Here is a 71,577-nt window from a genome sequence, read left to right as displayed (position 1 = left end):
CTTCCGGCAATTCCAACTTGAATTCTTTTAGTCGAGTCACAATATTTGACATTTCCATTATGTACTCTCTTGTGTCCACTTTCTCTTTATACCGCATTGAGACAAGTTTAGTCAGAATAGTATTTGTCTCGACCTTTTTCGTTTGTCGCGAAACGATCTGTTATTTGAGTAAAGAATTTTTTGGAATATTTTTCTTCAGGAATTGCACTCTTTATAGTATCTGGAATGGAATGTGATAGGATCGATTAACGTATCAAGAGTGTTTAGAAGGAGGTTGAATAAACACTCCCAATTAAAACTGATCTTTCGAAATTTTGAGTTCAGTTTGGTGACAAACTGATTCTCGGAATCTTGTTGGTCAATGACAATCAGTTAAACTGAATTAGTTGCGGAAAGTAATTGGCTGAAAGATAGAATACACAAATAAATACGCAAGAATTGTTTCTGGATGTTCGAAAATTTAAATTACTCCTACGTCACCCCTTCTATCTCAAGGATAGGATTTTCACTAAAAGACTTTGATCAAATACAAGAATTGTACTGACCCACTTCAGTTTGGACTTCTCACTGCCAAAAACTGAAACTCTTAGCATTACAGATAATTCTCAGTGCGTAACTGATCTTAGCACGATTTATACAAAGTACTGGTGAGCTCAAATTGTATTCTTGATTGCTACGAAATAAATCAAGTAAGAGTGAGCTAAGATTTTGGCAGAATGACAGCAAGCTTTGAATCGAGTGATCTTCTCTTCTTCTTCTTCTTCTTCTTCTTCTTCTTCTTCTTCTTCTTTTTTGTTTGTTCTTCTGTCATATTTATAAGCTTCCCTTCCAACGGTAACTTGAGATATATTTGAATCTTTGTGTCCGTTGATTTCCACTTCTTTATATCTTGAGCTTCTGAGGATCGAAGGTAATCTGAATGAGGAACTCAAATACGAAGAAGTCCTTATCCGAATAGTGGACTCAAAAGACCAGGTGTTGAGAAATCGGACAATACCTTATGTCAAGGTACAGTGGTCAAATCATACTGAAAGAGAGGCAACATGGGAACTTGAAGAAAAGATGCGCTCACAATACCATTATTTATTCAACAATTCAAGTTGATCCAAGTTTCGAGGACGAAACTTTCAATACGGAGGGAGGGATGTGAGAACCCGGAAATTTCGACCGAAGCAAATCAAGTAAGTAATATGAAAATTACTTAAAATAAGTTCAGCAATTCTCGTTTCAACTAAACAACTTGAATAATAACTTAAATTTTAACTCGAAAAGGTAGATTGTAAGCTCGAGGAATAGTTCATCGGCATGCTAAGCTGCAACTAACCGCATTCATCGAAGAGTTTTCACGAGAGGAGTAAAACCCCAGCTCAAGGACGCAAACTTCTAGCTCGAAGAAGCTCAACCAAGCTTGTCCTAACAAAACCATAAAGGAAGCTAAAAGATGAGCTAAAAGTTTGGACAAATTGAGTATGCAAGAAATGACTTTTGATTAAACCCATAAGGGAGCTAAGGAATTAAGCTAAGGGTTAAGACAAATTTAATATGCATGGGAGTTTGGGGTAATCATTCTAGAACTTGAAAATGCATGGGATTTTGGGGAATTCAAGCATGAATCTTTGAACCATCATAATAAACACCATTATGGCATTTCTTGGGGAGCAAGTGGTCGACCATGGGGCATGCCAAGGGGAAATATGTGGCCTATAAATACTAACCCAAAGTTGAAGGAAAGGTGCTCCAAAACTCAAGCCAAGTTTCGGCTCTTCCCTCCCCCTCACACTCCTAAATTTCGGCCAAGCAAGGGAAAGAAAGAGAAGGAGATTACTTTCAGTCCAGAGCTTCTATCCAGTGTCGGAGTGCTGCCGACCGAAGACAGTATTTATTGGAGTTACGCCGAAGTGCTGTCGATTTTTAGAGAAGAAGTTTCGTTCAAGAAATAGTAAGTGGGCTTTTGTTATTTAGTTCATTTCTATTTTAAAATTTGAATAATGTATGGTGTCATGTATGTCTTTTTCGAAAATATCATGAAATGCATGTCCACCTATTTTTTTCGAAAATCAGTGTTATGATTTGAAACTCCGATCGATTGTGTGTTTTTTTTTCTGTTCTTCGAATTCTTTGATTCCGCTGCATCTGTCTGAAATTCTGATAAGTTCTGTCCGTTAAAAATCTGAAATCTTTGTTACACTGTTACGAGTCAATTGGAAATGGGACGAGAATTGTGATTCTGTCTGGCCTCCAATGGTGGGTATAAAACCATTTCTGTTTGGCCCTCAATGGTGGGTAGAAAACCATTTCCGTTTGGCCCCCAATGGTGGGTATAAAACCATTTCTGGCCTCACCCCTTAGAGGAGTAACATATTGGTGACAATTTGAACATGGAAATGAGATGAGTAACAGTGTTCTGTTTGTTCTGATATGATCTGTTCTGAGGAATCTTTTTCGTTCTGAAATCATGTTCGTTTTTGTTATGTTAAGTAGTAAGATTTGAAAGATTGTTAAAGAATTGTTTTAAAGACTTATGTTCTATATGTATTTTTGGAAATCGATCGACTCCCCACTTGCTGAGTGTTTCCCAAAACACTCACCCCTTACAAATTTCAGATAAGAATGAGGAGCAGATTGATGAGGAGGAGCAGGAAGCTTTCTGGGGATGGTGAATTAATGATCGATAGCAAGCTCAAAATTTCGTACTTTTCTTTTGAATTCGTTTCTGAAAAACTCTGATGTAATCTTCATTTTTATTGTCATTGTAAGACAATATTACATTTATGAAAAAGACTGGTTTAATTTGATACGAGGCTTTATTATTTTCAATTTAATTTTAAACAATGTCGGATGTCACAAACGCTTCGGACTCGGGGCGTGACAAGAGTTCTGTTCTGGACTCCAATTTCAGCAGTTGTAAGATCAGGGACTTCTGATTGAGTGACTTCTTCTGCAGTTTGAGTTGTAACTACAAGAGTTTGTGCCTCTTGTTGTTCTTGCTCCAATCTGGTGCTTGCTCTTCAGGTGGAAAATTATCAATGATTAATTGAGTTTTCTCCGATTCAGTTAGTTCTTTTTCTGAAGTTTGGATCGGCACTTCAGATTGTTCTTCATTTTCAGCAACAAGAGACTCAACTGGTTCTTTAGATGATATTTGAACCTCTTGTTCTGGTTTCTCAGTTGAAGGAGCAATTGATTCAGAATTTTTTGCTTCTTGCTGAGTTTCCAGGGCTACTGTGTGAATGATTTCATCAATATTGGCAAAATTTAATTCAGTCTCGGAATACATTTGGTTTTCAGTAGATGATTGTGGCATGTCCTGAACAGGTTCTTCAGCAATCGGTTGTGGAGATGGCTCTTTCTACTGGGAGGAAAGTGTATCTTCTTTTGTTTTTGAACAAGAGGATTTCTCAAGAAAAACCAATTCCTGATCTTGTTCCCAAAATCTGATTTCCATTTGTAGGCCACTAAGATCTGAATCCAATTGGATGAACACAGCTCTATCATGATATGCTGTTGGACCTATGAGATTGTAATTGGATTTCAGATTTTAAACCATTCTTATCAGCTTTTTGACTCGAATTTGATCAAAAAAATATTTTTGCCTTTCCAATGCCTGAGAAATAGTAGCAACTTTGACTATATTTAACACAATCTCTTCAAGTCTAATAAACTTTTTCAGTTGGGATTTGTGCTTCAGCTCTTTGGCAAAAATTTCAGTCCTAAAACTCTTCCAACTATCAAAAGATTTTAGTTTCTACGTGGCAAATGCATTTACCTGTTCCCAAACCAGGTCAATGTGAGTTTGGATGGCATTAGATGGTCTTGGCTTTTCAACTAGCTTGCCTTTTCCTTTATCAGTAGTAAGAATGTGAGGGATATTCAAACCAGAGTGGGTGGTGTCCACTTGTTCCCTCAATATAACGCCTTTAGATCTGGCCAGAGGTAAAATGGTAGGTCGATTTACATGAGTGAAGGGAGCTCTTGCTTTAGCAGGTGATTTTTCTTCAGTAACTGAATCATCAGGTGAAACAACTTGCAAAAGAATAATATGAATAGGCTGTTGGGCAGGTGGAATATATTCCACTGCTGTCATTGGTTTAGTTCTTTGCGTTCTTGGTCTCTTGACAAGCTTAGGAGAAGGAGTTTTCTCCGAATCTGATTCACTGATAATCAGTTTTCGTTTTGCAGTCTTAAGTTGGGCCAAAGTTTTGGTCTTCTTGATTGGTGTTGGAGCAGGTGGTTGCATTCCAACTTCCTGTTTGGTTTTCAAAAACTGTTTGGGAGAAATGTCCAGTTTGGTCTTTGGTGGCAAGATGTTCTTGGCATTAAATACCTTGAACTTTGATGGTTTTTCAGCATTGTCAGCTACAAATCCTTTTAGTTTCAGAAGATAACTGATGGGAATAGCAAAGTCTCTTGACTGTTTGGTAGATTGAAGCATATTCCTCAGAATATTGAAAATAATATGCCTCCAGTTAGCTTTCTTTTCTCCCATGATGATGGTCATCACTTGGAATTTTTCAAGAGTAAGGGCAGCATAGGAGCCAGCCTTATCCAATATGCCCTTTGCCACAATGTCGGCTAGTAATTGAATTTCTGATTTCAGTTCTTTCTTTGGATCGGAAACTTTGATTTTCCACCCATCAGCAGACAGCAAGATTGCATTTCATCAATGTCAGATGTTTTGACTTCAGAAAAAATGACGTACCCTTCAGTTGGCAAAGAGAAAATTTCTCCAAAGTCCTCTTTATATAGGATCAATAGCTGATTATTGAGGGTTACAGAGATACTTTCATCAGTAGTGACGAACCCCTTCAGATAGAATTCATTTACTTCCTTGGGGTATATCTCCTGCGAAGATTGTCCCAAAAACATTCTGAGACCAGCAGATTCAATCTTCAGAAAAACGTTCTTAACTTCTGCTTCTGGAACTGATAATACTGAGTTAAAATCAATGGCCATAGCGTTCAACACGTGGGCTGGGATTTGATTCGCCATTTTGAAAAATATAACGATCTGAAATTCGTAAAAGATAAGCTCTGGAATTAGTATGCCTTTAGGAACTGATTGTATTCGAAAAACTTAATTGAAGCGGGCATAGTACATTTGTTCGTGACTGTTCAAATTCTGGACATGTGTCAGTCCATTTAAAAAAACGTGTGTACGTGTGCTGTAAGCGTGTGTGCAATTTAAACGGTTCAAATGCTTCCACGTTTTCAAAATAAGATTCATCATTAGATAGTAGACAGTCACATCACTTGATTTGGAATATAATATGTCTTATTTAGTTAACTTATATGATAAGATTAGTGAAATAACCAAGGAGGGTCATATCTATCAGTTAATGCTTCGGAAGGAGCTGAACATCCTCAATCGCATAGCTGTTTCTCATAGCTTTCTTAAGACATCTACCTCTTCTTTATCCACTTGGTTGAAGATGTGGATAATTGATGTAGAGGAAAAATATGATGATGTAATTCGTGCAAATATGTATGGTTGAATGAAATATTTATCTAAGCTTAATCTTGTTTTTCTCTTCCCTGCAAATGATAATTTTCATCAGTTGTTATATATGAATGGCGAATTTAAGCTTATGAAAGACTAACTGATATAAGTTGTCTATGAACTGAAGTCAGTTAAGCATTAAGTAATAGGTGATAAACTGATATTAGTTGATAATTAACAACTGATAAAATAAAAGCCTAGGTAAAGTAGAAAAAACGCTTCGGTTGACTTGAGACTCTTTGGTTTCTTCAACATTTAATGTCGTCTGTCTATAAATAAGACGAGAGAGATAAAATGTGAGACGATAACAGTTCAATATGTCCGACTCAAGTAATTCTGATACTTGCAGCAGTACGCATATTCAAGTTAATGATCAATTAAGTCCTTATTTAGAAGATTTGAAGAAAGCGATGGAGGAATATGTTTTTACGAAAGTTATGTCAACATGGTTCAAAATTCATGATTTGCAGAGGGTAAGCAGTAGTGGTGCTGCTCCTACTCGTGCTCAAGCAGCAACAACAAGAAAATATATTGATCGTTTTGAAGTCAGGCATGTTACAGACCTGATTGATGACAATGTTCTGTTGCAAGAAATGCTTTGAAATGAGTGGTATGCGATTAAAAAGATTTCTACAACTGTCATTTTCTAGAACCCGAATTTATGAGTTGAATAATTGGATTAGAGAATGGCAGGATTCAGTTGGTTCTGAAATATCTTTTGTAAGATGGAATCGATTTTATTCTTAATAAATTATCATTTCTGATTTGTTCTTATTTTCTGCAAATAATTCTATTTACCAACACAACATCAATGATAATTTTAAGAAAATTCAATTAAACCAAGAATATTGCGAAAGTGAGAAAACTTAGTCTCGGGTAATGGTTTGGTGAAGATGTCAGCTACTTGTTGCTCAGTTGAGATATACTCCAGTCTAATGTCCTTCTTCAAAGCATGATCTCTGATGAAGTGATGCCTGACATCTATATGCTTGGTCCTTGAGTGAAGAACTGGATTATAGGTGATGACAATTGTACTCGTATTGTCACAAAATATGGGTGACTCATTTGTAATTACTCCATAATCTCTCGGTTGTTGCTGGATCCAGATCAGTTGTGCACAACAACTACCAGCAGCAAGATATTCTGCTTCAGTTGTTGAGGTAGCTATGGATGTCTGCTTTTTGCTGAACCAAGAGATCAGTCTGTCTCCAAGAAACTGACATGAACCACTTGTACTTTTTCGATCAAGTTTACATCCTACATAATTTGCATCTTAATAGCCAACTAAATTGAAAGATGAGTCTTTAGAATACCATATCCCAACATTTTGTGTACCCTTAAGATATTTTAAAATTCTTTTAGCAGCTGAGAAATGTGATTACTTAGGATTTGCTTGAAATCTAGCACACATACAGACAACAAATACAATATCAGGGCGACTGGCAGTTAGGTACAACAATGAACCTGTAAACCTCGATATAATGTCGCCTCACTGATATTCCTCCTTGATCAGTGTCCAATTTTACTGATGAGCTCATGGGAGTATTTGCAGCTGAGCATGACTCCATGCCAAATTTCTTCAGCAGTTCCTTTGTATATTTAGTCTGACTGATGAATGTACCAGTCTCCAGTTTCTTCACTTGCAGTCCAAGAAAGAATGTTAGTTCACCCATCATGCTCATTTCGAACTTTTCCTGCATCAACTTAGCAAATTTCTCACATAATTTGGGGTTAGTTGACCCAAATATGATATCATCAACATAAATTTGAACTAATAAAATGTGATCATTCTTAGCAAATTCGAACAAGGTCTTATCAACTGATCCAATAGAAAAATCATGATCAGTTAGAAATTTTGAGAGAGTTTCGTACCAAGCTCTGGGAGCTTGTTTAAGACCATATAAGGCTTTGTTCTAATGGTATACATGATCAGGAAAGTTGTGATTTACAAAACCTGGGGGTTGTTCAACATATACTTCCTCTTGTAGTTGACCGTTTAGGAATGCACTTTTGACATACATTTGATAGACTTTGAAGTTCTTGAATGAAGCATAGGCAATGAATATTCTGATTGCCTCCAGTCTTGCAACTGGTGCATATGTTTCATCGTAATCAATTCCTTCCTCTTGCCTATATCCTTGTGCTACTAGTCTCGCTTTATTGCGCACAACTGAACCATCCTCGTTTAGTTTGTTCCTGTACACCCATTTTGTACCTATAATAGTTTTTGAAATTGGTCTTGGGACTAAGTTCTAGACATTGTTATGAGTTAACTGATTTAGCTCTTCTTGCATTGCATTTACCCAGTTAGGATCAGCAAGAGCTTCGTCAGTTTTCTTCGGTTCTAGTTGTGAAACAAAAGCTGAATAGATAAATAAATTTAGCATTTGATTGTGAGTTCTTACTGGATCAGATGGATTTCCTATTACCAATTCAGGAGGATGTGATTTTCTCCATCTGTACTCAGTATTTGTTGTATCAACAATTTCTTCAATTGGTAACTGAATGTCATCAGTTTGTTCTATCAACTGATTATTAGGAATGGCTTCTGGTTCAGCTGACTGATCTGACACTTCTAGTTCGGGTGTTTGGAGATTGTTTTGATTAATATGATTGTCTTCTTCATCATCATCCTCCAAACTGATATATGCAAATTGATCAACTAGCTCAACTTGATCAGTTGGCTTATTAGTTAGTTCAGTTTCATCGAAATCAACATGAGCAGATTCTTCAACATTTAAGGTTTTCTTGTTGAAACTCTATAAGCTATACTAACTGATGAATATCCAAGAAATATTCCTTCTGCAGATTAAGCATCAAACGTTTTTAAATAATTTTTACCATTATCAAGAATAAAACATCTGCAGCCGAATATTTTGAAGTAAGTAATTATACTTTTTCTTCCATGCCAGATCTCATATGGTGTTTTCATATGATTTTTATTAATCATTGATCTGTTCTGAGTGTAACACGAAGTGTTTACTGCCTCTGCACAAAATCTTTGAGAAATACCAGAATCAGCAAGCATCGTTCTAGCAGCTTCTTTAAGGGTCCGATTTCTTCTCTCTGCTACACCATTTTGCTGAGGAGTTCTGGCTGTTGAGAGCTAATGCTTAATTCCAGCATTTTCTAGGAAATTTGAAAGAGTTCTACCTTTTCGTTTGTCGCGAAACGATCTGTTATTTTAGTAAGGAATTTTTTGGCATATTTTTCTTCAGGAATTGCACTCTTTATAGTATCTGGAATGGAATGTGATAGGATCGATTAACGTATCGAGAGTGTTTAGAAGGGGGGTTGAATAAATACTCACAATTAAAACTGATCTTTTGAATTTTTGAGTTCAGTTTGGTGACAAACTGATTCTCAGAATCTTGTTGGTCAATGACAATCAGTTAAACTGAATTAGTTGCGGAAAGTAACTGGTTGAAAGATAGAATACACAAATAAAATACGCAAGAATTGTTTCTGGATGTTCGGAGATTTAAATTACTCCTATGTCACCCCTTCTATCTCAAGGATATGATTTCCACTAAAAGACTTTAATCAAATACAAGAATTGTACTGACCCACTTCAGTTTGGACTTCTCACTGCCAAAAACTGAAACTCTTAGTATTACAGATAATTCTCAGTGCGTAACTGATCTTAGCACGATTTATTCAAAGTACTGGTGAGCTCAAATTGTAGTCTTGACTGCTACGAAATAAATCAAGTAAGAGTGAGCTAAGGTTTTGGCAGAATGACAGCAAGCTTTGAATCGAGTGATCTTCTCTTCTTTTTCCTTTTTTTGTTTGTTCTTCTGTCATATTTATAAGCTTCCCTTCCAACGATAACTTGAGATATATTTGAATCTTTGTGTCCGTTGATTTCCACTTCTTTATATCTTGGGCTTTGTTTGCTTCATTTATTGTAGTGCGGCTTTTTTTACTGCTTTAGCCAAAATGCGTTGTTCCAATCTGTATTGATTGAAGTGCGTCGTTCCACATTCAGTTGCAGTCTTTTATGTCTCTTTGTCGGTTGACGTGTTTCAGTTACTGGTGAGGAGAATAACTAAATTTTCAGTGGTGTAGATTCAGTTGCTGAGTTCAGTTTGCTTGATCAGTTGGTTCGTATTTTCAGTTGGTTCATATTTTCAGTTGGTTCATATTTTGTCAAACTCCAGAATTTAGTTTCCAACAGAATGTTTCATAATCATCAGATTCATGCGATTCGATCTCTCCAAATTTTCCAAAGAACCTTTTTGATTAGCAGTTCCTGAACTGATCAAAGATGCGGGGCGATCTTCCCTTAGCGTATAGTCCAAATCCATGTAGCCGGGCTTCAACATAACATGCTCTTTCTATTTCTTGAAGTTTGAACTATTAAGTACTTGAGTGTAGTTCAAAATGACATATGTAGAAGACGCGATAAAAAAATAGAACAAAAAAACTCACAATAAATTATAGTCCATGCATATATTTAAATTAAATAAATCACAAAAATATACGCATGCAGGTGGTGAGCCCATAAAAAATTACCTAGAACAACATTGATATTTATTCTTTGGACAAAAATACTAATTTGTAAGTGGTACACTTAAATATCATGTTTATTAAATATTGATAATATATTTGGCCAACAACATGCCTTTCTTTGGATTGACAATCACATGCATGAATAAATAAAAATTTATCACATATTTATTACAGCATATTATGTTAAAATTTGATCAGAAAATGACCTTTTTTTGGACCGATCATTGTCCGCATAAATTTAACACAAATTAATATCATATAATGGGAAACGTCCACTACTCGGTTTTTTTAAAAAGAACTAAACGTTTTTTCTACTCTAATAGTTTTGGCTGATACATACATATATATATATATATATATATATATATATATATATATATAATATTTTAAAAATAACTTTGCACTATTTTAAAAATAAAACAACCAACTATATTTGAAAATTCAAAGGAAAGAATTCAAAACATAAAACCATCAAACGTTTTACCAAACCAAAACTTAGCAATATTTCAAAATAAAGGTAACTCTAACAACCTCTCAAAAAACAACATAAAAGTCATAAAAATCTTTAACGTAAAATTTAAATCATAAATGCGGAAAATTAGCGCTGATCCTCGGGTTATGTGCACCTTCAGTCCAGTAAGATCAACCATCAAGTCCCTCAACAGTATCAATATCATGTTCACCTGCATCGATCACACTAATGAGTCTATTGACTCAGCAAACCATAACCATAATAACAAACTGTACATATACAATCCACATACAACAGTGAAAATAATGTTACTTAAAATAAAATTTCACGATTATGCATAAACTTAAACATTTTCCTTTCATTATAAACACATTATTTTTCATTAAATACATATATGTTTCCTTTTCGTTGAATTCAGATCGTTAATTGTGACTTTTGTATTAGCTGAAGGTCGATGGATCCATCTACGTATTGCCAAAGTATTGGGCGACGGGGACATCAATGACACTCTCACCTGTCAACTGAGTTTAGAGTTTGGGGTTTGGGGTTTAGGGTTTAGAGTTTCGGGTTTTTTTTTCCCCAGAATAAAATTTTATTTATTCACAAATAAAATCTAACGGGAGGGGACTAGGCCAAAACCTCCGGAAAGGCTATACAGTCATTACATCAAACATAAAAAACGACATACTAAAGCAAGACAACCCGAATACAGTAGAACAAAAAGCAAACAAACCAGCGGGTGTCCCGGAATACATCAAGAAAAATAAAAACAAAAGGGTGGGCAAGGAGAACTCTGCAGTGAACACCCACCACAGACCGCCCAAAAAGGCGGAAAAATGAAATCAGCCTGGATCTAGAGGTCGCCCATAGGGCAAACTCGCCTGAGCTGCTTTTTGTCTGTAATACCTTCGCTGCTGAGAATGCGTACGTCCCGGGAGCGGTAAAGTTAAACACTCCGTCGTAGAAGAAGGCACTACACCTGTCATACTTCCAACACTAGCCGAATAAAACTGCAATGAAGGCAATGGAGAAGAAACAGGGGTACCCACCATAGGATCCTGGACAGCAGGAGCAAGCTCAACCACCTGAACCAGAACATCCTCAGGTGCAGGAACAGTTGTAACAAAAGAAATCACAACGTCAACTATAGCTCTGGTGTGAGACGATCGGGCAGGAGCCGTAGCTGGCTGAAACTGATAACCTGCTTCAGCATTCCCCTCTACCGCGAGATTACTAAAAAGAGACTTGACCCTCTGGGGACGGGGTTTGACAGTACCAGATGTCTCACCAAGACCTAAATCAGAAGGCAAATCCTGCAGTACCTCATAATAATTCTTTGTAGAAATAGGTCGATTCGGATCTTTCCTCACAACAGGCCGACGACGGGGACGCTTAACAACCTGCTCTGAAAATCAGTGTCACTAGATGGAGCCTGATCAGAAGTAACACCCTGTGTCGAGGCAGTAGGAACCGGAAGCGGAGAATCCGAGGCAACACCCTTACCATGAGGCCGTGTCCGACGCGGGCGAGAAGACTTGCCATTACGAGAGCAAAACTCAAGTGAATGACCCAGTAACTGACAATGAGAACAATAATGAGGAACTTGCTCATAGACCACCTCAACAACCTGACTATGATCTCCCCAACCCACCCACAGATGCTCCGTACGATCCTTAAGAACATCCATCTCAACACAGACTCTAGCAAAAGAGCCTCGAGTCCCCTCGGCGGTAATCTCATCAATTTTAACAGGGCTACCTAAAATTTTATTAGATTGAAACAAACTCTGTTTCACATAAATATGCAAGGGCAAATCAATAAACCTGACCCAAACAGGAGCAATAGGAGAGTCCGCTTCAAACTTGAATCCAAAAGTCCATTTCGAGAAACGAATCACTACAGACCAAATCGAAACAAGAGGCTGAGTCCAAAACCTCAAATAATCCTCCTCACAGGAAAGGGTGAGAACCATATACCCACGAGGAAGAAAACGAACAGTATGAGAACCCAACAAACCAATACAAGACAAAGTAGATAAAATAGCAGAATTGGGCGTCAAACCCCTGTTCCCAGTGATACGCCCTACCAAAGAAACTTAAAAGGAGCAGAGAGGGATGAAATAACCTGATCTGGGAACAAAATACCGGGAATCCAGTCACGAAAAATCGGAGCAGGCACTTCTTCCATCGAGTCAACAAAGTCTGAAAAACTCTGACTCTGCAGAACCGGAGATGTACGACTCACAATATCCCTAAAAGAGACTGAAGGAGGACGATTAACCTTCAAAGGACGATCATTAACACCTGTTGGAAAATCCGATGCTACAGTACGCGGCGGAGGAACTGTCGGTTCAACTCGACCGAGAGGACTCAGTGAGCCGACCGAGTTCACCGGCGAGTCACCGATCGGAGCACCACCTAAGGCCGGAGACAAGAAGGAGAAGCAGGAACCGCCCATAATACTACAAGAATCGGCCGGAAAATTGTTGACTCGAGACAAACTGGGGACCGAACTCGCTTGAAAATCACGAAATTGGGCGTTTTTGATTGAGTTTTCAACCCCTGAAATTGAAGACACCATTGTGTTACCCATGATCTGAGGAACATACGATGAAGAGGAATTGACAATTGGAGGTCGGACGACCAAGGAATAGCATAAAGAAGCCGGCGCACATAGAGTAGGTGTTCAGAAATCCGTAGATCTAAAATTCCGGCCACGATCAGACTCCGATGGGAGCGTGGGTAGAGGCATTTGAATCATATTTGTCTGGGATTTCCATATCGGGGTCTCGTTCACTGAGACGACGCCGGAGCTGATCGGAATAGAAGAAACAACCTTCGACGGCGAGGTGAATAGTGCAGGCGTAACTTTGACCGAGAATTGGAGGGGCAATCGAACTCCGTATGAGCTGAAATTTTGACATTAGCTTCGTCTTGAGAAGAAGAATCCATTGGTATATTTTTTTGTCACGAACAGAGTTAAAACCGCCTCAACGTACTGTAGACCGGAAATTCCGCGAATTCAGACACCGATTTGGACGGGTAAATCACCTCCGATGAAGCTGAAATTTGGATATAATGGTCGACTTGACGAGGGTTTAGCGGTTTAGGGTTTAGGGGTTCGGGGTTCGGGTTTCGGGTTTGGGGTTTTGGGGTTTCGGGTTTAGGGTTTAGGGTTTAGGGGTTTTTTTTTTTTGGAACGCCGCCTAAGTGGCGGGGGGTTATGCAGACCCCTACCTGTCAATAACTGAAAAGTATAAATGTCGTCCGTACAGAGCAAAGAAAACCTAAGTGAGAAGGGGGACTAGGCCAAGACCTCCTCATAAGGGTAGAAGCAAATGTAAACAATAATACATAAATCAAAGAGCAGATAATAAAAGGGTCACTCCAGTGGAAGCAGGATAACCATCTAAAACCGTGATGAGATAAATAACCGAATCTTCGGCATGAATGGGTCCAAAAAGGGGGCCCTCTTAGACCCTGTAAAAGTGGCAATGGGCATCTGGACCCGCCCTGAAGACAAGACTGTCCTACATACCGAGTGCATCAGGTATCTGAGATCCAACAGAAGGAGACGCACAATATCAAGCAGCAGGAAAAGGCCTGTGACGGCTGACCCGCCCAAAACAAAAAGGGGGGGGGGGGAATATAGACTGAGAGACAATGGGCGTCTGGTCCCGCCCTGGAGGCAAAGCTGTCCTCCTCAACGAGTGCGTCAGGCGTCTGAGATCCGCCAAGAGGAGACGCACAAAATCAAGCAGTAAGGAAAGGCCTGAGACGGCTGACCTGCCCATAGACTAATGGGCAAGTAAAAAACCGAGAGACAAACACACACACAACTCACGCACGCATGCACGCACACTAACACACACACACGGGCACCTACGCACACAAGGGCTAACTCACGAACGCACACAAGTGCTAACACACGCACACGAACACCTACGCAAACAAGAACTATCACACGCACGCTCAGTGACCGAACACACTCAAACGCACACAGACAATCGTCTACATAAACACGCACGCACACACACAGACGCACGTACGCGAAAGAAAGCCACACACGCACTCACAGACGAAAAAGAAAAGGTAACCAGGGAGCAAAGAAAGCAATTTTTTTTTATGAGAGCCTGGAACACAGGTACGGCAACCCAGAGTGGTCTGAGCAAGCGAGAATCGAGATATGTCTGGGGAGAGCCGGTCCTGGCGTGAAAGTGTATCGCCGAAAAGTATGGGCCTCGGTCGCTAAAGCATCCGCCACTGAGTTACCCTCCCGATAAATATGAAAAAAATGAACAGCACGCCCCCGCAAAAGACAGCGAATCCTAGAGACAATAAGGTCAAGAGCCCACTGACATCTACGAGAACGGAGGATCTGGAGGGAAATCTGGGAATCGGTCTCAATCCAAAGGGGAAAAAGGCTAAGGTCAGAACAATGAAGGAGTCCTCTCCAAACAGCCCACAGCTCCGCTCTGATGTTGGTCCCGACTCCGATGAACTCGCTGAACGAAAAAATCACCTGCCCTGAAGCATCACGAGCAACCCCTCCAACAGTAGACTCCCCGGGGTTACCTCTCGAACTGCCGTCTATGTTGAGCTTGAAGACCCCAGGAGGAGGTTTGAGCCACCTAACAATGGTCATCTTCAGCATGCACCGAAAATTGACCGAGATGCCTATCTGTCTCGCCACCTGAAGTGAGCCCAGCCAGTGCTTGGGCTTAACAATGGAGGCCAAGTGGGCAAGACGAAGATAAGATAAAACCTGATGCTTGACCATCTCCCCGGAGATGGGTAAGTGACGGTGCTTCGCATCGTTACGGACTGTCCAGAGGAACCAAATGACAATGAAGGGCAAGAATTCCTTCACGTGGCCCCTCGGAGTCCAGTCGAGAGTCCTCTTCCAAGAGCAGAGGAACAGATTGAGATCCCCAGTCGAGGGGATTTGAAAGCGGAAAACAGCACCGAAAAAATGCCAGACATGATGGGCAACGGGGCTGTCAAGGAAGATGTGCGTGAATGTCTCCGACAAATCACAACACTGACACTTGGAAGCAAGAGCCACCCCGCGCTGCTGAAGGAACTCATCGATCGGCAGCCACCGATGCCAGAGTCTCCAGAAGAAGAAGGACATGGTGGGTCTCATCCACCTACCCCAGCAGGGGATAAATATATCAGACGGAAGGCCACGGTGACGAACCAGCTCCCAAGCTGATTTCGTCGAGAAAACCCAGTCCGAGCTGTGAATCCAACAAGTAGAATCAGGCTCACCCACAAGAATGGGTACCAAAGTGATGGCCTCCGCAACAGAGGGGGCAACAACAGAGCAAAGACGATCGTAGTCCCAGGCCCCCTCAACGAAGAAACTAGAGACGCGGGCCTCACGGTTCCCTCTAACCTCCCTCTGATCAGACAGAGGGGTATCACAAGTCCAGATATCATCCCAGAATGAGATGTTTCCGTGACCAATTCTCCAGCGAATGCCAGGCTCAGCGCGGGGCCGAATTTGTAAGAGGCGCCGCCAAGAAGGGGAGATGAACCCACGACAGGGGACACGGGCTGGGTGCAGAGTCTTGCAGTACTTCTGCAGCAAGAACTTCGCCCAGAGGGAAGATCTCTGTCTGAATCTGTACCACAACTTAATAGAGAAGCTGTTCACAAGGTCTTTCAACCTGCGGAAGCCCAGACCTCCCTCTAAGGTCGGGTGGCACGCACGGGACCACCGGGCCCAGTGCCATTTCTATTCCTGCGCGCGAGAGCCCCACAGGAAGCCATTGAAGATCAGCTCAATCCTCTCCATGATAGCCAGAGGTGGTTGGACCACCTGAAACAGATAAATCGAGATCCAGAGGAGGACGCTTCTGAGAAGACTCATGCGACTCCCTGGCGAGAGAGTACGAGTCTCCCATCCCTCGAGTTTTTTCCTGATCTGAAGCAGGAGGGGCTCGAACAACACGCATTTCCTGTGCCCCCGGAATAACGGTGCGCCCTGGTACTTCATACGGAGGTGCCCCTCAGCAAACCCGGTGATGCGCAGGATGCGGGAGCGGAGGCGCTCCGTGCATCTCGGGGGCAGAATGACGGCACTCTTAACCACATTGACCAGCTGGCCAGAGCAGTTCTCGAAGTGCCACAAGAAATCTTTGATGCGCTTCATCCCGCGGGTGCCACCACTTGCGAAAATGATGACATCGTCAACATATGCAAGGTGGGAGATCATGAGGTCACATCCCGAATGGAAGCGTAGCTCGGGGTGCTGGGAGAACAGACGGTTCAGACCCTGCGATAGATATTCGGCCCCAAGAACAAAGAGGAGAGGGGATAGGGGGTCGCCCTGGCGAAGCCCCCTGGTCGAGCTAAAGAAACCAGCAGGGGTCCCATTGATGTTGACGGAGAACTTGCAAAGGGATATGCAAGTCGACACCATCGCCACCACCTGCTCAGAGAAACCGAAATTCCGGAGTACATCCAGGAAGAACGGCCACTGGACCCTATCGTAGGCCTTGGCCATGTCCAGTTTCAGGATAACATTCCCTCCCCGGGTGGGGAGGTTCAGACTATGATTAAGCTCCTGGGCCAGGAGAATGTTATCCGAGATCAGTCTACCCGGAACAAAACCACTCTGATTATGAGAGACGAGGTCTACGACAACGATCTTCAACCTCAAATACAAGAGCTTAGAGATGATTTTGTTCGAGACATTGCACAAGCTAATGGGGCGGAAATCCGTCCACGCGTGTGCTCCCGCCACTTTGGGAATCAAGGTGATCGTGGTGGCGGTGAAACTCTGGGGGATCGGGGAGCCATGAAAAAAATCAAGGACTGCATCAAAGACGTCCTGAAGGACTATATCCCAACAGTGCTGATAGAAGAGTGAGGAGTACCCGTCGGGGCCAGCCACACTGTCCCGAGAGATGGAGAAAACCATAGCGCGCACCTCCTCCAAGGTGGGGGTGGCGACCAGACTGTGGTTCTCAGATTGCGAGATGATTGACGGGAAGTCAGAGAAGTCTGGGCGGTCAAGCACAAAGGGGTCCCCTGTGAGGAGATTTTCGAAGAAAGCAGCCCGAGATTGCCGGATAAGCTCTGGAGACGTGAGACAAGTCCCGTTGTCCCAGATCCTGAAGATTTTGTTGGCCACGTGCTTTTTCTTAACCATATTGTGGAAGAGCTTAGTGTTCCTCTCCACATCTTCCAGCCAATTGCACGCTGCTTTTTGCTTCCAAAAATCGGCCTCCATAGCCGTGGCATTAGCTAAATCCGCGTTACACTTGGATAGGCTTTGCCAAGGGAGCTTGCTGGGGTCATTCTCGCAGGCCACCTCTGCGAGTCGCACCAACTTCTCCGCCTCATTGATTTTGTCAAAGATGTTGCCAAAGACATCTCGATTCAACCATTTCAGGTGGTTTTTAAGTCTTTTCAGCTTGGCAAAGAGGCGGAGCATACCAGTCATGTGGCACGGCAAGTGCCAATTAAGCCTGACAGTTTGGGGGAAGCCATGGTGACGAACCCACATGCTTTGGAACCTAAAAGAGCTAGGTCCACGAGCAAAAACCGGAGCAGAGGCCAGGTGAGGGCAGTGATCAGAGATTGTGCGAGGGAGGTGTTGGATTCGGATGGAATTGAAGTGAACTCCCCAGTCTACTGATACGAAGAATCTGTCGAGTCTTTTCCAAATGGTTTTATTGGTCCAAGTGAACGAGGACCCTTCAAACCCGACATCGACTAATCCTGACTGGAGGATGAAGTCGTTGAATTCCTCCATAGGGAGGGATCGGCCTCCAGAGGTGCCAAGGCACTCGGAAGCATCCCTCACAACATTGAAATCGCCACCCACAAGCCAGGGGCCACTGGCTGGCTTAACCTGTATGAGGGAATCCCAAAGATGACGGCGCTCTATGTGGTCGCACTTGGCATAGACAAAGGAGTAGAAGACATCTGCCGGGAGAAAGACAGCGGAGACGCGGAGGTGGAGGAACTGGTCGTGATCAAGCAGGCGCTCGACCTTGACGTCCTCCGACGAGAAGACCCAGATCTTATTATTGGAGTTGGAAATTACCTGGTGGAACCCTAACTGCGAAGTCATGAAACGATGATCCAAGATAGTCATGGGTTCGAAGATGGCCAAAATGTTGACACGGTGGCGATCCACTAAGGTGTGGAGCCTCTGAAGGGACTTAGTGTTACCTAGTCCCCTGATATTCCATAGGAGGCAATTCATGAGGAACGAGCAGTAGGAGATCTCGATCTGAGTCGAGGGGACCTAGCTCTGCGCCTATTTTTCTTCGGTTGAAAGTCTCCCGATTCAGTTAGGCGTTTATTGACTTGGTTGGACATATCAGTGTCGTGGATGTCCCTATCAAAATCTCGTCCATCACAGGACTCAGCACGACGCCCGTGGAGGTCAGGGTCTTCCCCAACAGAGGAGGTGGAAACAAGAGTGAAATCAGAGTGTGGGGGACCTTGATGGTGGACGATCTCCTCGAGAGAGTAGGAGGAGATTTCGGGCGGAGAATCAGGATTAAAGAGAGCTCGAGATGACGGGAGAGAGACAGTCGGGATCGAGTGGCTACTGTAGTTAACCACACAGAGAGAAGTGTCAAGCACGAGGTCAATCACGGGGTCAACAATGAGAGGATGCGGGGATCCAAGGTCCTATGCGCAGTCAAGAAACTCAGCAGCATCCTCCTCCTCCACCTCCTTGGCCCAGGGACGAGCTAGAGGGGCACATTTGATCGAGAGGGATGCCTGCGACGGACTTGGAAGGGTAGACTCACTAGCAGGAGTGAGCGGGATAGCAGGAGAAGGGTGCGAAGGCATGAGAGGGGGATCGGGACCACGGTCCGTATCCTCAGACAGATGTTGAAGGACCTCGAAGGGGTTAGAGGTGGACGGATCATTTCTAGTGTGAGTTGGTCTCACATTGCGTCTCCTCCTGCGTTTAGCAGCCCTAGTTTGGGGAGGGATCTGGGCAAGCGGCTCCGACGAGGAGGAGTGTGGGCCCTCCTCAGTGGGTCGATGAGTCGAGGGTGGTGGGGTCGGGGTGGGGTGGGGCGCCTTCCCCTGAGCTCTAGGTCGAGGGGGGCGAGGGTTTTTGCCGTGGGAATAACAAAGCTCAGTAGAGTGCCCCAACATTTTCCAGTCCAGGCAGTAAGAAGGGATTTTTTCATAGATGACAATGATGTCCTGAGAGAAGTTACCCCAACCCACCCAGATTTGGCCCCTACGGGGTTCTAAGACATTAATCTCAACACAAACCCTAGCAAAGGCGCCACGGGATGCGTCAGCCGTGAAATCATCTATCTTAATAGGGTTCCCCACAAGTTTAGCGATGGCAAAAAGGCTTTTTTTGTCGTATAAGTGTAACGGCAATTCTGGAAATCTAACCCAGACTGGTGCAATGGGCGATTCCGCCTGAATTTTGAACTCCGGAGTCCATTTGGAAAAACGGATTCCAAGTGGGCCCACAAACATGACACTCTTGGACCAGAGGAGAGCATAGTCAGATTCACATGATAGAATTATAACCAGAAAACCTTTGGGAAGGAACTTCAGGCTATAAGAACGAGTGAAACCAGCTTTAGAGAAAGCAGCAGCTATTAAATTGTTAGGAACGATGGATCGGTTCCCCGAAATCTTCCCAACCAGGGCATACCTGAAAGGTTCGACTAGAGTAGAAATCATCTTGTCGGGAAATCGGATACCTAATTTCCCATCGACAGTGGATGGCTCCGGAATATCCTCCATAGAATTACGGATATCGTCGAAACTTTTTTTAATCGAACGAGGTGAGGGAGGGGCTAAAACATCACGAAAAGACACGGCAGGAAGTGACGTACCTGGGAGAGGAGCTGCCAAGTTCGAAGCAGAGTTGACTCGCAAGGGTTGACTCGAACGAGTTGCTGAGTTGACTCGGGCGGAGGGAGGCGGCGCACCGCCGAGGGCCGGCGAGGAGGCGGAGGGCCTGGAACCGGTCACGAAATCGGTGGACTCGGTCAAAGGAGTGGGGCCGTGGAGGTGACTCGGAGGAAAACTCGGTTGGGGGGAGCAATTTTGGCCGTTTTTCATCGGGGGCGGAAATCCTAAAATTGACGCCGGAATTGGCTTGCCCATGACTGGGACATCATTCTGTGAAAAGGAATTAGGAATCGGAGAAGAATAGCTAGGGCAATTTGATGAGAGGGTGATCAGCTGTTGGGTTTGGGGTGCAGAAATCTTAGATCCGAAATTCCGGCCGCCGGTAAACACGAACGGTGAAATTGGTTGATGGCTAATGATCATCTGGTCATGGCGATTCCAGATCGGGGTTGGGCTCCCGGAGGCGAGGTCGGATACGGCCGGAAATGACCCAAACGTGGCCGGAAATCGCGGGAGGGACGTCGGCGTAACTTTGGCGGTACAATCGAGGGGGAAAATCAACTCCGATTGGCTTGAAATTTTGACAGTGGGCTCGTCTCGAAATTCGCCGGAGATGACGGTTTGGTCGGAAAACTCGGGTTTTTGGATGGCGAATTGGGCGAGCAATTGGTGTCCGATGGGGCTGATTTTTTAGTATGATGTTCGCCATGAGGTGATGAATCATCGGCGGCGGTGAACCGACGGCGGTAGTGGCGGCGGCGGGGAGGGCATATTAGTGCGTAAAGTTGGAATAGTTGGAGCTTTTTTTCATAGGGACAATTTTTTTTCCCAAAAGATTTGACCCCCACAAAAGATTTGACCCCCACAAGGTATTTATGAAGGCCAAGGTCTTATATTTCAGTATTTATATAATATCCCAGGCAGTTTATACTCATGTCGGTAAGGAGTTAGATCCCATATATTTTAGACTCATGATGGTCCGGAGTCCCATTAGATTATACTCGTGATGGGTCACGAGATTTCGAACTCCTACATCATGGGCCTTCCGGATTGAAAGGGCCCATTGGGCCCCATATTTTTCTTTCCGGCCCAATTCAGGCGTTTGATAAATTTTTTTCTGCCCCTCCCTCATGGGATAGTTAGAGCGGTGGGGCCCAGAGGGCCCAATTGTTAACTAACCCACTTCAGGGACTGAAATCCAGGGTTACAATTAATTCGTCCTCGCTGAGAATTGAACCCTGGTCTCCCCACTATGAAGTGAGTACATAACCATTGAGCCAAAGGCTACTTGGTTTAGGGTTTGGGGTTTAGGGTTTAGGGTTTTTTTTTATTTTTTTTTAAATAAACACCGCAAGAAGCGGGGGCTTAGACAGACCCCTACCTATATATATATCATCAAAAACAGAAATACATCATAAAACCTAACGAGAGGGGGACTATACCAAGACCTCTCGAAAAGCTACCACATAACACACCTAAAACAAAAGACTAGGGTGGCAAATAAATGAGCCAAAACATAATCCCTAGGTAAAGCGCATAATACAGATAAACATCAAGAAGCAACGCAAAATACATGAAAATAAATCGAAATCTATCTAAGCAGTAGAGATCCGGCTCAGAAGTAGGGGCAAAAGACCTCCGATGGTACCCATCTCTGAGCCATCTGCCAGTGTAATGCCAAACTGAAGAATACATCATAATCGGAGATCGGTCTGCTGTACACGATCTGGCAGTCTAAATAGTATGCAGCTGGAAAGTCACTGTGCAAAAACGGCCGAAACACAAAAAGAGGACCGTAATCCAGCTCAAGTCGAAAAAGCTCCAAGACCCAAGGAGAGGGGGAAAACTGACGGAGCTCATAAAATCAGAAATCCAAACATGACGGTAACTCTGAAATAAGATGCAACCAATAGAGAACATCCAGAACCACCAAAGCACTGAGCGAAAGTAGAAACCATATAAATCCAGACATGAATGAGGCTCCAGGCCAAAGGGACCACCGAAATGAGTCATCCAGAGCCACCATAACAATCGGAAAGAGAGCATAAAAGTAAGAAAGCGGCGGGCAAGGAGAAGTCTGCAGTGATCGCCTACCGAATAACAGGAATGGTCCAAAGAAAAGCACCGACGGAGAAAGTGCTGGGAACCATCCAAATCCCAAGGAACAAATTGTGGAGAATGCAAGTGTCTGGACCAACGTGCACAATTCAAATGTGAGATAAGAAACAACCTCCAAGTACAAAAGACCTGCAAGAAAAATATATACATATATATATATATATAGATAAAGAAATAGAGCCAAAAGGAAGAAGGGGCTGCAAATGGCTAAGAATATCTGGATCTGAGGTATGGAAGGCCTGAACGATCCGAACGGGCAAGGATGGAGATGTGGCTGGGTAAAGAAGGACCTAACTCTAAGGTAAACTGCCGAAGGTCATGAGCCCTAGCCGCCAAAGCATCCGCTACCGAATTACCCTCCCGGTATATATGCGAGATATGAACCATACGCCCCCTCAAGAGAACCAAAATCCTAGACACAATGTGATCCAACCCCCAACGACACTGACGAGAGTGGAGGATCTGAATAGAAATCTGTGAATCAACCTCGATCCAAAGAGGGAAAAGAGAAAGATCAGAACAAAGGATAAGGCCCCTCCAGACCGCCCAGAGTTCCATCCGGATAGTAGACCCTGCTCCAATGAACTCACTGAACGATAGCAAGACCCGCCCAGAATGATCACGAACGACGCCACCAACCGAAGAATCCCCAGGATTCCCTCTCGAACTCCCATCCACATTAAGCTTAAAACAACCGGATGGCGGCCGAAGCCAACGAACAATCGCCGTCCAATGATATCTGTATAAGCAAACCGAAATCCCCATAGATCGCGCCACCTGGAAAAAAACCCACCCAATGCTTGGGTTTGACAGTACGCGCAGAGTGGGCGAGGCGCAGATAAGACAAGATCTGGAACTTAACCGTCTCTCCCGAAATGGAGAGCTAGCAGTGCTTCGCATCATTCCGAGCAGTCCAGAGAAACCACAAAATAATGAAAGGGTGAAACTCTCTCACATGGCCCCCTGGAGCCCAGACCAGATTCCTTTTCCACGCACTAAGGAATAACCTAAACCCCAAAGACAGCTCCAAATAAATGCCAAACAGGGCGAGCCACCGGGCTGCGAATAAACACATGCGTGAAAGTCTCAGACATATCACAACACTGACAACGAGACGCTAACGCGAAGCCACGACGCTGAAGCACCTCATCAACTGGGAGCCATTGATGCCAAAATCTCCAAAGAAAGAATGATATCGTAGGCCTCAACCAACTACCCCAATAGGGGTGATTTATATCAGAGATCGGTCCGCGAAAACGAATCAACTCCCAGGCGGACTTGACAGAAATATCACCATCGGAGCTATGGATCCAACGAGCCGAGTCCGGCTCTCCCGAAAGAATCGGGACCAACATAATATGCTCCACAATAGAAGGAGCAACTACTGAGCAAAGAAGGTCAAAATCCCAGGTTCCCTCAGAAAGAAAATGGGAAACCCGAGCTCCACGATCCCCACAGACCTCAGTCTGACTGGACAGGGGCACCTCCCTGAACCAGCAATCATCCCAAAAAGAAACCTCTCCATGGCCAACACGCCAGCGAATACCACTCTCCGCACGAGGCCTGATCTGGAGCAAACGCCGCAAAGTGGGAGAGATAGAGCCACTGGAAGAGACAAAAGCTGGGTGCGCCAAGAGACAATACTTCCTCATCAAAAATTTGGCCCAGAGGGAATAGCACTGCCTGAACCGAAACCACAGTTTTATAGAAAAGCTATCCACAAGATCTTTCAATCTGCGGAAGCCAAGACCTCCCTCAACCACAGGGAGGCAAGTCCGAGACCAACGACCCCAATGCCATTTCTTCTCCAAGGGCCTAGACCCCCAAAGAAAGGCATTAAAGACTCTCTCAAGTTTTTCCATGACAGCCAACGAAGGCTGAACAACCTGAAACAAATATATGGGCATCGAGAGGAGCACGCTACGAATGAGGGTCATGCGGCTCCCCGGAGAAAGGGTACGAATCTCCCAACCCTCCAGCCGCCTCCTAACAGACTGTACGAGGGGCTCAAAAAGAGAACATGTCCGATTACCCCCGAAATAAGGGTACTCCGAGGTACTTGATCGGCAGATGACCCTCCGCAAAGCCAGTGATACGCAAAAGTCTAGAGCGAAGGCGCTCAGAACATCGCGGAGGTAAAATCAGGGAACTCTTGAAAGCATTCACCAGATGTCCCGAACAGTTCTCATAGTGATGCAAAAAATCTAAAAGACACTGCATCCCACGAGACCCACCATTGGCAAAGATAATGATATCATCAGCATAGGCCAAGTGGGAAATCAAAAGATCACAACTAGAACGATACCTAATAGCAGGATGACTCAATAAGAGTCTGTCAAGGCCACGCGAAAGATACTCCGCCCCTAAAATGAAGAGAAGAGGGGACAATGGGTCTCCCTGTCTGAGGCCCCTGGTAGAGCCAAAGAACCCCGAAAGAGAGCCATTGATATTAACGGAGAAATGACAATGAGAAATACAGGCCGAGACCAACGCCACAACCTGCTCAGAGAAACCAAAATGGCGCAAAACATCAAAAAGAAAAGGCCATTGGACCCGATCATAGGCCTTAGCCATATCCAACTTCAAAATAACATTACCACCACGAGTGGGAAGAGTGAGACTATGAGTGAGCTCCTGGGCAAGGAGGATGTTATCAGAAATCATTCGACCCGGAACAAAACCACTCTAATTCAAAGAAATTAGTCTCTCCGCCACATCCCGCAACCGAGAGTACAACAGCTTAGAAATGATTTTGTTCGTGACATTACAAAGGCTGATCGGACGGAAGTCCGACCAAGCCCGAGCACCCTCGACTTTTGGGATCAAAGTAATCGTGGTGGCCGTAAAGCTCTGAGGCAGGGGAGAGCCTCGGAAAACATCCAAAACCGCATCCAACACATCCTGATGAACTATCTCCCAGCAATGCTGGAAAAACGCCAAAGAGAAGCTATCAGGGCCTGCCACACTATCAGGAGAAATGGAGAAAACAATCGCACGCACCTCCTCTAAGGAGGGGGTAACAGTAATCCCATAATTCTCCTCATCAGAAATCACCGAAGGAAACCCCGAAAAATCAGGACAATCAAGCACAAAGGGATCCCCAGTGAGTAAGTGCTGAAAAAACGAGGCCCCTGACTGCTGAATCAACTCAGGAGACGTCAGGCAAACCCCATCATCCCATATGCGGAATATCTTATTCGCCACACGCTTCTTCTTAACCATGTTATGAAAGAGTTTGGTGTTCCGCTCACCATCCTCTAGCCAGTTGCATGCAGCCTTTTGTTTCCAAAAGTCCGCCTCCATGGCGGTGACACGGGCCAGATCCTCATTACGATCAGACAGGGCAGTCCAGTTTGAATCAGAAGGATCGGCCTCACAGGCAAGCTCAATAGAACGAACTGCACTCTCAGCCTCGGTTATCAAAGATGTTACCAAAAACATCCCGATTCCACCACTTGAGGTGATTCTTAAGACGCTTCAACTTGGCAAAAAGACGCGATATACCAACCAGAGGGCAAGGCAAATTCCAATTGAGCCTAACAGTCTGCAAAAAACCATGATGCCGAAGCCACATACGCTGGAAGCGAAACGAGCTCGGCCCACAGGCAAAAACCGGAGCGGTAACCAAAAGCGGACAGTGGTCAGAAACAGTACGGGGAAGATGTTCAACTCGAATGGAGCTGAAATGATCACCCCAATCAACAGAAACCAAAACCCTGTCCAACCGCTTCCAAATGGTCTTATTCGTCCAAGTGAACGAAGACCCCTCAAAACCAGCATTAATCAAACCAGAATCCAGAATGAAAGTGTTGAATTCCTCCATGGGTAGCAACCTACCACCACGGGAGCACAAGCACTCAGACGCATCCCTGACGACATTAAAGTCGCCCCCAACCAGCCAAGGACCCAAAACAGGCTTAACCAAAAGCAAAGAAGCCCAAAGATCCCTACGCTGAACATAATCATATCTAGCATAGACAAAAGAACAAAATAGCTCTGTCGGCAAGAAAGAGGCAGAGACTCTGATGTGGAGGAACTGAGCATGATCAAAAACACACTCCGCCCTCACATCAGTAGCAAAAAATACCCAGATATGACCGGAGAGATTAGAGATGACTCCAGAAAACCCCAAACGGCGAGTCATGAATCTCTGATCCAGATCAATCATGGGTTCCAAAACAGCCAAAACCTTAATCTGTTTCTCCTTCACAAAAGCATGAAGCCTCTGCTGGGACTCCGAACCCCGAAGTCCTCGGATATTCCAGATTAAACAATTCATGGGGAACTGGTGGAAGAAGGATCTGATCGCTTTTTACGCGATCGCCGACCATAATCCTGAGTTCTTTTCCTGGGATTGGACATGTCAGTGTCCACGATACTACACTCAGATCCACAACTAACGCCAGACACAGAATGTCGATCAAAATCCTGATCAGGATCATCAGCTGACATGTGACTGGGAATCAACTCAAGAATGGGGGATCCCTGTCGAGCAATCAACTCGTCTAGCAAAGAGGTGGCATCAGCAAGGGATGCAGGGAAGGATGGGACCGAGTGACTGCTATGATTTTCAATACAAACCTCCGGGGTGGCAAACACAGTCACCACATCCGGGCGTGGAGATCCAAGATCATCAACACAATCCACATAATGACCACTCTCATCGTCCACAGCCACCGTGAGCTCAGGGCGGTCAGAAATAGGGGCCTCCTGATGAGAAATCAAAGTTTGCTCCAAGGGAGCATCACCAGATAAACCATCTCTCACATCCCCCAAAGGAGAAACAGCATCAGTGATGTCGCCAACAACCATGGAATCGCTACCTCGCTCCGCCTCCGCCTGCCAATGTGACAAGACATCAAAAGAATTCGAGGTGCCCGCCTGGACAATATGCCCAGCAGGAGGAGATCTCACAGTAGGAACACGAGGAACAGCCCGCCTCCTCCTCCGACGCTTAGGGCCAACAAACGCCTCAGGATTCAGATCCTGAGTACCCTGAACAACATCACGGGCCACACCCTCCTGGTGTGTCTTGCCCACATTCTCATCCTGATTCGTGGGAACAGGACCAGCAGGCCTGGTCCGCACTGGACGGGGATTCCTCCCATGCGAATAACAAACAGCGGTCGCATGCCCCAACATCTTGCAATCAGTGCAATAAGCTGGGATCTTCTCATAGACAACTGCTATCTCCTGAAAGTGATCGCCCCAGGACACCCAGATGGACTGAACAGGGGGCTCCAAGACATTGACCTCAACACAAATGCGAGCAAAGGCCCCCCGAGTACCATCTGCTGTGTGATCATCAATCTTAATAGGAGTGCCCAAAAGCTTCGCAAGAGCACAAAGGCTTTTCTTGTCATAAAGATGGAGTGGTAACTCCGGAAGTCGGACCCAAACCGGGGCAAGAGGAGACTCCGCCTGGAAATTGAACTCCGGGGTCCACTTGGAAAGCCATATACCAAGTGGACCGATAAGAAAACTGCCCCTGTTCCAAAGACGTGCATAATCCTCCTCACAGGAGAGGACAATCACAAGAAAACCCCTTGGCAGGAATTTCAAATTATACGGTCGCCCAAAACTGAAATTGGCAAAAGCCGCAGAAATAGCATGATTGGGCACAATCGATCGGTTGCCAGAAATCTTACCGACCAAAGCAAATTTGAACGGAGCAGATAAAGATGAAATTGTCTCATCCGAGAAATGAATGCCCGGCTTACCGTCCTTAAAGGACGGCGCAGGCATCTCATCCATCGACCCAAGAACATCCTCGAAACTGTTCTCGGACGACGGGGACAAAACATCTCGAAATGACAGTAGTGGTGAAACAGTAGCAGTAGGGCCGGAAAAAGCCGAAGAATTACCTGGAAAAGCAGATCTGACTGGCCGAGCTTGCGGGGTTGACTTTGGAACGTTGACCGTTGACTTTCCAGTTGACTTTCCGACCGAAGTACCACCATTGAAAGGCGCCGGCATGATGAACACAGAACCGGTACTAGCCGGAGCAGAACCGGACGACAGAGGGGCCAAATCAGAGGGAACAGTAGCCGGAAATTGAGGCGAAATGGAAATTTGGGCGTTTCCGGCACCGATAGATTTTTCAGAAATTGAAGTGACAGGGCTCTTACCCATGTCTGGACGAAGTACACGGCAAGTTTGACTGAAAATATTCGCCAGAACGGCGCCGGAAATCGAACTAGAAGAAAACGTGAACAAGTCGTCTGACACAGCATTCTTAGATCTGAAATTGCTGCCGGCGGAAAACACCGTTGGGGCTGATTCTGGTGCCATTGGCTTCGTCTCAGAGAGGGGATTCCAGATCGGGGTCTCTGAACAGAGGTGACCGGAGTAGGCCGGAGTATACAAAAACGTAGATTCAGGAGCGGTGAACAGTACCGGTGCAACTTTGACTGTGAAATCGGCGGTGCAAATGGACATGGATCTTTCTGATTTTTGGACACATGAATCGACGTGACGAGGTGCTTCTAATGAAGTATGATCGGCGGCAATCGGACCGGTGGAGACCGGCGACACGAAAGTTGCCGAAAAATGCGGGATTTCAGATGATGATTTCGACAGGCAATCGACGTCGGATAGAGCTGATTTTTGGATATGATGGTCTTCAAGGGACGACAAGTCTGGTGGAGTGGTGAACCGGCCGGGAACCGACGGCGGCGGCATGGCGGTGAGGACAGCAAGGTTGAGGCGATTTTTTAGGGAAAATTGGGGTTTTTTGAAAATGAGAGAATTTTTTCAAGTTCGTTTCGGGTTTCGGGTTTAGGGTTTTTTTTTTCCAGAAAACACCGCCGGATGCGGGGGGGTTAGGCAGACCCCTACCTGTATATATCCATAAAATAAACAGTAACAAATACAGAATAAAGAAAACCTAAAAGAAGAGGTGGAAAATACCAAACCTCCCCAAAAAGGCTAAATCAGTAGAAACATAAATACAAAGCAAACTAGAGAAGGAAATACAAAAGCAAAACGACCCTAGGAGGCTATCAAATATGTGACAACTGCTAATCAAATACGAGGAGCGCTATGAACAACCAGCTGAGGAAATCAAAATGATAACGACAAGATGATCGCAGAGTCCATGCGAAAGCTCTCATCCCGAAACTATCATCCTGAAGAGTCCAATCTGGCAATATAAATATCATCTGGTAGCTAACAACTGTACCACACCCACTAGTCAAAAGAAAGTCTGGCCAGGAAGTCACTATACAATGGCGATCACATAGCAAAATATAGATCGCAATCCCGCCAGGACAAAAAATATCCAACATCTGAATCAAAAGAGCAGAGAGCTCGATCCCATGAAGTAGGAGTCTGACGAACATGGCATAAAAAGCAGATAATCCTGTAACATGCACCCCATGAATCCACCATGACATCCAGCAAACACCTCTACAAAAACTAAGACGGCGGCGAAAGAAAACCAGCAGAATACGCCCGCCAGGGATCATGAATGTGCCAAAGGAAAGCACCAACAGAAATAGATCAGAAACCCACTCGGAACAAACACGTATAAACACATCATGTGCAAGTGTCTGGACCCACTTGCACAGACTACATGGAAGTGAAAAACAACCTCCAAGAACATTAACCTGCAATAAATATATATATATATATATATATATATATATATATATATATATATATATATATATAAATAGATATAGAACCAGAGATCATGAAGAACGAGATCCAAAAAAAAAAAAGAAAGGGCTGCAAATGGCTAAGAGGATCTGTTTCTGAGGTATGGAAGCCCAGAACGATCAGATCTAGCAAGGATGGAGATGTTTGGAGGAAGGGAAGGACCTAAATCTAAGGTATACTGCCTAAAGGTATGGGCCCTCGCCGCCAAGGCATCAGCCACTAAATTACCTTCCCTGTAAATATGCGATAAATGAACAGATCGCCCCCTCATCAGCAAAAGAATCCGTGTAACAAAATGTTCAAGGTCCCAGCAGCACCGACGAGAACGAAGTAAAAGAATGGAAATCCAAGAGTCAGTCTCAATCCAAAGAGGGAAGAGATGAAGATCGGAAGAAATGAGAGAACCCCTCCAAATAGCCCATAATTCTGCCCGGACATTGGTCCCAACTCCAATGAACTCGCTGAAAGAAACCATCACATGCCCAGAGGAGTCACGAACAACACCACCAACAGTAGAGGCCCCAGGACTACCTCTCGAACTCCCATCAACATTCAATTTAAAACACCCGAACGGAGGACGCAACCAACGAACAATTGTCAGTTACGAACCCTAAACAACTGAACAAAAATCCCCATAGCCCTCGCAGCCTGCAAAACACCCCGCCAGTGCATGGGCTTAACAGTAGACACAGCGTGAGCGAGGCGCAAATAAGACAAAATCTGAGACTCAACAGTCTCAGCAGAAATTTGCAAATGACGGTGTTTTGCATCGTTACGAGCCGTCCAGAGAAACCATAAAACAATGAAAGGCAAAAACTCCTTCACGTGGCCCCTAGGAGTCCACCCCGGATGCCTCTTCCAAGCACTGAGGAAGAGTTTGAAATCAGTGGTAAGGGGAATACGGACATGAAAAACAGCCCCAAAGTAATGCCATACAGACCTGGCAAGAGGGCTATCAATGAAAATGTGCGTGAATGTCTCAGGCATCTCACAGCACTGACATTTAGACGCCAGCTCGAAACCACGACGCTGAAGCACATCGTCAACTGGAAGCCATTGATGCCAAAGCCTCTGGAGGAAGAAAGACATAGTAGGCCTCAGCCAACTGCCCCAGATATCAGAAACTTGGTCTCTCAAGCGGACAAGCTCCCATGCGGGTTTCAGCGAAAAAACACCGTCAGAACTATGCACCCAAACAGCCAAATCATGCTCCCCCGATACAATAGGGATCAGAGTAATAGTCTCAGCAACAGAGGATGGGACAACTGAACAGAGGAGGTCAAAATCCCAAACCCCATCTGAAAGAAAGTGAGAGACAAGGACACCCCGAGACCCCCTAACCAGCACCTGACTAGACAAGGGAACATCCCCACACCAGATGTCATCCCAAAAATTAACATCTCCCATCCCAATTCTCCATCGAATGCCAAATTCAGCACGAGCCCTAATCTTAAGCAAACGACGCCAAGTGGGAGAAATGAGCCCAGCAGATGAAACAAAAGCTGGATGCACCAACTGGCAGTATTTCCTCATCATGAATTTGGCCCATAGTGAGGAACCTTGACGAAAACAAAACCATAATTTAATGGAGAAGCTTTCCACAATATCTTTGAGCCTGCAAAATCCAAGACCCACTTCAGAGACAGGAAGACACGCACGAGACCACCTCGCCCAATGCCATTTCTTATCCAAGGGTCTGGATCCCCACAGGAAACCATTGAAAACATTCTCAAGCCTCTCCATAACTGCCAGAGGTGGCTGGACTACCCGGGGAAAGAGTTTTAAGCTCCGAACCCTCCAACTTCTTACTCACCATCTGCACAAGAGGATCAAAAAGAGAGCAAACTCTATTCCCACGAAACAAAGGAACTCCGAGGTATTTGATAGGAAAATAACCCTCCCCAAACCCAGTGATACGAAAGAGACGGGCACAAGTACGACCAGAACACCTCGGAGGCAAAATAATGACGCTCTTAAATGCATTCACCAACTGCCCCAAGCAGTTTTCATAGTGATGAAAAGAATCCATGAGACTGTTCATCTCACGAGTCCCACCATTGGCAAAAATAATGATATCATCAACATAAGACAGGTGGGAAAGAGGGAGATCACAACCAGATCGGTACCTAATCGCAGGATACTGATGATAAAGACGATCAAGCCCGCGCGAAAGGTACTCAGCCCCCAGAATGAAAAGAAGAGGGGACAAAGGGTCCCCCTGCCGGAGACCCCTAGTGGATCCAAAGAACCCGGTGAGGGAACCATTGATATTAACTGAAAATTGGCAATGAGAAATGCAGGCAGATATCAGCGACACAACCTGCTCTGAAAAGCCATAATGCCTCAAAACATCCAACAGAAAAGACCATTGGACCTATCATAGGCTTTGGCCATATCCAATTTCAAAATAACATTGCCACCACGGGTGGGGAGAGAAAGACTGTGAGTAAGCTCTTGAGCAAGGAGGATAATATCCGAAATCACCCGCCCTGGAACAAAGCCACTCTGATTCCACGAAACAAGCCTCTCCGCCACCACCTTCAATCGAGAATATAAAAGTTTGGAAATTATCTTATTGGTCACATTACACAAGCTGATAGGACGAAAGTCCGACCAAGCCTGAGCACCCATGACTTTGGGAATCAATGTGATCGTGGTGGCAGTAAACCCCTGTGGCATGGGACTACCCCGAAAGAAATCAAGAACCGCATCCAAAATATCCTGATGGACAATCTCCCAGCAATGCTGAAAGAAGGCCGAAGAGAAACCATCAGGCCCCGCCACACTATCACGATGTATGGAGAAAACAGTCACCCGCACCTCCTCCAAAGAAGGGGGGCAGCAATATTGGCGTTCTCCAAATCCGAGATCACCAAGGGGAAATCAGAAAAATCTGGGCAAGAAAGCACAAAAGGATCCCCAGTAAGCAGGTTTTGAAAAAAAGCGGCCCCAGACTGCTGAATAAGATCAAGGGAAGTAAGGCAAGAGCCATTATCCCAAATACGGAAAATTTTGTTAGCCACCCGTTTTTTCTTGACCATATTGTGGAAGAGTTTGGTGTTTCTCTCACTATCCTCTAACCACATACAAGCGGCTTTTTGCCGCCAAAAATCCGCCTCCATGGCGGTAACCCGAGCAAGATCTTCATTGCAATTGGACAAACTAGTCCAATGCAAATCCGAAGGGTCAGCCTCGCAAACTGCCTCAGCCACCCGGACAGCCTGCTCCGCCTCAGCAAGTTTGGCAAAAGATCACCAAAAACACTCTTATTCCACCACTTCAGGTGGCTCTTGAGGCACTTCAATTTCACAAAAAGACTGATGCATGCCATTCAATTGACACGGCAAATTCCAATTAAGCCTCACCGTCTGCAAAAAACCGTGGTGCCTGAGTCACATGCTCTGAAAGCGAAAAGAACTCGGCCCACTAGCAAATACCGGGACTGACACAAAAAGAGGACAATGATCAGAGACTGTACGAATGAGGTGCTCCACACGAATAGAATGAAAATGGTCACCCCAATCAACAGACACAAAAACCCGATCAAGACGCTTCCAAATGGTCTTGTTCGTCCACGTGAACGAAGAACCCTCAAAACTAGCATCCACTAACCCAGAATCCAAAATAAAATGATTAAATTCTTCCATGGGAAGTAACCGCCCACCAGAAGAACCCAAACACTCTGACGAATTCCTAACTACATTAAAGTCGCCACCAACAAGCCAAGGACCCTGATCAGGCTTAACCTGAAGCAAAGAAGTCCAAAGCTGTCTGCGCTCAATGTAGTCACACTTAGCATAAACAAAGGAACAAAACACAGTGGTCGGCAAAAAACTAGCAGAAACCCTGAAGTGAAGGAATTGAGTGTGATCAAAGAGACACTCAACCATCACATCCTCAGCAAAGAAAACCTAGATATGACCCGAGGAGTTCGATATAACTCGAGAAAAACCAAAACGACGAGTCATAAAACGAACATCTAGATCAATCATGGGTTCCAAAATAGCCAAGATCTTGACTCTCTTTTCTTTAACATGGGCACGTAGCCTCTGTTGAGACTCCGAGCTCCGGAGCCCCCTGACATTCCATATGAGAAAATTCATGGAGAATGGGCACCAGAACCGCCCTCTCGCTTTTTAAGCGACCTATGAAAAGCATTCTCCTTCCTTTTCTTAATATCCCCCATATCAGCATCCAGAATACGACTTTCAGACCTACAACCATCACCCGACTCAGAATACCGATCAAATTCCTGATCAGTATCTCCAGCAGATTCCAGCCGAAAGACCAACTCACTGACAGAAGGAACCTGCCTAGCAACCAATTCCTCAACCGCAGAGGAAGCATCATCAGGAGACAAAGGAACATAGGGGATGGAATGACTACTGTGATTCAAAGTGCAAGGCCCCAGAGAACCAAACACAGGCAACTCAGAAGTAGACGGTACCCCAGTACCATCCACACAATCATCCAACTGTAACCCTCCATCAATAACCTCATCACTGAGGATCACACCCTCAACAAGAACAGACTCCAATTGATCCTTGCCAGAAGTCCCAACACCGGCATCCTCTAGATTACCACATGGAGGATCCGTATCAACACAATATAATCCAACAGGATCAGGCTCCGCATCCTGCCCATGCGAGAGCACCTCAAAAGGATTCAACTCAAGAGGATTCTTCCTGAGAAGAACCTGCCGAACTGGCCTCTTTCTCCCTCTACGTCCGGGACCCGTGCCAATTTTCTAAAGCTGAGGCTGGGTCCCCAAATTAAAACCAGGAGCAACACCCCCTGGTGGGGCAGGCTCTGTAGAAGTGGGAGACTTACCAAGAGCACGTTCAGCAGGCTTAGGACGGACGAGTTTTGGGTTTTTGCCATGGGAATAACAAACACTGGTCGAATGACCCAGCATTTTTCAATCCGTGCAGTACCCGGGGATGCGCTCATAAATGACTTCAATTTCTTGAGCATGATCGCCCCAACCCACCCAAACTTCTTTGACTAGCGGTTCCAGCACATTAATTTCAACACAGACTCGAGCAAATGCACCCCGAGTAGAATCTGCAGTATGATCATCCATTTTCACCGGTTTCCCCACAATTTTAGCCAAAGCAAAGAGACTTTGCTTAGAAAACAAATGAAGGGGAAGACCCGGGAAACGGATCCAAACAGGTGCAATGGGTGACTCCTCTTGAAGATTAAACTCTGGCGTCCACTTAGAGAAGCGAACGGACAGAGGACCCACCTGCATAACCCCCTTGGTCCAAAAAAACGCATAGTCTTCTTCAAAAGCAAGTGTGAGAACAAGAAAACCCCAAGGCATGAACTTTAAATCAAAATATCTAACTAGTCCCAATTTAGCAAAAGCCGCAGAAATACCAGAATTTGGAGATCGATTCCCTGAAATTTTACCAACCAAAGCAAATTTGAAAGGTTCTGCCAGGGAAGAAATTACCTCATCCGGGAAGAGAATACCCGGTTTGCCATTCCGAAGAGTCGGCACAGGCATGTCATACATTGAATTGTGCAACTCATCAAAGCTTTTTTTGGTCGTTCGAGGGGACGGTGGAGACAGAATATCACGAAATGACACAGTAAGCAGAATTGGAACACGCGTACCTGGTTTGACCGTTTCAGCACTGGGGTTGACTGCCGAGTCAACTCGTACAACTCGGCTGTTTGACTCGACCGATTTGACTCGTGAGTCACCTGCCGGAGTACCACCGTGGGACGGGGACGGTGAGGAGAGTCCAGAACCGAGGCCAATTCCAGCAGACTCGGGCAATGGAGGGTCCGATTTAACCAAAGAAACGGGAGAAATTCAATTTTGCATTGAAAATTGGGGGTTTCCGACCGGTGGTCGGAAACCAGAAATTGAACCTGGTAATATCCTACCCATGCTTGGACGAAGAGCTGGGCCAGAGGAATTGAAGAAATACGCCGTATCGGCACCGAAAATCGATGAAGAAAGTGACGGCGAAATTGCGCCTGGCCCTGAAATGGTAGATCTGAAATTGCCGTCGACGGTGAACGGCGTTGGGGCTGAGACTTGTACAATCGGAATCGTCTGTTCATGGGTATCACATATCGGGGCTTTGATTGAACTGAGGATGCAAGAATCGGCCGAAATCGAAGGAAATAACTCCGGCGAGCTCGTGAACAGTGAATGCGGGACTTTGAACGGAGATTGCGGTGGATACACGGGGTTGTTGAAGGTGAGGCTGGTACCAAACGAACTGTCTGGCCGAGGCGAGTCGAATGGTGGGTGGTCGGCGCCGGTTGGACCAGTGTACGGCGCTGGCGAAGATTTGAACGGAAAGGGGCGTTTTCAATCGGGAAATAAGAAGGGTTGCCGGACTCCGATTCAACTGATTTTTGAGTATGTTGGTCGCCGTGAGGAGGTGGTTCCGGTGGTATGCTTCGCCGGTCAGTATCCGACGGCGATGACATGGCGGGAGTTGGTGGTGAATAGTGACAAGGTAGTGTGTTTTTTCGCACCTTTTAGTGTGTGTTTTTTCAGAGAAAATTTTTTGGGGGCAAAATGGTTTTTCGGTTTAGGGTTTGGGGTTTGGGGTTTCGGGGTTCGGGTTTAGGGTTTAGGGTTTTTTTTTCCGGAAAACACCGCCGGATGCGGGGGGGTTAGGCAGACCCCTACCTGTATATATCCACAAAATAAAAAGTAACAGCAGAAAGAAAACCTAATAGAGGAGGGGGACTATACCAAGACCTCCTCAAAAAGGCTAAAGTAGTAGAAACATAAAAACAAAGTAGTCTAGGGACATAAATACATGAGCAAAAATAACCCTAGACTACGGCAAAAAGTGTGCCAGAAAATAATCAAATACGAGCAGTGCTAAGAGTCAACACGCCGAAGAAGACCAAATGATAACTGGGAGATGAGTGAGGATTCCATGAAGAAAATCTCATCTCTGAGCCATCACCCTGAAGAATCCAATCTGTCAAAACGACTCTAATCTGAGACCGGCTAACTGTATGAATCCCAGCAGTCAAAATAAGATCTGGCCAAGAAATCACTATACAATGACGATAAAAAGCCAAAATGAAGATCGCAATCCAGCCAGAACAAAAAAAGATCCAGCATCTGAAGTGTAAATCTGACGAAGGTATCATAACAATGAAGAGGATCGTCCGGAAATAATCCCTGGAACCACCACGACATCCAGTAAACTGCTATAAAAGAACTGATACGGCGGGCAAGGAGAGCCTGCAGTAAATGCCCGCCAGGGACCAGAAATAGACCAAAGAGAGGCACAAACAGAGATAGCGCTCCAATGAATATGAGAGGGCCAAAGTGAAGCACCAATAGGGATATTGCAAGAGCCCACCCAATCCCGAGGAGACCAAACATGTAGTGTGCGAGTGTCTGTGCCCACTCACACCAGACTGGCAAAACGAGGAAAAAAAGAGAAACCCCCAACAGAACAGTACCTGCAAAGAAAAAATATACATATACATATAGATATACCGAAGAAATGGATCCAAGTGAAAGAATGGGCTGCAAACAGTTAAGAACATCTATATCTCAGGTAGGGGAGTCCGGAGGTATCCGAACGTGCAAGTATGGAAATGTGCCTAGGGAGGGAAGGACCTAACTCTAAGGTAAAGTGCCTAAGGGTATGGGCCCTCGCCGCCAATGCATCCGCCACCGAATTACCCTCCCGGAATATATGCGAAATATGAACAGACCGCCCCCTCAAAAGGACCAGAATCCTGGATACAAAGTGATCAAGACCCCAGCAACATCGACGGGAACGAATGAGCTGAATAGAAGTCAGAGAATCAAGCTCGATCCAAAGAGAGAAAAAAGAATGATCAGAACAAAGGAGAAGACCCCTCCAAACCGCCCAAAGCTCAGCCCGGAGAGAAGACCCAGCTCCGATGAACTCGCTGAATGAGAGCACAACCCTCCCGGAATCATCCCGAACAACGCCACCAGCAGAGGAGTCCCCAGATGTACCACGCGAGCTCCCATCCACATTAAGCTTGAAACACCCGGACGGCAGTCGCAGCCAGCGAACAATCGCCGTCCTATGGAATCTGCGGAGAGCAACCGAAATACCCAGCAATCTCGCCACATGAAACACACCCAGCCAATGTCTGGGCTTGACAGTACGCGCAGAGTGGGCGAGACGAACGTAAGACAAAATCTGGAACTTCACCGTCTCCCCAGAAACAGGGAGATGACGGTGCTTAGCATCCTTCCGCGCAGTCCAGAGGAACCACAGGACGATGCAGGGGAGAAACTCCCGCACATGACCCCCCCGGGACCAGACCAAATCTCTCTTCCACGCACTGAGGAACAAACTGAAATCCTCAGTGTCGGGAATACGAACCCGAAACACGGCGCCAAAGAAGTGCCAGACAGACCGATCAACCGGGCTGTGAATAAATATATGTGTGTGAATGTCTTAGCCATATCACAACACTGACATCTCGAGGCTAACGCAAAACCCCGGCGCTGGAGCACCTCATCAACTGGGAGCCACTGATGCCAGAATCTCCAAAGGAAGAACGACATGGTAGGCCTCAACCAACTCCCCCAACACGGGCGGAAAATATCTGAAGATGGAGCACGCTGACGGATCAGCTCCCAAGCAGATCTCACAGAGAAAGCACCATCGGAGCTATGGATCCATCGTGCCAGATCAGGGTCTCCCGAAAGAACAGGAATCAAAACAATCTCCTCGGCAACCGAAGGAGCAACAACCGCACAAAGACGATCAAAATCCCATGACCACTCAGTCAGAAAATGAGAGACCCGAACATCACGGCCCCCGCGGACCACACACCGGGAGGACAAAGGAACGTCCCCAAACCAAGTGTCATTCCAAAAGGAAACATCTCCGAGACCAACACGCCAACGAATGCCAGGTTCCGCGCGAGGGCAGATCCTGAGGAGACGACACCAAATGGGGGAAATAGAAGCACGGGCGGGGACACAGGCAGGAGCATCCAGCCGGCAATACTTCCGGAAAAGGAATCTCGCCCATAGAGAGGAGCCCTGCCGGAATCTAAACCATAATTTTATAGAGAAACATTCCACGAGATCTTTCAATCTGCGGAATCCAAGGCCCCCATCAAGCACGGGGAGGAAAGCCCGGGACCACCGGGCCCAGTGCCACTTCCTTTCCAAGGGCCTCGACCCCCAGAGGAAGGCATTGAAGGCCCGCTCAAGCTTCTCCATGACAGCCAGACGTGGCTGAACCACCTGACACAGATAAATCGACATGGAGAGGAGCACGCTACGTATCAGGGTCATGCGGCTACCCGGGGAGAGGGTCCGAATCTCCCAACCCTCTAACTTCCTACGAACAGATTGTAGGAGGGGCTCAAAAAGGGAAGAGTCGGTCAAGGCCGCGAGAAAGATACTCCGCCCCCAAAATGAAGAGAAGGGGAGACAATGGATCGCCCTGTCGGAGGCCTCTGGTGGAACCAAAAAACCCCGATAGGGAGCCATTGATGTTCACAGAGAAATGAAAATGGGAAATGCAGGCCGAGACCAAAGCCACAACACGCTCAGAAAAACCAAAATGTCTCAAAACATCAAAGAGGAAACGCCACTGGACCCTATCATAGGCCTTGACCATATCCAACTTCAAGATGACATTGCCACCACGAGTGGGGAGAGTAATGCTGTGAGTGAGCTCCTGGGCAAGGAGAATATTATCAGAGATCATCCGACCCGGAACGAAACCACTCTGATTCGGGGAAACAAGTCTCTCCACCACATCCCTCAAACGAGAGTACTACAGCTTCGAGATGATTTTGTTCGTGACATTGCACAGACTGATCGGACGGAAGTCCGACCAAGCACGTGCATCCTCGACTTTGGGAATCAGAGTGATCGTGGTGGCGGTAAAGCCCCGAGGCATAGGAGAACCACGAAAAAAATCAAGAACAGGACCAAAAACATCCTGATGGACAATCTCCCAGCAATGCTGGAAGAACGCCGAAGAAAATCCATCAGGGCCAGCAACGCTATCAGGGTGAATGGAGAAGACGGTCGCGCGGACCACCTCCAAAGAGGGAATCGCAGCAATACCGTCATTCTCCATGACAGAGATAACCGAGGGAAAACCCGAAAAATCAGGGCAATCGAGTGCAGAGGGCTCCCCGGTAAAAAGATCCTGGAAAAACAAAGGCTCCCGACTGCTGAATCAAATCCTGAGACGTCAGGCAGACCCCATTCTCCCATATGCTGAAAATTTTGTTTGTCACACGCTTTTTCCTCACCATATTATGGAAGAGTCTGGTGTTCCGCTCACCATTCTCAAGACAATGGCAAGCCGCTTTCTGTTTCCAAAAATCCGCCTCCATGGCGGTGATACGGGCCAGATCCTCATTGCGATCGGACAGAGAAGTCCAATTCGCATCAGAAGGGTCGACCTCACAGACATCCTCAGCTGAACGAACAGCCCTCTCAGCCTCAGTGAGTCTATCAAAGATGTTACCAAAAACATCCCGATTCCACCACCAGAGGTGATGCTTGAGACGCTTCATCTTGGCAAAAAGCCGAGGCATGCCGCTCAGACTGCAAGGCAGATTCCAATTAAGCCTCACAGTCTGCAAATAACCATGGTGCCTAACCCACATACGCTGGAAGCGAAACGAGCTCGGCCCACAGGCAAAAACAGGAGCGGTAACCAAAAGCGGACAGTGATTCGAAACAGTACGAGCGAGATGTTCGAATCGAGCTGAAATGATCTCCCCAATCAACAGAAACCAAGACCCTGTCCAACCGCTTCCAAACGGTCTTATTCGTCCAAGTGAATGAAGACCCCTCAAAACCAGCATCGATAAGGCCAGAATCAAGAATAAAAGTGTTGAACTCCTCCATGGGTAGCAACCTACCACCACGGGAGCCCAAGCACTCAGACGCATCCCTGACGACATTAAAGTCGCCCCCAACCAGCCAGGGACCCAAAACAGGCTTAACCAAAAGCAAAGAAGCCCAAAGATCCCTACGCTGAACATAATAACATCTAGCATAGACAAAAGAACAAAATATCTCTGTCGGCAAGAAAGAGGCAAAAACTCTGATGTGAAGGAACTGAGCATGATCAAAAACACACTTCGCCCTCACATCAGCAGCAAAAAATACCCAGATATGATCGGAGAGATTAGAGATGACTCCAGAAAACCCCAAACGGCGAGTCATGAATCTCGGATCCAGATCAATCATGGGCTCCAAAACAGCCAAAACCTTAATCTGTTTCTCCTTCACAAAGGCATGAAGCCTCTGCTGAGACTCCGAACCTCGAAGTCCCCGGATATTACAGATTAAGCAATTCATGGGGAACAGGTGGAAGAAGGATCTGATCGCTTTTTACGCGATCGCCGCCCATCTGCCTGAGGTCTTTTTCTGGGATTGGACATGTCAGTGTCCAGAATACTACAATCAGACCCACAGCTAACTCCAGACACAGAATGTCGATCAAAATCCTGATCAGGATAATCAGCCGACATGTGACTGGGAATAATCTCAAGAATAGGGGGTCCCTGTCGAGCGATCAACTCGTCCAGCATAGAAGTGGCATCAGCAGGGGATGCAGGAAAAGATGGGACCGAGTGGCTGCTATGATTTTCAATACAAACCTCCGGGGGGACAAACACAGTCACCACATCCGGGCGTGGAGATCCAAGGTCATCCACGCAGTCCACAAAAGGAACACTCTCATCGTCCTCAGCCACCGTGACCTCAGGGCGGTCAGAAATAGGGGCCTCCTGATGAGAACTCAAACCGACAGAGGGATCAGGAACACCTAATCCAAGCTCCGCAGAGCCTACCTCTGTCTCTTGCAAATGGGAAAGAACTCCAAAAGAGTTCGAAGCAAGAGGATCATCCCTCGGGAGAGCCTGACGAACAGGCCTCCGCCTCTGTCTACGTCGGGGACCATGGCCATTGACATGAAGCAGGGGCTGTGGTCCCGGGACAATGACAGGAACAGCACCCTGAGGAGGTGCCGGAGCATGAGGGGCCTCTGGCTGAGGAAGGTCTCGATCAACAGGCTTGGATCGAGCAGGTTTTGGATTTTTCCCATGTGAATAGCAAACGTCTGTCGAATGACCCAACATTTTGCAATCCAAGCAATACCCAGGAATTTTTTCATAAACAACATCAATCTCCTGAGTATGATCACCCCAGCCCACCCAAATTTGCTTAACGGGTGGTTCCAACACATTCAGCTCCACACAGACTCGAGCAAAAGCACTCCGAGAGGAGTCAGCAGTAAAGTCATCCATTTTCACCGGGTTGCCCAAAATCTTGGCGAGGGCAAAAAGACTTTTCTTGTTAAATAAGTGAATGGGCAAACCCGGGAGACGCACCCAAACCGGGGCGATGGGAGATTCTTCCTGAAGATTGAATTCCGGGGTCCATTTGGAGAAACGGATCCCAAGAGGACCCACCATCATCTGCCCACGCGTCCAAAAGAACGCATAATCCTCTTCACAATGAAGTAAAAGGAGCAGAAAACCCCGAGGCAAGAACCTCAAATCAAAAGATCGCTTCAATCCCAAACGAGAAAAAGCCGCAGAAATTCCCGAGTTTGGGACTAAGGATCTATCACCAGAAATCTTCCCAACTAAGGAAAACTTAAAAGGCTCGGTCAGGGAAGACATTACCTCATCCGGGAAATGAATACCCGGTTTCCCATCCTTAAGAGTCGGTGGGGGCATTTCTTCCATTGCATTCACGACATCTCCAAAGCCATTCTTCCCCGAGCGAGGGGAAGTAGGAGCCAGAGCATTCCTAAAGACACCGGAAACTTCTTTGTCGCACGAGAATCAGATTTAGAAGCCATACCCGAGTTGTTGACTGTTGAGTGAGCTCGGTCAACTCGCTGAGTTGACCCGGCCGAGTTGACCACCGAGTTGACCACCGGAGATGTACCCAAGATCGGCGACGGCGAGGAGAACACAGAACCGGTCTTCAATCCACTAGAACCGGGCATATGGGAGGCCGATTGCATCAAAAAATGTGAAGAATGTCGATTTTGCCCTAGAAATTGGGGGTTTCCGACCGGTGGCCGGAAACCAGAAATTGAATGAGGCAAAATCCTACCCATGAGTGGACGATCAAGTTGTGAAGAGGAATTGAACAAACTCGCCGTGACGGCGCTGGAATTTGACGGAGAAGGTGACGTGAAAGGCGCGACAGAACCAGCAGGTGTAGATCTGAAATTGCCGCCGGAGGAGAACACCATTGGGCCCGATTCCGGTGTCAATAGCTTCGTCTCAGAGTGGGCATTCAAGATCGGGAGCCCTTTTTAACAAAGGTGGTCGGAATCAGCCGGAATCGGTGAATAATCAGTCGCTTGCGCAGTGAACAGTACTGCCGAGGCTTTAATCGGAAAATGCGACGGAACGGCGGGGTTATCCGGTCGCGTAGGTGTGGGGAAATGACGAGGAGGTTGAGGCGAGTCTAATGGGTGGTCGTCGGCACCAAGAGGACCGAAGGAGACCGGCGGCGAAGAAGGTGAAGAAACAGCCGAGATTTCAGTCGAGAAATTGGAGGGGCAATCGGGTTTAGGGTTTAGGGTTTTTTTTTTAAACACCGCCTGATTGGCGGGGGGTTTGGCAGACCCCTACCTGTAAATAACTGAAACAAAAGGTTGTCATCCGTACAAAGAAAATAACACCTAAGTGAGAAGGGGGACTAGACCAAGACCTCCTCAAAAAGCTAAGCGCATAAGTAAACAATAATACGCAAGTAAAAAAACAGATAAAGTAAGGGTCACTCCAGTGACAGTAGTATGACCGCCTTAATCCGTAATGAAAAATATCCTAAATGACGCAAGGCAGACGTATGGTCCCGCCAGACCTTCCGGGCAAATGGAAAGCTACCGTAGCAAACCAATGCGTTGCAAGCAAGCATCTAGATCTCCAGCATCCATGGGTCCAAAAGAATGACCCACCTAAACCCCGTAGTGATGGCAAAGGGCGTCTGGGCCCACCCTGGATGCAAAGCTAACCTCACCGAGTGCGTCAGGCGTCTGAGACCCGCCAGAGGTAGACGCACAAAATCAATCAGCAAGAGCAGGTCTGAGACAGCTGATCCGCCCAAAAGACTAAGGAGCAAATAGAAACCTAGAGACAAACACACACACACACAAACTCACGAACACACGCACGCACACACACTGACGCACGCACACGAGCACCTACGCACAGAAGGGCTCACTCACGCACGCATGGATACACTCACACGAACACCTACGCAAACAAGGCTCACACACGCACGCTCAGAGACCAAACACACATCCAAACGCACGCACACAAGCGACGGCTCGCACACACACAGGCGCGCGCACAAACCCAAACTAACGCACACACGCTGACGCACGCACGCAAAAGTGACCACACACGCACCCCCGGACGAAAACAGAGGTAACTAGGGAGTAAAGAAAAATAACACCAAAAAATAAGAGAGCCAGGATTTTTTTTTTCTTTTTTTTTTAAAGATAGCCTGGAACGCAGGTACGGCAGCCCAGAGTGGTCTGAGCGAACGAGAATCGAGATATGTCTGGGGAGAGCCGGCCCTGTCGTGAAAGTGTAACGCCGAGAAGTATGGGCCTCGGTCGCTAAAGCATCCGCCACTGAGTTACCCTCCCGGTAAATATGGGAAATATGAACAGCATGCCCCCGCATAAGACAGCGAATCCTAGAGACAATAATGTCAAGAGCCCACTGACATCTACGAGAACGGAGGATCTGGATGGAAATCTGAGAATCGGTCTCAATCCAAAGGGGAAAAAGGCTAAGGTCAGAACAATGAAGGAGTCCTCTCCAAACAGCCCACAGCTCCGCCCTGATGTTGGTACCAACTCCGATGAACTCGCTGAACGAGAAAAGAACATGCCTTGACGCATCACGAGCAACCCCTCCAACAGTAGACTCCCCGGGGTTACCTCTCGAACTACCGTCTATGTTGAGCTTGAAGACCCCAAAATAGAGAATGCTTAGGGTTTAGGGTTTTAGGGTTTTTTAGGGTTTTAGGGTTTTTTTTTTTAAAAACGCCGCCGGAGTGGCGGGGGGTTTGGCAGACCCCTATCTGTAAATAACTGAAACAAAGAAATGTTGTCCGTACAGAGAAAAGAAAACCTAGGTGAGAAGGGGGACTAGACCAAGACCTTCTCATAAGGCTAAAAGCATAAGTAAACAATAAAACGAGAATAAAAAACAGAACAGAAAGTATAAGAGTTAATCCACTGAGAGCAGAGTAGCCATAGGCTATGGAGACACAAGGGAGGCGTGTGATCCCGCCAGAACTCCCTGGTAAGTAGAAAGCTACTGTGGCGAATCAATGCGCTGAAAGCAAGCATCCAAATCTCGACTAAACTCTGAAAAGGTGGCAGTGGGCGTCTGGTCCCACCCGAGCAATAAAAAAGGCCTGCGGCGGCTGACCTGCCCAAAGACTACTGGGCAAATATAAACCGAGAGACAATGGGCGTCTGGTCCCGCCCTGGAGTCAAAGCTGGCCTCCTCAACGAGTGCGTCGGCGTCTGGGCTCCGCCAAGAGGAGACGTACAATAGCAAGCAGCAATAAAAAGCCTGATACGGCTGACCCGCCCAAAGACTAAATGGCAAGTAAAAACTAAGCGACAAACACACACAACACTCACGCACGCACGCACGCACACACACTAAAGCACAGACACGGGCACATACGCACCCAAGGGCTAACTCACGCACTCACGCACACGCAGACGCACGCACACACGGAGGCACGCACACGCGGGCGCACACACACACGGAAGCACACACACGAACACCAAACCACGCACGCACACAGACGCACGCGCTCATACCCAAATGAGCGCACACACACAGACGCACGCACGCGAAAGAAGCTACGCACGCACCCACAGACGAAAAACAAAGGAAACTAAAAGGCGAATGAAAAAAAGAGCAATTTTTTTTTTGGCCGATTTTTTTTTTTTTTTGGCCGTTTTATTTTTTTTATTTTATTATTATTTTTTTTTATTTTGAACGCCTGGAGCGCAGGTACGGCAGTCCAGAATGATCTGAGCGAGCAAGAATCGAGATATGTCTGGGGAGAACCGGCCCTGGCATGAAAGTGTAATGCCGAGAAGAATGGGCCTCGGTCGCTAGAGCATCCGCCACTGAGTTACCCTCCCGGTAAACATGAGAAATATGAACAGCACGCCCCTGCATAAGACAGCAAATCCTAGAGACAATAAAGTCAAGAGCCCACTGACATCTACGAGAATGGAGGATCTGGATGGAAATCTGGGAATCGGTCTCAATCCAAAGGGGAAAAAGGCTAAGGTCAGAACAAAGAAGTAGTCCTCTCCAAACAGCCCACAGCTCCGCCCTGATGTTGGTCCCGACTCCGATGAACTCGCTGAACGAAAAAAGAACCTGGCCAGAAGCATCACGAGCAACCCCTCCAACAGTAGACTCCCCGGGGTTACCTCTCGAACTGCCGTCAATGTTGAGCTTGAAGACCCCAGGAGGAGGTCTGAGCCACCTAACAATGGTCATCTTCAGCATGCGCCGGAGACTGACCGAGATACCTATCTGTCTCGCCACCTGAAGTGAGCCCAGCCAGTGCTTGGGCTTAAAAATGGAGGCCGAGTGGGCAAGACGAAGGTAGGATAAAACCTGATGCTTGACCGTCTCCCCGGAGATGGGTAAGTGACGGTGCTTCGCATCGTTACGAGCGGTCCAGAGGAACCAAATGACGATGAAGGGCAAGAATTCCTTCACGTGTCCCCCCGGAGTCCAGTCGAGATTCCTCTTCCAAGAGCAGAGGAACAGATTGAGATCCCCAGTCGAGGGGATTTGAAAGCGAAAAACGACACCGAAGAAATGCCAAACATGACGTGCAACGGGGCTGTCAAGGAAGATGTGCGCGAATGTCTCCGACAAACCACAACACTGACACTTGGAAGCAAGAGCCACACCGCGCCGCTGGAGGATCTCATCGATCGGCAGCCACCGATGCCAGAGTCTCCAGAAGAAGAAGGACATGGTGGGTCTCATCCACCGACCCCAGCAGGGAATAAAAATATCAGACGGAGGGCCACGATGACGAACCAGCTCCCAGGCTGATTTCGTCGAGAAAACCCCGTCCGAGCTGTGAATCCAACAGGCAAAATCAGGCTCACCCACAAGAATGGCGGCCAAAGTGATGGCCTCCGCAACAGAGGGGGCAACAACAGAGCAAAGACGATCGAATTCCCATGCCCCCTCAACGAAGAAACTAGAGACGCGGGCCTCACGGTTCCCTCTAACCTCCCTCTGATCAGACAGAGGGGTATCACCAGTCCAGATGTCATCCCAGAAAGAGATGTCTCCGTGACCAATTCTCCAGCGAATGTCAGGCTCAGCGCGGGGCCGAATCTGTAAGAGGCGCCGCCAAGAAGGGGAGATGATCCCACGACCTGGGACACGAGCTGGGTGCAGGGTCTTGCAGTACTTCTGCAGCAGGAACTTCGCCCAGAGGGAAGATCCCTGTCTGAATCTGTACCACAACTTAATGGAGAAACTGTCCACAAGGTCTTTCAACCTGCGGAAACCCAGACCTCCCTCTAAGGGCGGGAGGCACGCACGGGACCACCGGGCCCAATGCCATTTCTTCTTCTGCGGGCGAGAGCCCCACAGGAAGCCATTGAAGATCAGCTCAATCCTCTCCATGATAGCCAGAGGTGGTTGGACCACCTGAAACAGATAAATCGGGATCGAGAGGAGGACGCTTCTGAGAAGAGTCATGCGACTCCCTGGCGAAAGAGTACGAGTCTCCCATCCCTCGAGTTTTTTCCTGATCTGAAGCAGGAGGGGCTCGAATAGCACGCATTTTCTGTGCCCCGGAATAACGGTGCGCCCAGGTACTTCATAGGGAGGTGCCCCTCAGCAAACCCGGTGATGCGCAGGATGCGGGAGCGGAAACGCTCCGTGCATCTCGGGGGCAGAATGACGCCACACTTAACCACATTGACCAGCTGGCAAGAGCAGTTCTCGAAGTGCCACAATAAATCTTTGATGCGCTTCATCCCGCCGGTGCCACCATTTGCGAAAATGATGACATCGTCAGCATATGCAAGGTGGGAGATCAAGAGGTCACATCCCGAACGGAAGCGGAGCTCGGGGTGCTTAGAAAACAGGCGGTTCAGACCCCGCGAGAGATATTCGGCCCCAAGAACAAAGAGGAGAGGGGACAGGGGGTCGCCCTGGCGAAGCCCCCTGGTCGAGCTAAAGAAGCCAGCAGGGGTCCCATTGATGTTGACGGAGAACTTGCAGAGGGATATGCAAGCCGACACCATCGACACCACCTGCTAAGAGAAACCGAACTTCCGGAGAACATCCAGGAGGAACGGCCACTGGACCCTATCGTAGGCCTTGGCCATGTCCAGTTTCAGGATAACATTACCTCCCCGGGTGGGGAGGTTCAGACTATGAGTAAGCTACTGGGCCAGGAGAATGTTATCCGAGATCAGTCTACCCGGAACAAAACCACTCTGATTCTGAGAGATAAGGTCTCCGACAACGGTCTTCAACCTCGAATACAAGAGCTTAGAGATGATTTTGTTCGAGACATTGCACAAGCTAATGGGGCGGAAATCCGTCCACGCGTGTGCTCCCGCCACTTTGGGAATCAAGGTGATCGTGGTGGCGGTGAAACTCTGGGGGATCGGGGAGCCATGAAAAAAATCAAGGACTGCATCAAATACGTCCTGATGGACAATATCCCAACAGTGCTGATAGAAGAGCGAGGAGTACCCGTCGGGGCCAGCCACACTGTCCCGAGAGATGGAGAAAACCATAGCGCGCACCTCCTCCAAGGTGGGGGTGGCAACCAGACTGTGGTTCTCAGACTGCGAGACGAGTGACGGGAAGTTAGAGAAGTCTGGGCGGTCAAGCACAAAGGGGTCCCCTGTGAGGAGATTTTCAAAGAAAGCAGCCCCAGATTGCCGGATAAGCTCTGGAGACGTGAGACAAGTCCCATTGTCCCAGATCCTGAAGATTTTGTTGGCCACGTGCTTTTTCTTAACCATATTGTGGAAGAGCTTAGTGTTCTTCTCCCCATCTTCCAGCCAATTAAACGCGGCTTTTTGCTTCCAAAAATCGGCCTCCATGGCCGTGACATTAGCCAAATCCGCGTTACACTTGGATAGGCTTTGCCAGGAGAGATCGCTGGGGTCATTCTCGCAGGCCACCTCTGCGAGTCGCACCAACTTCTCCGCCTCATTGATTTTGTCAAAGATGTTGCCAAAAACATCTCGATTCCACCATTTCAGGTGGTTCTTAAGTCTTTTCAGCTTGGCAAAGAGGCGGGGCATACCAGTCAGGTGGCACGGCAAGTGCCAATTAAGCCTGACGGTTTGGAGAAAGCCATGATGGCGAATCCACATGCTTTGGAACCTAAAAGAGCTAGGTCCACGAGCGAAAATCGGAGCAGAGGCCAGGAGGGGGCAGTGATCAGAGACTGTGCGAGGGAGGTGTTGGATACGGATGGAATTGAAGTGATCTCCCCAGTCTACTGATACGAAGACTCTGTCGAGTCTTTTCCAAATGGTTTTATTGGTCCAAGTGAACGAGGACCCTTCAAACCCGACATCGACTAATCCTGACTGGAGGATGAAGTCGTTGAATTCCTCCATAGGGAGGGATCGGCCTCCAGAGGTGCCAAGGCACTCGGAAGCATCCCTCACGACATTGAAATCGCCACCCACAAGCCAGGGGCCACTGGCTGGCTTAGCCTGTATGAGTGAATCCCAAAGGTGACGGCGCTCAATGTGGTCGCACTTGGCATAGACAAAGGAGTAGAAGACGTCAGCCGGGAGAAAGGCAGCGGAGACGCGGAGGTGGAGTAACTGGTCGTGATCAAGCAGGCGCTCGACCTTGACGTCCTCCGACGAGAAGACCCAGATCTTATCATTGGAGTTGGAAATGACGTGGTGGAACCCTAACTGCGAGGTCATGAAACGATGATCCAAGACAGTCATGGGTTCGAAGATGGCCAGAATGTTGACACGGTGGCGATCCACTAAGGTGCGGAGCCTCTGGCGGGACTTAGTGTTACCTAGTCCCCTGATATTCCATAGGAGGCAGTTCATGAGGAACGAGCAGTAGGGGATCTCGATCTGTGTCGAGGGGACCTAGCTCTACGCCTATTCTTCTTCGGTTGAAAGTCTCCCGATTCAGTTAGGCGTTTATTGACTTGGTTGGACATATCAGTGTCATGGATGTCCTTATCAAAATCTCGTCCATCACAGGACTCGGCACGACGCCCGTGGAGGTCAGGGTCATCCCCAGCAATGGAGGTGGAAACAAGAGTGAAATCAGAGTGTGGGGGACCTTGATGATGGACGATCTCCTCGAGAGAGTAGTAGGAGATTTCAGGCGGAGAATTAGGATTAAAGAGAGCTCGAGATGACGGGAGAGAGACAGTCGGGATCGAGTGGCTACTGTGGTTAACCACACAGAGAGAAGTGTCAAGTACGGGGTCAGTCACGGGGTCAATAATGAGAGGGTGCGGGGATCCAAGGTCCTCCGCGCAGTCAAGAAACTGAGCGGCATCCTCCTCCTCCACCTCCTTGGCCCAGGTACGAGCTAGAGGGGCACATTTGATCGAGAGGGATGCCTGCGACGGACTTGGAAGGGCAGACTCACTAGGAGGAATGAATGGGATAGCAGGAGAAGGGTGCAAAGGCACGAGAGGGGGATCGGGACCACGGCCCGTATCCTCAGACAGATGCTGAAGGACCTCAAAGGGGTTAGAGGTGGACGGATCATTTCTAGTGTGAGTTGGTTTCACATTGCGTCTCCTCCTGCGTTTAGCAGCTCTAGTTTGGGGAGGGATCTGGGCGTGTGGCTCCGACGAGGAGGTGTGTGGGCCCTCCTCAGTGGGTGGGTGAGTCGAGGATGATGGGGTAGGGGTGGGGTGGGGCGCCTTCCCCTGGACTCTAGGTCGAGGGGGGCGAGGGTTTTTGCCGTGGGAATAACAAAGCTCAGTAAAGTGCCCCAACATTTTGCAGTCCAGGCAGTAAGAGGGGATTTTTTCATAGATGACAGTGATGTCCTGAGAGAAGTCGCCCCAACCAACCCAGATTTGGTCCCTACGGGATTCTAAGACATTAATCTCAACACAAACCCTAGCAAAGGCGCCACGGGATGCATCAGCCGTGAAATCATCTATCTTAATAGGATTCCCCACTAGTTTAGCTATGGCAAAAAGGCTTTTTTTGTCGTATAGATGTAACGGAAATTCTAGAAATCTAACCCAGACTGGAGCTATAGGCGATTCCGCCTGAAGTTTGAACTCCGGAGTCCATTTGGAAAAACGGATTCCAAGTGGGCCCACAAACATGACACTCTTGGACCAGAGGAGAGCATAGTCAGATTCACAAGATAGAATTATAACCAGAAAACCTTTGGGTAGGAATTTCAGGCTGTAAGAACGAGTAAAACCAGCTTTAGAGAAAGAGGCAGCTATTAAATTGTTAGGAACGATGGATCGGTTCCCCGAAATCTTCCCAACCAAGGCATACCTAAAAGGTTCGACTAGAGTAGAAATCATCTTGTCGGGAAATCGGATACCTAATTTCCCATCAACAGTGGATGGCTCCGGCATATCCTCCATTGAGTTACAGATATCATCGAAACTTTTTTTAATCGAACGAGGTGAGGGAGGGGCTAAAACATCACGAAAAGACACGGTAGGAAGAGACATACCTGGGAGAGAAGCTGCCGAGTTCGAAGCAAAGTTGACCCGCAAGGGTTGACTCGGCCGAGTTGCTGAGTTGACTCGGGCGGAGGGTGGCGGAGCACCGCCGAGGGCCGGTGAGGAGGTGGAGGGCCAGGAACCGGTCTGGAAAGCCGCGGAATCGGTCAACGGGGCAGTGCCGTGGAGAAGACTCGGTGGTGGACTCGGTGAGGGGAAGGGAAATTGGGCGTTTTTGATCGGGGTCGGCGATCCTAAAATTGATGGATTAATTGGATTGCCCATGACTGGAAGTCCATTCTGTGAAAGTGAATTTAAAATCGGAGAGCAATCGGGCGGGCAATTTGAAGTTAGAGACGGCGGCGTTAGGGTTTGTTGCACAAAATTGGTAGATCCGAAATTCCGGCCACCGGTGAATACGAAAGGTGAAATTGATGGAGGGCTTATGTGCGTCTGGTCAACGCGATTCCAGATCTGGGTTGGGCTCCCGGAGACAAGGTCGGAGATGGCCGGAATCGACCCAAACGTGGCAGGAAATCGCGGGTTTAGGGGCGGCGTGACTTTGGCGGCGCAATCGGAGGGGTAAATGGGCTCCGTTTGGCTTGAAATTTTTACAGTAGGCTCGTCTCGAGAAGGCGAATCCAACGGTATATCATTTATGGGTAAAGGATTAGGAATCGGCGGGGACGTCAGTAATGCCGGAATTTTCGGGTTTTTGGGCAGCGATTTGGACGAGCAATCGGTGTCCGATTGGTCTGATTTTTGAGTATGTTGTTCGCCATGGGGTGGCGAATCATCGGGACTGGTGAACCGGCGGCGGCGGTGGTGGCATGGAGGTCAAATTAGGGCAAGTGTAGAGAATATTTAGAGCTTTTTGGCAGAGAGAGCATTTTTGAAAAATTCAAAGAGGGATCTCATCGAAGGGGATAAAGAAGGAAAAAAATGAAGTCAAGTTCCCACAAGAAAATAGTAGGGTTTAGGGTTTAGGATTTTTTAGGGTTTAGGGTTAAGGGTTTTTTTTTTTTTTTCCCAGAAAACACCGTCGGAAGCGGGGGGGTTAGGCAGACCCCTACCTGTATATATCCACAAAATAAACAGTAACAAAATACAGAAGACAATAAAAACCTAAAAGAGGAGGTGGGAAAAACCAAAACCTCCTCAAAAAGGCTAAAGCAGTAGAAACTAGAAAAACAAAGCAAACTAGGGAAGTAAAGACAAACACAAAACTAACCCTAGAATACTACTAAAGAGCGCCAAACTAAACAAATACAAGCAGCGCTAAAGACCACATACTGAGGAAGACAAAATGATAGCTGCGAGGATGAAAACAGAAACCAAGCAGAAACTCTCATCCGGAAGCTATCACCCTGGAAAATCGAATCTGATAACGGTATGAAGCCCACCAGTCAAAAGAAGGCCAGACCTAGAAGTCACTGTACAATGGCGATCAAAGACCAAAAAGTAGACCGCAATCCAGCCAGAACAAAGAAGATCCAGCATCTCCAGCAAACATCTATGCAAGAACGAAAGCAGCGGGCAAGGAGAACCCTGCAGTAAATGCCCGCCAAGAACCAGGAATAAATCATAGATGAGCACCAACAGAAAGAGTGTTGTAGCCTCCCGGAACCAACTAGGACAAACATATCCTGTGCTAGTGTCTGGGCCCACTAGCACAGAGCTAATGAAAATGAGAAACAAACTCCAAGAGCAATATACCTGCAATAGAATATATATATATATATATATATATATATACATATATATATAAATATCCAAACAGATGTGATACAGAAAGAGATCCAAAAAAAAAAGGAAAGGGCACAAATGGCTAAGAGTATCTATATCTGAGGTAAGGGAGCCCTGAACGATCCGAATGGGCAAGGATGGAGATATCTCTAGGTAGTGAAGGACCAAACTCTAAGGTATAATTCATGAGCAAATGAGCCCTCGCCGCCAAGGCATCTGCCACCGAATTCCCTTCCCGGTAAATATGCGATAAATGAACTGAACGCCCCCTCATCAGCAAAAGAATCCGTGTAACAATATGCTCAAGACCCCAAGTACACCGGCGGGAGCGAAGTATAAGAAGAGATATACGAGAGTCAGTCTCAATCCAAAGAGGGAAGAAATGAAGATCAGAAGAAATGAGAAGACCCCTCCAAATAGCCCAAAGTTCTGCCCGGATATTGGTCCCAACTCCAATGAACTCACTGAAAGAAACCAGCACCTGACCAGAGGAGTCACGAACAACACCACCAACAGTAGAGGCTCCAGAACTACCTCTCGAACTCCCATCCACATTCAGTTTGAAGCACCCAACTGGCGGTCTCAACCAACGGACAATCGCCATTTTATGAACCCTGCGCATATCAACAAAAAACCCCAGCGTCCTCGCAGCATGCAAAACACCACGCCAGTGCATGGGCTTAACAGTAGACGCAGCATGAGCGAGACGTAAATAGGACAAAATCTGAGACTTAACAGTCTCCGCAGAAATGTGCAAATGACGGTGTTTCGCATCATTCCTAGCTGTCCAGAGAAACCATAACACAATGAAAGGCAAAAACTCCTTCACGTGGCCTCTAGGTGTCCACCCCGGATGCCTCTTCCAAGCACTTAGGAAGAGTCTGAAATCACTAGTAATGGGAATACGGACATGAAAAACAGCCCCAAAAAAATGCCATACAGATCTGGCAATAGGGCTGTCAATGAAAATGTGCGTAAATGTCTCAGGCATCTCACAACACTGACATTTAGACGCCAACTCGAAACCACGACGCTGGAGAACATCGTCGACTGGAAGCCATTGATGCCAAAACCTCCATAGGAAGAAAGACATAGTAGGCCTCAGCCAACTGCCCCAGCAAGGAGTGAATATATCAGAAACTTGGTCTCTCAGGCGGACAAGCTCCCAAGCGGATTTCAGCGAAAAAACACCGTCAGAACTATGCACCCAAATGGCCAAATCGGGCTCACCCAATGCAATAGGGATCAGAGCAATAGTCTCTGCAACAGAGGGAGGAACAACTGAACAGAGGAAATCAAAAGCCCAAACCCCATCTGAAATAAAGTGAGAAACACGGACACCTCGATCCCCCCGAACCGGTAACTGACTAGATAATGGAACATCCCCACACCAGATATCATCCCAAAAATTAACATCTCCCATCCCAACTCTCCATCGAATGCCAGATTCAGCAAGAGGCCTAATCTTAAGCAAACGACGCCAAGTGGGAGAAATGAACCCAGCAGATGAAACACAAGCTGGATGCACCAACTGGCAGTATTTTCTCATCATGAATTTGGCCCATAGGGATGAACCTTGACGAAAACGAAACCATAATTTAATGGAGAAGATTTCCACAATATCTTTGAGCCTGCGAAATCCAAGACCCCCTTCAGAGACAGGAAGACATGCACGAGACCACCTCGCCCAATGCCATTTCTTATCCAAGGGTCTGGACCCCCACAAGAAACCATTGAAAACATTCTCGAGCCTCTCCATAACTGCCAGAGGTGGCTGGACTACCTGGAACATGTAAAGGGGAACCGAAAGGAGAACACTCCTAAGGAGGGTCATACGACTCCCCGGGGAAAGAGTTTTAAGCTCCCAACCCTCCAACTCTTACTCACCATCTGCACAAGGGGATCAAAAAGAGAGCAAACTCTATTCCCAAGAAACAAAGGAACTCCGAGGTATTTGATAGGAAAAAAACCCTCCCCAAACCCAGTGATACGAAGGAGACGGGAACGAGTACGAGCAGAACACCTCGGAGGCAAAATAATGACGCTCTTAAATGCATTCACCAACTGCCCGGAGCAGTTTTCATAGTGATGCAAAAAATCCATGAGACTGTTCATCTCACGAGTCCCACCATTGGCAAAAATAATGATATCATCAGCATAAGCTAGGTGGGAAAGAGGGAGATCGCAACCGGATCGGTACCTAATCGCAGGATACTGACTATAAAGACGGTCAAGCCCACGCGAAAGGTACTCAGCCCCCAGAATGAAAAGAAGAGGGGAAAAAGGATCACCCTGTCGGAGACCCCTAGTGGATCCAAAGAATCCAGTGAGTAAACCATTGATATTCACAGAAAATTGGCAATGAGAAATGCAGGCAGATACCATCGCCACAACCTGCTCTGAGAAGCCATAATGCCTCAAAACATCCAACAGAAAAGACCATTGGACCCGATCATAGGCTTTGGCCATATCCAATTTCAAAATAACATTGCCACCACGGGTGGGGAGAGAAATACTATGAGTAAGCTCTTGAGCAAGGAGGATATTATCCGAAATCACCCGCCCTGGAACAAAGCCACTCTGATTCCACGAAACCAGCCTCTCCGCCACCACCTTCAATCTAGAATATAAAAGTTTGGAAATAATCTTATTGGTCACATTGCACAAGCTGATAGGACGAAAGTCCGACCAAGCCTGAGCACCCATGACTTTGGGAATCAATGTGATCGTGGTGGCAGTAAACCCCTGTGGCATGGGACTACCGCAGAAGAAATCAAGAACCGCATCCAAAACATCCTGATGGACAATCTCTCAGCAATGCTGAAAGAAGGCCGAAGAGAAACCATCAGGCCCCGCCACACTATCACGGTGTATGGAGAAAACAGTCGCCCGCACCTCTTCCAAAGAAGGGGGGGCAGCAATATTGGCGTTCTCCAAATCCGAGATCACCAAGGGGAAATCAGAAAAATCAGGGCAAGAAAGCACAAAAAGATCCCCAGTAAGCAGGTTTTGAAAAAAGGCGGCCCCAGACTGCTGAATAAGATCAGGGGAAGTAAGGCAAGATCCATTATCCCAAATACGGAAAATTTTAATAGCCACCCGTTTTTTCTTGACCATATTGTGGAAGAGTTTGGTGTTTCTCTCACCATCCTCTAACCACCTACAAGCGGCTTTTTGCCGCCAAAAATCCGCCTCCATGGCGGTAACCCGAGCAAGATCTTCATTACAATTGGACAAACTAGTCCAATGCAAATCCGAAGGGTCAGCCTCGCAAACTGCTTCAGCAACCCGGACAGCCTGCTCCGCCTGAGCAAGTTTGGCAAAAAGATCACCAAAAACACTCTTATTCCACCACTTCAGGTGGCTCTTGAGGCGCTTCAATTTCACAAAAAGACGGTGCATGTAGTATCCCGATGCCTAATTTGAGTTAATTATTGGATTAATTATATTTCGGTGGGATCGGAAGGACCGAACCGAGTTTGGATCGTCCGAAGTGGGTTCGGATCGTCCGAGACAGGTGGCTGGACACGTGGAAGACATGCAGGGTTCGGATCGTCTGATCAGGGTTCGGATCGTCCGAGACAGGTGGCTGGACACGTGGAAGACATGCAGGGTTCGGATCGTCCGATCAGGGTTCGGATCGTCCGAAGTGTACCGGATCGGATCTTCCGAAGTGGATCGGATCTACCGATCGTTGTCTATAAATAGAGGCGCGAGGCTTCACTTTTTACTCGCCAATTCCGAGTGTTCCAGAGCGTTTTAGTCGTTTCTGATGGGTTTCTAGTCTTTTCCCGAGGTTCAGGCACTAGCGGGGAGCTACTAGTTTTGTAGCGGAGCTGTGCTCTAGTTGGGAGCTAGCGGCATCAGTGGGCTGACTACGGACACAGGCTTGATTCTAGGGCTGATTGCTAGGATCTACTGGTTTGAGGTACGAAAGTACTATCCGAGATAGCAGGATTGAGTATGCTTTACTATGTGTTGCATGTTTATATGTTGCATTATTATCTGTCATATGATGCATGGTTTATTATGCGGCATTTGCATAATCATGTTGGGCCTGATTATCTTTGAGATAGCCTGTTGAGAGGGTGCTCAGCCCTCGTTTGTTGTGGATGGTTGGACCCCGTTGGCCGACGGTGGTCAGGTCACCGGTATATCCACAGGTTTATTTTGGTATGGGAGCCACCTCCTGGTACGACGGCGCAGAGTGCTACATACCTTGACGTCATTTACCTGAGCAGTATTTCGTTATACCCAGATCCTGGTATCCAGTACATTTTGCATACATGCATGTCGTAGTCTTGTATACTCATGCTTTCGGTGCTGAGCGTTTTATGCTCACGTCCTCGGTTTATCTCTGTTTTGGACACCCTATTCGATGGGGCAGGTCTCAGGTTGGACGGTCCAGGAGGGAGTGGACAGGGAGCTGGCAGATGTTGACCTGTAGTTGTTGGTATTTGTTCTTGGAATTTAGTTCGATCTGGTTGTTTAAGTATTTTGTACTTACAGATTCGATTGGGTTGTATTACTGTTTTTCCGCTGTTTACCTGATTCAGTTTTAAATGTTAATTTTGCATGCTTAAGATCTGATTAGTAGGTGATTCTGGAACGGGTCACTACAGTGCATGCCGTTCAAATGACACGGCAAATTCCAATTAAGCCGCACCGTCTGCAAAAAACCGTGGTGCCTGAGCCACATGCTCTGAAAGCGAAAAGAACTCGGCCCACTAGCAAAGACCGGGACTGACACAAAAAGAGGACAATGGTCAGAGACTGTACGAATGAGGTGCTCCACACGAATAGAATGAAAATGATCACCCCAATCAACAGACACAAAAACCCTATCAAGACGCTTCCAAACGGTCTTGTTCGTCCACGTGAACGAAGACCCCTCAAAACCAGCGTCCACTAACCCAGAATCCAAAATAAAGTGATTAAATTCTTCCATGGGAAGCAACCGCCCACCAGAAGAACCCAAACACTCCGAGGAATTTCTAACTACATTAAAGTCGCTACCGACAATCCAAGGACCCGGATCAGGCTTAACCTGAAGCAAAGAAGTCCAAAGATGTCTGCGCTCAATGTAGTCACACTTAGCATAAACAAATGAACAAAAGACGGTGGTAGGCAAAAAACTAACAGAAACCCGGAAGTGAAGGAATTGAGTGTGATCAAGGAGACACTCAGCTTTCACATCCTCAGCAAAGAAAACCCAGATATGACCCGAGGAGTTCGATATAACTCGAGAAAAACCAAAACGACGAGTCATAAAACAAACATCGAGATCAATCATGGGTTCCAAAATAGCCAAGATCTTGACTCTCTTTTCTTTAACATGGGCATGTAGCCTCTGTTGAGACTCCGAGTTCCGGAGCCCCCTCACATTCCATATGAGAAAATTCATGGAGAATGGGCACCAGAACCGCCCTGTCGCTTTTTACGCGACCTATGAAAAGCATTCTCCTTCCTTTTCTTAATATCCCCCATATCAGCATCCAGAATACGACTCTCCGGTCTACAGCCATCGCCCGACTCAGAATGCCGATCAAATTCATGATCAGAGTCACCAGCAGATTCTAGCCTGAAGACCAACTCACTGACAGAGGGGCCCTGCCTAGCAACCAATTCCTCTACCGTAGAGGAGGCATCATCAGGAGACAAAGGAACAGAGGGGATGGAATGACTACTGTGATTCAAAGTGCAAGGCCCCAGAGAACCAAACACAAGCAACTCAGAAGTAGACGATAGCCCAGTACCATCCACACAATCATCCAACTGTAACCCTCCATCAATAACCTCATCACTGAGGATCATTTCCTCAACAAGAACAGTCTCCAATTGATCCTTGCCAGAAGTCCCAACACCGGCATCCTCCAGATTACAACATGGAGGATCCGTATCAACACAATCAAGTCCAACAGGATCAGGCTCCGCATCCTGCCCATGCGAGAGCACCTCAAAAGGATTTAACTCAAGAGGATTTTTCTTTGGAAGAACCTGCCGAACTGGCCTCTTTCTCCATCTACGCCTGGGACCCGTGCCATTTTTCTGAAGCTGAGGCTGGATCCCCAAATTAAAACCAGGGGCAACACCCCTTGGTGGGGCAGGCTCTGTAGAAGTGGGAGACTGACCATGAGCACGGTCAGAAGGCTTAGGACGAACGGGTTTTGGGTTTTTGCCATGGGAATAACAAACACTGGTCGAATGACCCAGCATTTTGCAATTCGTGCAGTATCCGGGGATGCGCTCATAAATGACTTCAATTTCTTGAGCATGATCACCCCAACCCACCCAAACTTCTTTGACTAGCGGTTCCAGCACATTAATTTCAACACATACTCGAGCAAAAGCACCTCGAGTAGAATCTGCAGTATGATCATCCATTGTTTAGGGTCTAGGGTTTAGGGTTTAGGGGTTAGGGGTTAGGGGTTTAGGGTAAGGGTTAAGGGTTTAGGGTTTGGGGTTTGGGGTTTGGGGTTTCGAGTTTAGGGTTTCGGGTTTAGGGTTTGGGGTTTAGGGTTTAGGGTTTGGGGTTTGGGGTTTGGGGTTTAGGGTTTCGGGTTTAGGGGTTAGGGGTTAGGGTTTAGGGTTTAGGGGTTTAGGGGTTAGGGTTTAGGGTTTAGGGTTTTTTTTTTTTTTTTTTTACCGGAAAACACCGCCGGATGCGGGGGGTTAGGCAGACCCCTACCTGTATATATCCACAAAAGAAAAAGTAACAACAGAAAGAAAACCTAAAAGAGGAGGGGTACTATACCAAGACCTCCTCGAAAAGGCTAAAGCAGTGGAAACATAAAGACAAAGTAGCCTAGGGACATAAAAACGTAAACGAAAATAACCCTAGACTACGACAAAAAGTGCGGCAGAAACTAATCAAATACGAGCAGCGCTAAAATTCAACACGCCGAAGAAGATCAAATGATAACTGGGAGATGAGTGCGGAATCCATGAAGAAGCTCTCATCTCTGAGCCATCACCCTGAAGAAGCCAGTCTGTCAAAACGACGCTAATCTGATACCAGGTAACTGTATGAATCCCAGCAGTGAACATAAGATCTGGCCAGGAAATCACTGTACAATGACGATAAAAGGGCAAAATGAAGATCGCAAACCATCCAGGACAAAAAGGATCCAGCATCTGAAGTATAAATCTGACGAAGGTATCATAACAATGAAGAGGATCGTCCGGAAATAATCCCTGGAACCACCACGACATCCAGTAAACTCCTGTAAAAGAACTGATACGGCGGGCAAGGAGAAGCCTGCAGTAAGCGCCCGCCAGGAACCAGAAATGGACCAAAGAGAGCCACAAACGGAAATATCGCTCCAGGGAATATGAGAGGGCCAAAGAAAAGCACCAATAGGGTAAGTGCAAGAGCCCACCCAATCCCGAGGAGACCAAACATGTAGTGTGTGAGTGTCTGGACCCACTCACACCAGACTGGCAAGACGGGGGAAAAGAGAAACCCCCAAAAGAACAGTACCTGCAAAGAAAAAGATACACACATATATATATATATATATATATATATAAATAGAAAGTCAGAAGAAATGGATCCAAGTGAAAGAAAGGGCTGCAAACAGCTAAGAACATCTATATCTCAGGTAGGGAAGTCCGGAGGTATCCGAACGTGCAAGTATGGAAATGTGCCTAGGGAGGGAGGGACCTAACTCTAAAGTAAAGTGCCTAAGGGTATGGGCCGTCGCCGCCAACGCATCCGCCACCGAATTACCCTCCTGGAATATATGCGAAATATGAACAGACCGCCCCCTCAAAAGGACCAGAATCCTGGATACAATGAGATCAAGACCCCAGCAACATCGATGGGAACGAATGAGCTGAATAGAAGTCAGAGAATCAAGCTCGATCCAAAGAGGGAAAAAAGAATGATCAGAACAAAGGAGAAGACCTCTCCAAACCGCCCAAAGCTCAGCCCGAAGAGAAGACCCAGCTCCGATGAACTCGCTGAAAGAGAGCACCACCCTCCCAAAGTCATCCCGAACAACACCACCAGCAGAGGAGTCCTCAGATATACCACGCGAGCTCCCATCCACATTAAGCTTGAAGCACCCGGAAGGCGGTCGCAGCCAGCGAACAATCGCCGTCCTATGGAATCTGTGGAGAGCAACCGAAATACCCAGCAATCTGGCCACATGAAACACACCCAGCCAATGTCTGGGCTTGACAGTACGCGCAGAGTGGGCGAGACGCAGGTAATACAAAATATGATACTTCACCGTCTCCCCGGAAACAGGGAGATGACGGTGCTTAGCATCGTTCCGTGCAGTCCAGAGGAACCACAGGATGATGCAGGGGAGAAACTCCCGGACATGGCCCCCCCGGGACCAGACCAAATCTCTCTTCCACGCACTGAGGAACAAACTGAAATCCTCAGTGTCGGGAATACGAACACGGAACACTGCGCCAAAGAAATGCCAGACAGACCGAGCAACCGGGCTGCGAATGAATATGTGTGTAAATGTCTCAGCCATATCACAACACTGACATCTCGAGGCTAACGCAAAACCCCGGCGCTGGAGCACCTCATCAACTGGGAGCCACTGATAACAGAACCTCCAAAGTAAGAACGACATGGTAGGCCTCAACCAACTCCCCCATCACGGGAGGAAAATATCTGAAGACGGAGCACGCTGACGGATCAGCTCCCAAGCAGATCTCACAGAGAAAGCACCATCGGAGCTATGGATCCATCGAGCCAGATCAGGGTCTCCAGAAAGGACAGGAATCAAAACAATCTCCTCGGCAACCGAAGGAGCAACAACCGCACAAAGGCGATCAAAATCCCAGGACCCCTCAGACAGAAAATGAGAGACCCGAACATCACGGCCCCCGCGGACCACACACCGTACGTCCCCAAACCAAGTGTCATCCCAAAAAGAAACATCTCCGAGACCAACACGCCAGCGAATGCCAGGCTCCGCGCGAGGGCGGATCCTGAGGAGACGACGCCAAATGGGGGAAATAGAAGCACGGGCGGGGACACAGGCAGGAGCATCCAGCCGGCAATACTTCCGTAAAAGGAATCTCGCCCAAAGAGAGGAGCCCTGCCGAAATCTGAACCATAATTTTATAGAGAAACATTCCACGAGATCTTTCCATCTGCGGAATCCAAGGCCCCCCTCAAGCACGGGGAGGCAAGCCCGGGACCATCGGGCCCAGTGCCACTTTCTTTCCAAGGGCCTCGACCCCCAGAGGAAGGCATTGAAGGCCCGCTCAAGCTTCTCCATGACAGCCAGAGGTGGCTGAACCACCTGAAACAGATAAATCGGCATGGAGAGGAGCACGCTGCGTATCAGGGTCATCCGGCTACCCGGAGAGAGGGTCCGAATCTCCCAACCCTCTAACTTCCTACGAACAGACTGTAGGAGGGGCTCAAAAAGGGAGCAAGTACGATTACCCCGATAAAGGGGAACTCCGAGGTACTTGAGGGGCAGATGACCCTCGGCGAACCCGGTGATGCGCAAAAGCTGAGAGCGGAGATGCCCAGAGCACCTCGGAGGCAAAATCACAGAACTCTTGGCAGCATTCACACGCTGCCCAGAACAGTTCTCGTAGTGATGCAGAAAGTCTACAAGGCGCTGCATACCACGAGACCCACCACTGGCAAAAATAATGACATCATCAGCATAAGCCAGGTGGGAGATCAAAATATCACAGTCAGACCGGTACATGAGCGCAGGATGCTGCAGGTAGAGGCGGTCTAGGCCACGAGAAAGATACTCCGCCCCCAAAATGAAGAGAAGGGGGGACAATGGATCGCCCTGCCGGAGGCCCCTAGTGGAACCAAAAAACCCCGATAGAGGACCATTGATGTTCACGGAGAAATGACAATGGGAAATACAGGCCGAGACCAAAGCCACAACACGCTCTGAAAAGCCAAAATGTCTCAAAACGTCAAATAAGAACTGCCACTGAACCCTATCATAGGCCTTGGCCATATCCAACTTCAAGATCACATTACCACCACGAGTGGGGAGAGTAATGCTGTGAGTGAGCTCCTGGGCAAGGAGAATATTATCCGAGATCATCCGACCCGGAACGAAGCCACTCTGATTCGGGGAAACAAGTCTCTCCACCACATCCCTCAGCCGAGAGAACAACAGCTTCGAGATGATTTTGTTCGTGACATTGCACAGACTGATCGGACGGAAGTCCGACCATGCGCGTGAACCCTCGACTTTGGGAATAAGAGTGATCGTGGTGGCGGTAAAACCCTGAGGCATAGGAGATCCCTGGAAAAAATCAAGAACCGCACCAAAAATATCCTGATGGACAATCTCCCAGCAATGCTGAAAGAACGCCGAAGAAAAGCCATCAGGGCCAGCAACGCTATCAGGGTGAATAGAGAAGACGGTCGCGCGGACCTCCTCCAAAGAGGGAGTCGCAGCAAAACCATCATTCTCGACGTCAGAGATAACCGAGGGGAGACCCGAAAAATCAGGGCAATCGAGCGCAGTGGGCTCCCCGGTAAGAAGATCCTGGAAAAACAAGGCTCCTGACTGCTGAATCAAATCCTGAGACGTCAGGCAGACCCCATTCTCCCATATGCGGAAAATTTTATTCGCAACGCGCTTCTTCCTCACCATATTATGGAAGAGTCTGGTGTTCCGCTCACCATCCTCAAGCCAATGGCAAGCCGCTTTCTGTTTCCAAAAATCCGCCTCCATGGCGGTGATACGGGCCAGATCCTCATTGCGATCGGACAGAGAAGTCCAATTCGCGTCAGAAGGGTCGGCCTCACAGACAGCCTCGGCTGAACGAACAGCCCTCTCAGCCTCAGTAATTCTATCAAAGATGTTACCAAAAACATCCCGATTCCACCACCGGAGGTGATGCTTAAGACGCTTCATCTTGGCAAAAAGCCGAGGCATGCCGCTCAGACTTCAAGGCAGATTCCAATTAAGCCTCACAGTCTGCAAAAAACCATGGTGCCGAACCCACATACGCTGGAAGCGAAACGAGCTCGGGCCACGGGCAAAAACAGGAGCGGTGACCAAAAGCGGACAGTGATCCGAGACAGTACGAGCGAGATGTTCAACCCGAATCGAGCTGAAATGATCTCCCCAATCAACAGAAACCAAGACCCTGTCCAACCGCTTCCAGATGGTCTTATTCGTCCAAGTGAACGAAGACCCCTCAAAACCAGCATCAATCAGGCCAGAGTCAAGAATAAAAGTGTTGAACTCCTCCATGGGTAGCAACCTACCACCACGGGAGCCCAAGCACTCAGAAGCATCCCTGACGACATTAAAGTCGCCCCCAACCAGCCAGGGACCCAAAACAGGCTTGACCAAAAGCAAGGAAGCCCAAAGATCCCTACGCTGAACATAATCACATCTAGCATAGACAAAAGAACAAAATATCTCTGTCGGCAAGAAAGAGGCAGAGACTCTGATGTGAAGGAACTGAGCATGATCAAAAACACACTCCGCCCTCACATCAGCAGCAAAAAATACCCAGATATGACCGGAGAGATTAGAGATGACTCCAGAAAACCCCAAACGGCGAGTCATGAATCTCGGATCCAGATCAATCATGGGCTCCAAAACAGCCAAAACCTTAATCTGTTTCTCCTTCACAAAGGCATGAAGCCTCTGCTGGGACTCCAAACCTCGAAGTCCCCGGATATTCCAGATTAAGCAATTCATGGGGAACGGGTGGAAGAAGGATCTGATCGCTTTTTATGCGATCTCCGACCATCACCCTGAGGTCTTTTTCTGGGATTGGACATGTCAGTGTCCTGAATACTACACTCAGACCCACAACTAACTCCAGACACAGAATGTCGATCAAAATCCTGATCAGGATCATCAGTCGACATGTGACTGGGAGTCATCTCAAGCATAGGGGGTCCCTGTCGAGCAATCAACTCGTCCAGCATAGAAGTGGCATCAGCAGGGGATGCGGGAAAAGATGGGACCGAGTGGCTGCTATGATTTTCAATACAAACCTCCGGAGGGCCAAACACAGTCACCACATCCGGGCGTGGAGATCCAAGGTCATCCACACAGTCCACAAAAGGAACACTCTCATCGTCCTCAGCCACCGAGACCTCAGGGCGGTCAGAAATGGGGGCCTCCTGATGAGAGCTCAAACTAACAGATGGAACAGGAACACCTAATCCAAGCTCCGCAGAGCCTACCTCTGTCTCCTGCAAATGTGAAAGAACTCCAAAAGAGTTCGAAGCAAGGGGATCATCCCTCGGGAGAGCCTGACGAACAGGCCTCCGTCTCTGTCTACGCCGGGGACCATGGCCATTGACATGAAGCTGGGGCTGTGGTCCCGGGACAATGACAGGGGCTGCACCCTCAGGTGGTGCCTGAGCAGGAGGCGCCTCCGGCTGAGGAGGCCCTCGATCAGCAGGCTTGGATCGAGCAGGTTTAGGATTTTTACCATGAGAATAGCAAACGTCGGTCGAATGACCCAACATCTTGCAATCCGTGCAATACCCAGGTATTTTCTCATACACAACATCAATCTCCTGAGTATGATCACCCCAACGCACCCAAATTTGCTTAACGGGTGTTTCCAACACATTCAGCTCCACACAGACACGAGCAAAAGCGCTCGAGAGGAGTCAGCAGTAAAGTCATCCATTTTCACCGGGTTGCCCAAAATCTTGGCAAAGGCAAAAAGACTTTTCTTGTTAAACAGGTGAATGGGCAAACCCGGGAGACGCACCCAAACAGGGGCGATGGGAGATTCTTCTTGAAGATTGAATTCGGGGGTCCATTTGGAGAAACGGATCCCAAGAGGACCCACCATCATCTGCCCACGCGTCCAAAATAACGCATAATCCTCTTCACAATGAAGTGAAAGGATCAGAAAACCCCGAGGCAAGAACCTCAAATCAAAAGATCGCTTCAATCCCAAACGAGCAAAAGCCGTAGAAATTCCCGAGTTCGGGACTAAGGATCTATTACCAGAAATCTTCCCAACTAAGGAAAACTTAAAAGGCTCGGTCAGGGAAGACATTACCTCATCCGGGAAATGAATACCCGGTTTCCCATCCTTAAGCGTCGGTGGGGGCATTTCGTCCATAGCATCGACGACATCTCCAAAGCCATTCTTCCCCGAGCGAGGGGAAGTAGGAGCCAGAGCATCCCTAAATGACACTGAAAACTTCTTAGTTGCACGAGAATCAGATTTAGAAGCCATACCCGAGTTGTTGACTTTTGAGTTGACTCGGTCAACTCGTTGAGTTGACCCGGCCGAGTTGACCACCGAGTTGACCACCGGAGATGCACCCAAGATCGGCGACGGTGAGGAGAACACAGAACCGGTCTTCAATCCACTAGAACCGGGCAGCAGAGGGGCCGATTGCATCAAAGAATGTGGATAAATTCGATTTTGCCCTAGAATTTGGGGGTTTCCGACCGGTGGCCGGAAACCTGAAATTGAAGGTGGCAAAACTCGACCCATGACTGGAAGACTAGATCCTAAAGAGGAATTGAAAAAATACGCCGGAACAGTACCTGAAATCGGCGGCGAAGTGAACGGAATCTCACCGATTTGGGGGTTTTTGATCGGCGGGGAATTTTCTGAAATTGATGGAATGGTTGGAGAACCCATGGAATGAGGAGTATACGGTAGTGAGGAATTAGTGAACGGAGCCACCACGCCGGAGTAATTTGAGAAAGATTCCGACGCAGCTAGGGTTTGAGGGTGGAAATCGGTAGATCTAAAATTGCCACCGGAGGAGAACACGGTTGGGAACGAGGCCTGTGGCAATGGAATCGTCTCAGTCTCGCGATTCCAGATCGGGGCTTGTTGTGGAAAAAGATGACCGGAATCGGCCGGACGAAGCGGAAGAGTTCCCGCCGCCGCGATGAACAGTGCAGGCGAAGTTTCAGAAGATGATTCCGGCGAAAATACTGAGTGGTCGAGAGTGGGGCTGGTACGAATGGACTCGTCTGCTCGAGGCGAGTCAGATGGTAGGTAGTCGGCGCCGGGAGGAACAGTGCACGGCGACGACGCGATTTTGGACGGAAATGGCGCGATTTCAATCGGCGATTTGGAGGGGTTACCGGACTCCGATTGGACTGAAACTTGGACAGGGTGCTCGCCGTGAGGAGGCGGTTCAGGTGGGGTGGTTCGTCGGCCGGGGTCCGGCGGCATGGCGGCAATTAGGGCGTGAATAGTGATGGTTTTAGTGTGTTTTTTCTCACGTTTTACTGTGTGTTTTTTTCAGAGAAAATTTTTTGGGGGCAAATGTTTAGGGTTTAGGGTTTTTTTTTTTTTTCCGGAAAACACCGCCGGAAGCGGGGGGGTTAGGCAGACCCCGACCTGTATATATCCACAAAATAGACAGTAACAAAATACAGAAGACAGAATAAAAACCTAAAAGAGGAGGTGGATAAAACCAAAACCTCCTCAAAAAGGCTAAAACAGTAGAAACGAAAAAAAACAAAGCATCCTAGGGGAGTAAATACAGAAGCAAAACTAACCCTAGAATGCTACTGAAAAACGCCAGAAACAAAACAAATACAAGAAGCACTAATAACAACATGCTGAGGAAGACCAAATGATAACGGCGAGATGAACGCATAGTCAATGCAAAAGCTCTCATCCCTGAGCTATCACCCTGGAGAATGCTATCTGTCAAAATGAATATAATCTGGTAGCTGACAACTGTACCGAACCCTCCAGTCAAAAGTATGTCTGGCCAGGAAGTCACTATACGATGGCGATCCAAGAGCAAAATATAGATCGCAATCCCGCCAGAACAAAAGATATCCAACATCTGAAGCAAAAGAACATAAAGCACAATCCCATGAAGTAGAAGTCTGATGAACATGGCAAGAAACAGAGGATCATCCTGAAAGCACCCTGTGAATCCACCATGACATCCAGCAAACACCGCTACTATAGCTGATACGGCGAGCAAGGAGAACCAGCAGTAAACGCCCGCCAGGGACCATGAGTGGGCCAAAGGAAAGCACCACCAGAAACAGTGCAGAAACCCACTCCGAACAAACAAGAACAAACACGTCATGAGCAAGTGTCTGTACCCACTTGCTCGGACCATATGAAAGTGGAAAACATCCAGCAAGAACAATAACCAGGACAAACACATCCTGTGCCAGTGTCTGGACCCACTAGCACAGAGAAATGAGAATGACAAACAAACTCCCAGAGCAATATACCTGCAATAAAAATACATATATATATATATATATATATATATATATATATATATAATACCCAACAGATGTGATACAGAAAGAGATCCAAAAAGAGGAAAGGGCACAAATGGCTAAGAGTATCTATATCTAAGGTAAGGGAGCCCGGAACGATCCGAACGGGCAAGGATGGAGATATCTCTAGGTAGTGAAGGACCTAACTCTAAGGTATAATTCCGGAGTAAATGAGCCCTCGCCGCCAAGGCATCCGCCACCGAATTCCCTTCCCGGTAAATATGCGATAGATGAACTGAACGCCCCCTCATCAGCAAACGAATCCGTGTAACAATATGCTCAAGACCCCAAGTACACCGGCGGGAGCGAAAGTATAAGAAGAGATATACGAGAGTCAGTCTCAATCCAAAGAGGGAAGAAATGAAGATCAGAAGAAATGATAAGACCCCTCCAAATAGCCCAAAGTTCTGCCCGGATATTGGTCCCAACTCCAATGAACTCACTGAAAGAAACCAGCACCTGACCAGAGGAGTCACGAACAACACCACCAACAGTAGAAGCTCCAGGACTACCTCTCGAACTCCCATCCACATTCAGTTTGAAGCACCCAACCGGCGGTCTCAACCAACGGACAATCGCCATTTTATGAACCCTGCGCGTATCAACAAAAAACCCTAGCGACCTCGCAGCATGTAAAACACCACGCCAGTGCATGGGCTTAACAGTAGACGCAGCGTGAGCGAGACGCAAATAGGACAAAATCTGAGACTTAACAGTCTCCCAAGAAATGTGCAAATGACGGTGTTTCGCATCATTCCTAGCTGTCCAGAGAAACCATAAAACAATGAAAGGCAAAAACTCCTTCACGTGGCCTCTAGGTGTCCACCCCGGATGCCTCTTCCAAGCACTGAGGAAGAGTCTGAAATCACTAGTAAGGGGAATACGGACATGAAAAACAGCCCCAAAAAAATGCCATACAGATCTAGCAATAGGGCTGTCAATGAAAATGTGCGTGAATGTCTCAGGCATCTCACAGCACTGACATTTAGACGCCAACTCGAAACCACGACGTTGGAGAACATCGTCAACTGGAAGCCATTGATGCCAAAACCTCCATAGGAAGAAAGACATAGTAGGCCTCAGCCAACTGCCCCAGCAAAGAGTGAATATATCAGAAACTTGGTCTCTCAGGCGGACAAGCTCCCAAGCAGATTTTATCGAAAAAACACCGTCAGAACTATGCACCCAAATGGCCAAATCGGGCTCACCCAATGCAATAGGGATCAGAGCAATAGTCTCAGCAACAGAGGGAGGAACAACTGAACAGAGGAAATCAAAATCCCAAACCCCATCTGAAATAAAGTGAGAAACACGGACACCTCGATCCCCCCGAATCGGTAACTGACTAGATAATGGAACATCCCCACACCAGACATCATCCCAAAAATTAACATCTCCCATCCCAACTCTCCATCGAATGCCAGATTCAGCACGAGGCCTAATCTTAAGCAAACGACGCCAAGTGGGAGAAATGAACCCAGCAGATGAAACACAAGCTGGATGCACCAACTGGCAGTATTTTCTCATCATAAATTTGGCCCATAGGGATGAACCTTGACGAAAACGAAACCATAATTTAATGGAGAAGCTTTCCACAATATCTTTGAGCCTGCGAAATCCAAGACCCCCTTCAGAGACAGGAAGACATGCACGAGACCACCTCGCCCAATGCCATTTCTTATCCAAGGGTCTGGACCCCCACAAGAAACCATTGAAAACATTCTCGAGCCTCTCCATAACTGCCAGAGGTGGCTGGACTACCTGGAACATGTAAAGGGGAACCGAAAGGAGAACACTCCTAAGGAGGGTCATACGACTCCCCGGGGAAAGAGTTTTAAGCTCCCAACCCTCCAACTTCTTACTCACCATCTGCACAAGGGGATCAAAAAGAGAACAAACTCTATTCCCACGAAACAAAGGAACTCCAAGGTATTTGATAGGAAAATGACCCTCCCCAAACCTAGTGATACGAAGGAGACGGGAACGGGTACGATCCGAACACCTCGGAGGCAAAATAAGAACACTCTTCACCGCATTCACCAACTGCCCCGAGCAGTTTTCATAGTGATGCAAAAAATCCATGAGACTGTTCATGACACGAGTCCCACCATTGGCAAAAATAATGATATCATCAGCATAGGCCAGGTGGGAGACAAGGAGATCACAACCAGATCGGTACCTAATCGCAGGATACTGACGATAAAGACGATCAAGACCACGCGAAAGGTACTCAGCCCCAAGAATGAAAAGAAGAGGGGACAAAGGGTCTTCCTGCCGGAAACCCCGAGTGGATCCAAAGAATCCAGTGAGTGAACCATTGATATTAACTGAAAATTGGCAATGAGAAATGCAGGCAGATATCATCGACACTACCTGATCTGAAAACCCATAATGCCTCAAAACATCCAACAGAAAAGACCATTGGACCCTATCATAAGCTTTAGCCATATCCAGTTTCAAAATCACGTTGCCACCACGGGTGGGGAGAGAAAGACTATGAGTGAGCTCATGAGCAAGGAGGATATTATCCGAAATCACCCTCCCTGGAACAAAGCCACTCTGATTCCACGAAACAAGCCTCTCCGCCACCTCCTTCAGCCGGGAATATAAAAGTTTGGAAATTATCTTATTAGTCACATTACACAAGCTGATAGGACGAAAGTCCGACCAAGCCTGAGCACCCATGACTTTGGGAATCAATGTGATCGTGGTGGCAGTGAAACCCTGTGGCATGGGACTACCCCGAAAAAAATCCAGGACCGCATCCAAAACATCCTGATGAACAATCTC

The 71,577-nt window shown here is 47.2% G+C and overlaps 5 protein-coding genes across 5 annotated transcripts; all 5 read right to left on the bottom strand.

Moving 5' to 3' along the window:
* Nucleotides 1-31,923: 31,923 nt before the first annotated feature.
* On the bottom strand, nucleotides 31,924-35,626 carry LOC140812325 (uncharacterized). Its single transcript, XM_073170566.1, has 8 exons — nucleotides 35,105-35,626; nucleotides 34,260-34,750; nucleotides 34,092-34,191; nucleotides 33,552-34,025; nucleotides 32,988-33,335; nucleotides 32,481-32,859; nucleotides 32,022-32,439; nucleotides 31,924-31,930 (listed from the first exon to the last, which is right to left on the bottom strand). Exons 1-8 carry the CDS (start codon nucleotides 35,624-35,626, stop codon nucleotides 31,924-31,926), a joined length of 2,739 nt encoding a protein of 912 aa, XP_073026667.1.
* Nucleotides 35,627-39,467: 3,841 nt separating this feature from the next.
* LOC140812322 (uncharacterized) lies at nucleotides 39,468-41,431 on the bottom strand. Its single transcript, XM_073170563.1, has 4 exons — nucleotides 40,734-41,431; nucleotides 40,321-40,669; nucleotides 39,966-40,265; nucleotides 39,468-39,884 (listed from the first exon to the last, which is right to left on the bottom strand). The coding sequence occupies exons 1-4, from the start codon at nucleotides 41,429-41,431 to the stop codon at nucleotides 39,468-39,470; spliced, it is 1,764 nt and encodes a 587-aa protein (XP_073026664.1).
* Nucleotides 41,432-56,383: 14,952 nt separating this feature from the next.
* Nucleotides 56,384-56,974, bottom strand: LOC140812311 (uncharacterized). Its single transcript, XM_073170551.1, has one exon. The coding sequence runs from the start codon at nucleotides 56,972-56,974 to the stop codon at nucleotides 56,384-56,386; it is 591 nt and encodes a 196-aa protein (XP_073026652.1).
* Nucleotides 56,975-58,227: 1,253 nt separating this feature from the next.
* LOC140812310 (uncharacterized) lies at nucleotides 58,228-58,976 on the bottom strand. Its single transcript, XM_073170550.1, has 2 exons — nucleotides 58,347-58,976; nucleotides 58,228-58,299 (listed from the first exon to the last, which is right to left on the bottom strand). The coding sequence occupies exons 1-2, from the start codon at nucleotides 58,974-58,976 to the stop codon at nucleotides 58,228-58,230; spliced, it is 702 nt and encodes a 233-aa protein (XP_073026651.1).
* Nucleotides 58,977-64,473: 5,497 nt separating this feature from the next.
* Nucleotides 64,474-65,238, bottom strand: LOC140812304 (uncharacterized). The gene has a single exon (XM_073170539.1). The coding sequence runs from the start codon at nucleotides 65,236-65,238 to the stop codon at nucleotides 64,474-64,476; it is 765 nt and encodes a 254-aa protein (XP_073026640.1).
* Between the last annotated feature and the right edge of the window lie 6,339 nt (nucleotides 65,239-71,577).

Source organism: Primulina eburnea, chromosome 14 (genome assembly GCF_022965805.1).
Source record: "Primulina eburnea isolate SZY01 chromosome 14, ASM2296580v1, whole genome shotgun sequence".
Taxonomy (NCBI): Eukaryota; Viridiplantae; Streptophyta; class Magnoliopsida; order Lamiales; family Gesneriaceae; genus Primulina; species Primulina eburnea.
This window is presented reverse-complemented; position numbering and strand designations above follow the sequence as displayed.

What these genes read in the sequence shown, in the direction of transcription:
- LOC140812325 (XM_073170566.1), bottom strand. Translation starts at nt 35,626, where the DNA reads ATGCCTGTGCCGACTCTTCGGAATGGCAAACCGGGTATTCTCTTCCCG. An exon ending in AACCCATGATTGATCTAGAT is followed by an intron (nt 34,026 to 34,091) that starts GTTCGTTTTATG and finishes GGTCATATCTAG; the next exon opens with GTTTTCTTTGCTGAGGATGT. An exon ending in ATTTTTCTGATTTCCCCTTG is followed by an intron (nt 32,860 to 32,987) that starts GTGATCTCGGAT and finishes GCCTTCTTTCAG; the next exon opens with CATTGCTGGGAGATTGTCCA.
- LOC140812322 (XM_073170563.1), bottom strand. Translation starts at nt 41,431, where the DNA reads ATGAATTGCTTAATCTGTAATATCCGGGGACTTCGAGGTTCGGAGTCT. An exon ending in GAGCTCGTTTCGCTTCCAGC is followed by an intron (nt 40,670 to 40,733) that starts GTATGTGGGTTA and finishes TCTGCCTTGCAG; the next exon opens with TCTGAGCGGCATGCCTCGGC. An exon ending in CGATCACTCTGATTCCCAAA is followed by an intron (nt 39,885 to 39,965) that starts GTCGAGGATGCA and finishes TCGAAGCTGTAG; the next exon opens with TACTCTCGTTTGAGGGATGT.
- LOC140812311 (XM_073170551.1), bottom strand. Translation starts at nt 56,974, where the DNA reads ATGCACCGTCTTTTTGTGAAATTGAAGCGCCTCAAGAGCCACCTGAAG.
- LOC140812304 (XM_073170539.1), bottom strand. Translation starts at nt 65,238, where the DNA reads ATGAATTGCTTAATCTGGAATATCCGGGGACTTCGAGGTTTGGAGTCC.
- LOC140812310 (XM_073170550.1), bottom strand. Translation starts at nt 58,976, where the DNA reads ATGAATTTTCTCATATGGAATGTGAGGGGGCTCCGGAACTCGGAGTCT. An exon ending in TGGAGCACCTCATTCGTACA is followed by an intron (nt 58,300 to 58,346) that starts GTCTCTGACCAT and finishes GGTCTTTGCTAG; the next exon opens with TGGGCCGAGTTCTTTTCGCT.